The sequence below is a fragment of the Taudactylus pleione genome, unplaced genomic scaffold (assembly GCF_031769625.1).
Source record: "Taudactylus pleione unplaced genomic scaffold, aTauple2 ptg000201l, whole genome shotgun sequence".
NCBI lineage: Eukaryota > Metazoa > Chordata > Amphibia > Anura > Myobatrachidae > Taudactylus > Taudactylus pleione.
This window is the reverse complement of record NW_028284603.1, coordinates 45,714,319-45,786,407: the sequence shown is the minus strand read 5'-3', so window position 1 is coordinate 45,786,407 and position 72,089 is coordinate 45,714,319. Positions and strand designations below refer to the sequence as shown.

Here is a 72,089-nt window from a genome sequence, read left to right as displayed (position 1 = left end):
GGGGGCCAAGAAAGGCGGCACCAGGGCCCAACATTAGTCTTGTTGACCATGCACTTGACTACCATGGAAGGGGACATTTAAACAAAGATGTGTCAGTTTCTAAGTGAGTCTGACTGAACACTGCTGCAGCAAGGACAAGTAGCATTTGCAGAAACACCCAAGGCAAGAAGCCAGATTAGTTGGGCTGGTGAGTGAGAGTCCTCCTGAATTGTGGGGGACCAGTGGCGGAACTAGAGAGTGGTGGGCCCAGGTGCAAGAACATGCTTTGGTTTCCCCTATGCAGTGCCCCACGTAGTGGACCCCTATGCAGTTCTCCTCATATAGTGCCCCCAGTAGTAGTCCCCCGCTATGCAGTGCCCCCACTAGTAGTCCCCCCTATGTGCAGTGCCCCCAGTAGTAGTCCCCCCTATGTGCAGTGCCCCCAGTAGTAGCCCCCACTATGTGCACTGCCCTCAGTAGTAGCCCCCACTATGTGCACTGCCCCCAGTAGTTGTCCCACCTATGTGCAGTGCCCTAAGTAGTAGTCCCCGCTATGTGCACTGCCCCCAGTAGTTGTCCCACCTATGTGCAGTGCCCCCAGTAGTAGTACCCCCTATGTGCAGTGCCCCCAGTAGTAGTCCCCGCTATGTGCACTGCCCCCAGTAGTTGTCCCACCTATGTGTGCAGTGCCCCCAGTAGTAGTCCCCGCTATGTGCATTGCCCCCAGTAGTTGTCCCACCTATGTGCAGTGCCCCCAGTAGTAGTACCCCCTATGTGCAGTGCCCCCAGTAGTAGTCCGCCTATAGAACAAACACACACGAAATCCCCGCTCCTGCACCCGCTGCTCCTTCGTCCTTCCGACCCGCTCTCGCTATGCACTATGGGAGAGACGTCAAGACATCTCTCCCATCAAACACTGCAGGAGCCGGAAGGCGGAGCTCATGAGTGAGCTCCAGCCTGGCTCCCTCCATGGATGCAGCAGCCAAAGAGAGTCTGTCTGACTCTCATTGGCTGCCAAAACAAACACACCGCCGCCAGGTAGTACGGATGTACTACCTGAGGCCGGCGGCGGTGATTGTTATGTAGTGCAGACCGCACTCACTGAGGTCCGCACTACACTGTGGGGCCCGAAGGACACTGTCAGCAGGTGCAGCAGTGCTGTTGGCTGCAGGGGCTCTGGGCTGTACCGCCGCTAGTTCCGTCACTGTGGGGTACCATGGCATGATACTGCTATAGTTACACTTTGCAATGTATAGGCACAAATATACGATTGCAGCATTTAGAAGAAGTGTTCATTGTAGCATTACCAAACATAATTTCCTTAGCTAAAACTGCTAGAATGCAAGAGTAAACACAATTTCAATTATACATTTTTAGCAATATTAATCAAGATAAAAAATAGATCACCTGATGTTTTCCTTGAATTAGTTTAACAGCTTTTTTCTTTTACTCAAAGGACCGAAGTAACAGCTGGTGCAACTACAATTGAAATGCTAAGTTGATCACAGATATCACTTAAATAAGTTCTTTTTAAAAAATTTTTTTTTTTGTATTTTACTGAATAAATTTGAGAATACATTGAAAAAATGCAACAAGCTATGATAAGAAATCATTATATAACATTAACAATTCAGATCAGCAAAAAAGATATAAACAATTCTATGCAGTATAATTAGAACTGGCTTATGGAATTAACCAGAGTAAGTAGGAGTGGAAATAGGGGTGACAAAGATGAAAGGGAAAAAAGTTGAGAGGGAAAAAAAATAGAAAATAAAAGGAGAAAAATAAATAAATAAATAAATAAATAAAAGAGAAGGGGAAGAGAAAGTGGAGTAGAGGAAAAAGTGAGGGGGAGCGAGTCGGGGGGTATTTGGAATTAGGAGTAAATTTTGATAAGATTACCAAGGGCTCCAGATAGATTGGAACCGCTGAACAGTGTTGTTCTGTAGACTAGTAAGGTATTCCATTTTTTTATACAAACCAAATTCTGGGCCTGATTCAGAGCCGGACGCTATTTGCGGATGGTTGTTCCAAAAAAGGGGCCGGCTATTTAAATTGAGCGCTCGCTCTTTACGGTTTGATGACGCCTCTATGTCTGAGCGAGCGTCCAAAAAATGTGCTCGCTATTTTGTAAAGACGCCCGTTCGCATCACACTTCATCTCCGGTATTTATTAGATTAATCGGGTACATCAAAAGGCATCTGAACTGCTCGCAGTGCTTGTGGTAGGTTTTCTTAACGCTATCACTGCGAGCAGTTCAGGCTAAAAGCCAACCAAGTGACGTGGTCGATGACGCTCCTTTACTAATTATGCACGCCCTTTTGACCGTTTGGCACGCCTGCGTTCGGATCTCAACTCCCCCGTTTTCAAGCACCTTCCCCTGTTACCACCCACAAACGGTACATTCTGTCAATCAAATTAGCCAAGAGATGTTGGGGACACTATCAATCGGAGCACAGAGTAGAAGATTAGCAGGAGTGGGAGAAGTCGGGAGGTTAAGGAGTTGAGAGAGCAGGGTGTGAACCATGTTCCAGAATGGGATGACTCGGGGGCAGGTTTAAATTATTTTTTTTATAGTTCTTTAATGGAAGAGAAAAACATTATCAGAAAATATAACATTTGCTACAGACTTTAAATAATAAATGTTTCACTATTTTGTGTTCCAAGTTCCAACACAAGCACAAATAAAATACAAACTTCATCCTCATTACACTCTGAAGGTACCTACACACTATGCGATGTGCTCCCGATATCGTGTCAGATTTCCCTTTAACTCTCCCTGGCAGTCGTGGTGTAAAAAGTGTCCAATTTGACCCACGATCTCACGATCTATCATGCATCATGTCCGATGTCCAAATCGTGAGATCGTGCAGGATAAATTGTTACCAAACACCTCACAATGATTTGCTAGATTTCCCAAAAAATTAAATAAGTATGGGGTATTGAAAATGGAAGCCATTTTAGGTCTGTGTACTTCTGCCTGTAACTAGTGAGGCTTGGTATATCTGCTGAACGCTGTACATTGCTATTGTGCTCTACTTTGTTTTGCCTGGCTCAACAATGTGTGTTTTCTATCCTGCATTCTGTGCTGATGGATTCCTATCGGTATAGAGTTCTGCTCGCTGGGGTCAAGGTGTTTAAGGAGAGGGCCCAGCAAAGGAGGAGAGCATGCTGGACCAAGGAGTGGCTGTTGCAGAGGGATACTCGCTCTCACATGTACCTGCTGATGGAGATTCGGGAGGTCAATCCGGACGACTATCGCAACTTCCTGCGCATGGACGACACCTTCCAGGAGTTGCCGAGTCTGGTGACCCCAGAAGCAGGATACTAAGTTGCGGAGGGCAATCCCTGCTGAGGAGAGGCTGGTGGCTACCTTGAGGTACCTAGCTATAGGAAGGTCACTGTAAGACCTGAAGTTTGGGACCCTCATATCCCCTCAGGCTTTGGGCATCATCATTCCGGAGACCTGCAAGGCTATTGTCAAAGTTCTGCAGTACCAGTTTTGTAAGGTAAGAAAAATAAAAAAAAACACTACACATTTGTTTCTTGTGAAAGAAAAAAGTTTTTTTTGGGGGGGGGGAAATGTAGAAAAGTACTATATAAACATGTTAAAACTGTGTAAAATGTGCTACCAATATGGCTGTGAGTAATAAAACTGTCTTATGACAACAGTATAACATTTGCATTCCAAACATGGAATAAATAACTTTGCAATTTTGTATTTCAAATAAGGCTCATATATGCCTTTATAATGTAAAACAGTACTATCCCCAAATTTTATCTGTCCCAATACCTAGAGGTATATTTACTAATGTGTGAGTTTTTAGAATTGTAGATGTTGCCCATAGCAACCAATCAGATTCTACTTAACATTTAACTAGCACCATCTAGAACAGAGGTTCCCAACCACGGTCCTCAAGGCACACTAACGGTCCTGGTTTTAGTGATATCCATGCTTGAGCACAGGTGTCTTAATTAGTACTACACTTATTTTGATTTATCCATCTGTGCTCAAGCATGGATATCACTAAAACCTGGACTGTTAGTGTGCCTTGAGGACTGAGGTTGGGAAACACTGATCTAGAAGATAATAGCTACAATCTGAATGGTTGCTATGGGCAACACTTCCATTTCTAAAAACTCTCACTTTAGTAATTTACCCCCTAGTCTGCTCTATGGTATACGGTGGGTCAGACGCCGGATTGAATAGGCCAATACACACATGGCGCAAGTACATATTGTGGCCCCGGCTTCCAACAATGTGGCCTTGCGCCATCCATGTGTGTATTGACCGTGTCCAATCAGCATTGTCACTACCGTGTACCATAGAATAGGTATTGGGAGTGAGAACATTTGGTAATACTGCAGGCAAGAACAACAATAAAAATTTAGATTTTGTATAACCCTGGAATATCCTCCTCTGCATCTAAAAGGGCACTATATATAGCCTGGGTTGTGGTGGGAGGATTAGTGGGTGGGGGAGTAGGCTGCAACTGGGATGGAGTCATCACAGAGGCAGTTGGGGCATTTGGGCAGGGCAGAGGGTCACCAATATACTGTACTGTAGGTCGCTGGATACAAATTATTTTACAGCGCCTTGATGAGAAACTCATATTATTTACCAGATGCTGGAATTCTGTTTGTGCTTCAGCACTCATTTGCCACATGGTGCTATTTATATGAGAGGTGAAATTATCTAGGTGGTCTAGGGGCCTTTTTAAAAGCTCTTCTGCCTGCTGTACATAATTGTCTGCGGTCTCCCTGCTTTGCTGTGTTTTCCCAGGGCGCTTTTCCTATTGCTGGGAAGGTGCGGTAGGTGCTGGGGTGATGTGGTTGGTGGTGGGCATGGGGATATCGACGCATCCCCCTCACTGTCACCACTGATGCTTAAATCAGGTGTAGATGCCAATTCCAGTTCTTGTGTTGGAGTCTGTATTGAAATAAAAGGAAAAAAATTCATGTTTTAACGAATATCTATTTTTTTCTAGTTTCCTACTACCGTCGATGAGTGGAAAACCATCACTGATGACTTTGAATGGCGTTGGAATTTCCCTAACTGCGGGGGAGCCATCGATGGGAAATATATCCGCATCACCCCACCTGCCAACAGTGGATCATATTATTATAACTACAAGGGGTACTTCAGCATCGTTCTCATGGCGGTGGTGAATACAAATTACGAGTTTGTCTTTGTGGATGTTGGCAAGAGTGGCCGTGCTTCGGATGGTGGGTCATTCAAACAGATGCCATTCTACCAGAGGTTCACCTAAAAAAATACTCAACTTGCCATCAGTGGAGGAGACAAAGCACGGCCTAAACTTCGTTTTTGTGGCTGACGAGGCTTTCACGTTACATGAAAATGGGATGAAGCCATATGGTCAAAGGGGCTTGACCAGAGAAAAGCAAATCTACAACTATCGCCTTTCTAGGGCACGCCGGATTGTGGAAAATGTGTTTGGAAATCTCAGTAACTGGTTCCACATTTTGAACACCAGCATAAACCTGCGTGTGGACAAGATAGACTGGGTCGTGTAGGCGTGCTGTGTTCTGCATAACTTTTTACGGCGTAAAACAACCCAACAAAGTGCATCAGGCACATCTATGCCAGAAGACCCAGACCATCTGGAGGAGATTGCCCAGTTTACATCAGTGGCAGCACCATCAATGCAAGCCACAGGGACTTCACGGGCCAAACAGGTGAGGGAGGAGTATATGGCCTATTTTAATGGGCCGGGTGTAGTGCCATGGCTGGAGGACTGTCTAAAATAATTGACAGTAAAGTGGACAATTATGTAACAAAAAAAATTAGTTTTTGTTTAAAAAATAAAAAAAACATGGTGTGTATGCACTGTGGGCCTGAGTCAGAGCCGGACGCTCTGACCAGAGCGCTCGCTCTGAATCAGGGCCCTCCTACCTAAAAATGGAGCGGCCTCCTGGCCGCTAGCATAGCTGTGGTTGACCACCCACAGCTTATGCGAGCGGCCAAAAAGATGGTCGCGATGGTCAAGACCATCGCGACCATCGGGCTTGCGACGAGACCCTGCGGTAGGGTCTCGCTGCTGCAAGCCCTGGAGTGCTTTTGGCTCTATCAGAGCCAAAAGCACTCCCACTGACATCACTAGTGATGTCAGCGGGGCCGGCTCCAGACAAAAGGCGTTCCCATGGGAACGCCTCCGTCTGGGCAGCAACGCCCCCGGCACGCCCACCAAAGGGTGCGAGACCCATAGCGACAGCTTGGCTGTCGCTATGCGGGTCTTGCGCATGCGCACGACGGATCTCCCTCCGTCATGCGCATGAGGGCACCATCGACCCACTTGCGAGCGCTCGCGAGCGGGTCTGAATTAGGCCCTGTGTCTCAAACCTGCCTCAGACGGTCCACTGTGAACTTCAGCCACCTCCTCTTCTTCTTCTCGCTCAGCCATAAGGACTAGAGACTGACGCTGTGGTTCTTGTTCCATGATTAAGGACATAAGAGGATAGTACCAAAGGGTGGGCTGATACACGTCATCAGCGGATGCTCCAGAACGTTTGGCCTCCTACACCTTCTTTTGTTCTTTGACAAAGACTGTACAGAGATTTGGGATTTTATTTTGCACCCATTTCACGGATTCATCAGTACAGTATTGTCGGCTATATTCCACCAATTCCTCCAATGCCAGTAGTTTTTTCGCCTTATTGGAATAGTCGCTACAACTAACCCTCCATAGACACTCCTTTACCTCCAAATGCTCCAGGAAGCCAGTGATAAACTCACAGTCCTTATCCAAAGACATAGCTAGGGGGGAAAAAAACGCAATAAAAATATAGACACCTACAATGTTCTCATAATTTTTAAAAGCTTGGTTAGTTTAAAGTATTTTTATTGTTGATATTTTGGTAGTTTAGTAATGTTGTGTATAATTTGACATTTTTAATTGTTTTTGGTTTGGTTGTGGTGTTTTTATCCAGATTGCATTTTACAATAAAATGTTAAAATTCAGTCAATTAGTTTATTCTGTGCAAAATATGATTTAAATATATAATATATAGACACATTACACATAGGTGGTCAGTGGGTGGTGGGTCATGCATTATACACATAGGTGGTCGGTGGGTGGGTCATGCATTATACACATAGGTGGTCAGTGGGTGGTTGGGTGGGTCATGCATTATACACATAGGTGGTCAGTGGGTGGTTGGGTGGGTCATGCATTATACACATAGGTGGTCAGTGGGTGGTTGGGTGGTTCATACTTTATACACATAGGTGGTCAGTGGGTGGTTGGGTGGGTCATGCATTATACACATAGGTGGTCAATGGGTGGGTGGGTGATGCATTATAGACATAGGTGGTCAGTGGGTGGGTGGGTGATGCATTATACACATTAGGTGGTCAGTGGGTGGGTCACATTGGTGGATAGTGGGTCAGGCATATTCATTGCTGGACAGGGTTTGCATGTACATTGCTGCTCAGCAGCACTAGTATCAAATACTCACCAAATAGTCAGGTCGCGCGATCAGGTGTGCTGAACAAGGAATCGTGTCCAACTTCATCCAAGTCACAATGCAAGTCAATGGAGACTGGGCGTGTACAGAGGTATGTCTGTCAAGTGACGGAATGGACGATAGATTGTACGATAGATCGTAAGTGCAAACACACATAACTTCCGCACCACATCGTGTCCGAGATTGGCAGATCCGACCTGTAGCAGGCAAGATCTGAAGATGCGATGTACGACCAGCGGGTACGCGCATCAGAATCGTAATCGTGAGTGTGTGATACCCCGAAGTTTGGGGTCTCCCTTTGATTATTAGGAACTGCTTTGCTCCGTAGCACCAGTTTGTTTGTTTTTAAAAGTAGTGTTAGCCTTATGGATAGGAATGACAGGCTACAGTGAAATTTGATTGACCCTTTCCCTGTCAGTCCCTACTGAGCCTGTGCAGACAGGGGGGAATAATTCATCCCTTGGACAGTAACCCCTGTTTGCGGGAAAAATACCCCCCATTCATTGGTAGCCTGGGTGACTAGGCAGAGAACCCTGAGGGCAGTCTGTTGCTTGGGGGTCCCATGTCCACTCAGAGAATCTGGAGAAGCAGGGAGGAGAAAGAGGGGAAGGTTATAAAATAGCAATCCCCTAGAGGGGAGAGGAGAGAGCCCTGATGGGAAGGAGCTGGGCAGCACGAGCTGCCATGTAGCTTATATAAGGATTCAAATACCTGCAGGGGAGAGGAGCAGGCTGTCCGAGCCAGTAGTAACCCAGATGCAGAGCAGGACCCGCTGGAGGTCAGCGGCTGTGGTGGAAGCCAGAGAACTGCCACAGTGAAAGTATCCCGGCTGCGAACAGCCGGCGCAAAGACCCCAGGAGAACTCCTGGCTGTACGAACCAGTGAAGAACCGGGAGGACCCCCACAGTATGGAAAAGCCCCTGCTAAGTATGAGGGCTACGCTGTTGCCCCCTGCTGTTTAGAGGAGTGCCTGCTGCATGGACCCCTGCTACCCACCTGGATTATAATTATCGGACCCTGCAGAAACACAGAAGACTGCCTCCCAAAGAATTGCCTCCCCGTACCTGCCTCAAAGATCCCCTTATCTGCTGCTGACCGGTCCCAGGCTGGAGTCTCCACCTCTGTGCTGCTGACAGACGCATACAGCCACTGGTGGGTGAAGAGGATGGAAAGCCCCAGCGCCGAAGTGTGACAACCACCTGCCGCTAGAAGTCCTTGGGAGCAAGAGAGGACCCCAGGAGTGGATGGTTGCACCAGGGATTGCCTACAGGACCGGAGGACCCCATTGAGGAGCTGGTGACCATTGCCGGGCTGAAGGTCGCTGCTGCCTGGAACCGGACGCCGCCGCTCGAGGGGACTCCAGCTGCCAGGAAGACTCTGCTTGTGGAGCCAAGAGGACCGCTGGCCAGCGCGGGCATTGCGGAAGACAGCCCCTGCTGGTTACAGACCCGGAGGATCCCGCTGCAAGCCCCAGAGACTGTGGGGAGGGCACTGCAGCCTGGAAGCACGGACGCCTGTTGTCAGAAGACATTGCCTGAGGAGATGAGCTGTGCCCTGCTGTAAAAGACAAGCATCGGAACCTGACTTCCTCTATCCTTGTCTGGAGTCTGGCCATGTTAAGCGTAGCCCGATGCGGTGCCTTGCATCCCGGGCAAAGCAGGATGTCGTGTGAGGCTGAACAGCCACTGCATTGAAGTGAGACACTATACTTCCCTGCAACCTGCCCTAGCTTTTATTCCACTGCCCACTGTTTGCCCTGTCCTGTCACTAGTCAGGTCCCCAATAGCCTGCTGCTATACCCTGCTTATGTCCTGGGGACAGGGTCATTTAGGGTTCTCTTTCCACAAGCTAGCAGCCCCAATATGTCAGTTAGGGGTTCACTTAGGTGTGTACGTAGGAGGGAAGTAAGGTAGAGTTGCCTTTCTCTTGTTGGAAGCTTAGTTGCAGTATTGTCAGGACCTTTCCTTGTACCTTTCAGCTCGTGCTGGGAGGGGAATTGTGATGTAAATGTGGCACCAGCTCATGTCTGGAGCCACCATTTGTATTGATTAATGCATAGTTACCTACATTGCTGGGCAGCTTTCCGGGAGCAGCAGGAGGGGACCTGCTGCTCTCCTCTTCGGGGGGCGGGGCCAGACGATAGATGGCATTAGGCCCCGTCCCCTTTACAGAAAACCCCCGTGATTCGTGGGTCCGTGAGGAGGGGGCGGGGCTAAATGACGCAATTTGCCTAATTTAGCCCCGCCCCTTCCCGACGGACCCGATAATTTCAGGTAAAATCTCCCCATCCTGCCTACTTACTAGGAAGTGGGCGGGATGCGGGAGATATGCCTACTCTTCTGGGATCGCGGGGGGTTACCCGAAAAATCGGGAGCCTCCCGCGATTCCCGGGAGAGTAGGCATGTATGGATTAATATTATGTATGATGGTTTTCCTTTAAAGAAATAACGACTATTTACTTGCTGATATTGACTGTAATGCAATGTACATTATATTCATTTTTGCCGGTAGTCTTTGTATATTCATGCTGTTAAACATTGTCCTTGCTGGTTCTGTAATGCAATGTGTATTCATGTTTGCTGGTGTTTTACTAAAATGCTGATGAATTTATGCTTATTTAACCCTGTGTAACCCCAGTTGGCAATCTTTTTGTTTTTAAATGCTACAATTTGCTGGTGAACTACTGCTTCCTGCATAGCCTATGTGTTTCCTCTATTTTTCTCAGCAAAGGCTCAAGTGTTAGCAAAGATTGTGTTTAAATGCTACAAATTTCCGGTGAACTACTGCTTCCAGCATAGCCTGTGTGTTTCCTCTATCTATCTCAGCAAAGGCTCATGTGTTAGCAAGGACTGTGTTTCAACGCTACAATTTGCTGGTGAACTACTGCTTCCAGCATAGCCTGTGTGTTTCCTCTATTTTTCTCAGCAAAGGCTCAAGTGTTAGCAAAGATTGTGTTTAAATGCTACAAATTTCCGGTGAACTACTGCTTCCAGCATAGCCTGTGTTTCCTCTATCTATCTCAGCAAAGGCTCAAGTGTTAGCAAAGACTGTGTTTAAATGCTACAATCTGCTGGTGCACTACTGCTTCCAGCATAGCCTGTGTGTTTCCTCTATTTTTCTCAGCAAAGGCTCAAGTGTTAGCAAAGATTGTGTTTAAATGCTACAAATTTCCGGTGAACTACTGCTTCCAGCATAGCCTGTGTGTTTCCTCTATCTATCTCAGCAGAGGCTCAAGTGTTAACAAAGATTGTGTTTAAATGCTACAATTTGCCGGTGAACTACTGCTTCCAGCATAGCCTGTGTGCTTCCTCTATTTTTCTCAGCAAAGGCTCAAGTGTTAGCAAAGACTGTGTTTAAATGCTACAATCTGCCGGTGCACTACTGCTTCCAGCATAGCCTATGTGTTTCCTTTTGTTGACCTTTACTTGCCAGCTGGGGTAACCGGTAGAGGACAGGGAGGTTTTAAGTAATTACATTGGTACTGAAAACTGTAAGTTTGTATTCTGTCTATGGTTTACGTTTTATACTGCTGTTGTTTATTAATTTGCATAATAAAATAGCATTGTACCTTCCTCTTTGTGTCTGTCATTGTGTCTGTTTAAAAGGGAAACACATTGCTTGCCCCTCTGATCGAATACCAACCTGGACCCTAGTAAAAATGGGATATTACAAGTGGACATTCACTAATTGGACTTATTTTACACGATTTGTCATCCGGAGGTGTCGAAATCAGGTGAATCATGTAAAATATCATCTAGTGTGTACTTAGGCACCTTGAGTGTTTCTGTGAGCAAATAGCTGACCACCCAGGACATCCTTAGGACATTCTGAGCGGCTTTGCTAGGGGTGGATTGGGCCACCAGGAGCTCGAGAGTAGGGATGGCCATCGACCATTCATGATTCTTAATAATCGATGGTTTATGTCCGATGTTGAATGTTTTTCCCATCGATGGAGGAGAACCAGATAGTTTCCCTCCATCGATAGAAAGGCATAACCGAATCGTTTTTTTTTCACATGATGCCGAGACACAGAGCATAGCTCTGCCCCCGACACCCACCAAACTACACCCCCCCAGTTCTGATTAGCCCACAGAGCAGTCAGTCATAGAATAGGTATGACCATCGGTTGGTGAAACCATCGGTGGTCATCCATTGAATAGTTGGTTACCATCGATGGTCGCTTGCTGTTTTGCCATCGGTGGTTACCATACTAATGGCCATCCCTACTCGAGAGAGCTTGCTGAGCTGGCTCCACTATCTCCTCAGTGGCTAGCTGCCAGGCTGGCTCACACTCCTACGTGGCCAGCCTGGCAGATTTCTCCTACTTAGTGCCAGATAGAGACCCGGTATTACTAGTATGGCTGTACTAGTTCTATCTTCGAAAAAACCACCACCACCACTGGTTAAGTAACTGGGCTGTTCATATTGGATCAACTGATTCTCTCTTATTAATTGATAATGAACACAGATTCATCTTACTTAAAGAGTCTCTCAGGTGTTTAGTATACTATAGTCTGTGACATAATATAACCCGCAAGCATTTGTCCTGTACAGGTATAATGGAATTGGATAAGTAATTCACGATATCCTCCATGTCTACCCTTAAAACGTAGTATATCCTCTTTCCACATAGCAAACATACTTGCTAAATGATCACAGAGCCTCATTGGAAGACTATAATACAACAATGATATAGCATTGTCTATAAATATTTCTCGCTCCACAGACTGTACAGTAGGTAGAGCTTGTCCATTTGGATGACATAAGGAGCAAATTGTGACTGAGTAGCATGTCTTAATTGAAATGACCACAACATGACGTCTTAAGAAGACATTAATTGCATTAACTGTTTATTAAATTAGAGCAGTTTATGGACAGCCGCGTTGTGGATTTTGTCCTGATCACTTTTAGTGCTACCCATGCCCCCAATCTTATAGGCTATGCCTTTTAATTCCTGCTTGAAATTATATCTGTTGCACGATTTAAACAGGACGTTGTGTTGTGTACTGAATGTGTTGGGAAAATGACATTTATCTCTATATAATATTGTTTTATATAAAATATATATATATATATATATATTGTATTTTAAACTCATTGTTTTCTCTTTAGTTATTGAACTGTTATGTATGTTTCTGATGAACAGATTGTCTTATATACAAAGAATGTTAGACATCACCCAACTGTACTCAATAGTTCTTTCTAATTGCTTAGTACAGACTGGCTGTATTATTGGTTTTTCTAACCATTATTATGGAGCTACTGTATGACCTTATAACCTCTACATTTCTTCTATATTATTTTATGGTCTTAAGACATTTGTATTTTACATATGGCTCTACTGCCATCTACTGGCTAAAGCTATAACACTTCATGTATCTGTGACGTAGGACAGAAGGTGGAGTGTTTCTGTTAACAACAATAAGCAATCCATACAGAACTAGAATAAATTACAGGTTGGATGTGTAATTATTTATTCTCAACCAATTTTGAATCAATTTTCAGTTTCCTTATAATCCCACTTTACCTTACACACATCCGTAATGTTTAGCAAGACTGCGAAACCATCTGTACAATCGAGTACCATCGCAGCCTCACGCACACTTGCACAAGATCAGACCCTACTCAGAAATTGCTAACTTCAGCGCATGCCACCCCCCCATCACCTACAAACGGTACTTCCTGTCAATCACTCTGTGATGGGTCTGCATAGTCACTGCGATCACAGTCCCGATCGCAGTGGCCAGTTCGCGCACTGCGATGCATACGCATGCTAAGTATGCAACGATCATCCGATTGCGCGCGTAAAAGCAACTGTGATTCAAGCTGAACCTAAGAACCTTTTTATAAAACCATGTTAATTGTTGGAGTTTATTATATATAATTTTGATAATCAGTATTCTTAGTGCTTAGAGTGTGCTTCTGCTCTTTTTCCCTGTTTTCTGCATTAGAACTACAGGTCTCAGCATGGTAGCTCTTTTATGATTAAACTAGGTTGTGCAGCTCAGCCCCCCTTTTTCCAACACAGGAGATATCACTGATATCTCCTTGTTACAGTCCTGCTGCGTTAATTTCCACACTCCCCATACTTTAATATGGGGATGTAAACACTATGCTATTCATCAAATTCTGAAAATTATGTATTTTCATAATTTGACGGTGTTACTTTATGCCATCCACAGATGGCATACAGCGCCCAAATGGCTTCACAAGCTGCCGTTTACACTGCAGTTTATGAAGCAGTGGGACCGCAGTGGGACTCCCCCCCCCTCCTCCCTCCCCCTTCGGCGTTCAGTCTTGGCCGGCTCCCTCCCCCACTGTGCATGGTATACTGTATATCATCTCACTACTCCAATAACACATTAATTCTTCACCTCTATAGTAATGCATTCCCTCACTGATATTACCCTCCCTCACCTGTATTCTAACACATTCCACTCCCTCACCTCTGTAACACATTCCCTTGCCCGTGTTATAACACATTCGACATTCCCCTCCCTCACCTGTGTAGAAATACAATTCTTCCCTCACACCTGTAGTAACTTATTCCCCTCCCTCACCTCTGGAGTAACACATTACCCTTGCTTGCCCCTGTAGTAACACATTCCCCTCCCACACCTGTGTTGTAACATATTCCCTTTCCTCACCTCATAGTAACACATTCCCTTTCTGATACCTGTGTAGTAACACATTCCCCTCCCTCACCCCTATAATAGCACATTTCCCTCCCTCACTTGTGTAGTAACACATTCCCCTCTCTCACCTCTATAGTAACACATTCCCCTCTCACTGCTATTGTAAGACATTTTCCTCTCTCACCTCTGTAGTAACACATTTCCTTCACTCACTGTTCAAATAGGGGAACCACACTAAATGTCAGTAATGTTTGGCAGCACTTGGGTATACAGTTGGTTTAAATACTGAACTGTGCTACAGCCAAGACAAGACAGTCAGTCAGGACATTGCACAGGGGGAGGAAATACTTTAGCCCCTTTCACCCTCTTAAGAGTCAAATTTAGAAAAATCCCTTCTTAGTAGGCACCTATGTCATGGAAAGAATTTTCTGCCCGATTTTCATGTTTCTAGGTCCAGGGGTTTGGGCTGAGCGTTGATGAGTCAGTGAGTGAGTCAGTTAGTCAGTACATTTGATTTTATATGTATAGATATAAGCACTAACCATTTGTAAAATATAGTTAATTTAATCATAGTTAATTTGTCCTCACACATTATGTGTGAGGACAAACTTCAAAATTAACTTTTCGGACTGATTTTGGTCTTTTATCAAGATCCATAACTTGTTTGCATTGCTGCACAGCAGAGGCCAATACACAGTGAGAAGACTAAAACTTACCTGGGTATAAATGTATCTCATAGCTCACTACAGGTGTGCACTCCTGGGAAAGTAAAAGCCAGACCAGCCCTGAGAATACAGTAGCATTGTTCGGGGTATAGGATTGTGACACCAAGACACCAGGATAGGCTGAAACATCATATGTGACTGTACCTGTCATCAGAAGATGACCATAGCACTTAATTTTGCGTCTCACTGCGGCACACACAGCAAAGATGCAAATAACACTCGTGCCTGTCTGCAAGGTGTGTTCCATTGCAGAAAGATGCATTTCCTTGTCACATGTAGTGAAATTCCAATGTATTAAAAGACATAGGGGGTCATTCAGACCCGCTCGCGAGCGTAGGACGCCCGCAAGCGGATCGATGTTCCCCCACTGCGCATGCGCACGATGGAGGGAGCTCCGTCGTGCGCATACGCGAGACCCGGCAAGCGACGGGCTCTCCATCGCTCCGGGTCTCGCACCAAAGGGGGCGTGCTGTCGATGTTGATTGACAGCACACCCCCTTTGGTGGGCGTGCCGGGGCGTGCCTGCCAGACGGAGGCGTTCCCATGGGAACGCCTACCGTCTGAAGCCGGCCCCACTGACATCACTAGTGATGTCAGTGGGAGTGATTTTGGCTCTGATAGCCAAACCGCAGGGTCTCCGTCACAAGCCCGATGGTCGCGATGGTCTCATGGACGCTCGCATATGCTGTGGGTCACCCACAGCTATGCAAGCGGCCAGGAGGCCGCTCCATTTTCATGGAGGAGGGCACTGATTCAGAGCGAGCGCTCTGGTCAGAGCGTTCGGCTCTGAATCAGGCCCATAAGGCATATATTAGTAATTATCGGATTTCAGACCCGATAATTAGAATTTCTTATTGCCGCTATTCGCTGCAAAAAGAAATGAACTTTGCACCAAGTGTAATAAGTATCACATGCAGGGACAGGGGCTTCGAAAGGAGGATTTGCAAATAAGGTAAAATTCGCAAAAGCAATAATTTCCCTTCTATATTGGGAGCCGAGGCCGTTTTTCGCAAGTGCGGTATGCTGACCATGCATATGTGGTGGCCATTGTCGGGGATGGACCAGTGGAACCCTCTTATGGTAATTTATGCAAAATAGTAGCACTATCAGGGCTTTGCATTCTGGAGCTTGGGTAGTCTGACAGCTTTGCAGCCCCCATAGAAACCTATAGGGACTGCAGCTGCTGTCAGAAATGGAGGGACCACATCAGATATCCTCCTACATACATTCGGGGATCCTTGTTATTTGCGGGTATCCCACGAAAATGGGTGTGTTCAGGGAATATAAATTCCCAAAAAACTAAGTGTAAGGTAAGTGCTGATGTGAAGGGAAATCAAATTATGCCATAACAAAAATGCACAGTACAAAAACATCGGCAACTGCACAAATATCGCCACTGCTTCCACCTCTGAATCAGGCCCATACACTCGTGAGCAGTGACGTGCGGTCAGGTGAGGCAGGTGAGACAGAGCCTCTCCTGTCATACTTAGATATACTCCACTGTTTTGACTATAAAAATTATAAGAAAAATGTAAAGAAAATATTATATATATATTCTTTGTATTATTGTATCATTTTAATAGTCAAAACTCTGGAGTAAAAAGTGTATGTATGGCAGGTGAGGCACTGCCTCCCCTGTCTATCTTTTCCGCACATCCCTGATCAAAACACACCAAATTTCCAGCACTATATACTGATGCACCTTTGTATAATGCCCACATGAACCCTCGGGTTCATATATGTATCTGTATCTGGCTCTGATACTAACCAGTGCCTCCCAAGCCATGTACTTCACCGCACGTCACTGTTCATGAGCAACTGTAATGAGCATCATCTCAAACACCGGACACCAATAATAGCTGGGGGTGGAGAGCAGATTGTAGTAGGACTGACCCAGGCACATTTGGTGCACAAGCTTTACCGGACAGATTTAAAATGCAGGCACCCCATGCGGTGTAAATAGAGGGGGGAGGGTGGGGTAAAGGTGCTTCGGTTACAGTCTGATTCTGAATGCAGCTCACCAGTAGGGGAGGCTAGCCCATAAAATTATCATTTTTGTTGATCCCATACAGTGCCCCAGGTTCCTATGGATCTCCTCTGTACATAACTTACAGCAATTTCTATGGAATTATTGAAAACTTTACAAATGCTGCACTGAAAACATTCATTTAATTTTGACTGCGGTATAGTAACCTTTTTTTTACTTTATTAATAACTAGTCATACATTCATACATACCACACATTCTAAACATATAGCCAAAGAATACATATTTCTAATTATTATAGAGCCTTTAGTTTGAGAGATCCCCTCATTGCAGTTCCAGTTCATATAGAACGTGCCTGTATAATATAATACTGCATATTAGTATGTATCACTTATAAAGACAAGGATTGCTGGTACCTATTAAAATAAGACAGAACTAAACCAAAACTAGTTTTATATTTTGATTAATTTCAGAGACATGACCACAAGTATCATTAAAATGCATACTTATCTCAGACTGTCACCAAAAACTACAATTCACACTCTTAAATAATAGTCCGATACATTTTCCTGTTACAATTCTTTATGAATGTCTAGTTGATTTATTGGACCTCATTTGCTTCAGCAAACATGAAAAGTTTATGTAAGTACTTCCTTGCATCAGCAGTGAGAAAATAAAGGTAAATGGGCAAGTATACATTTCTCTCATGCTTGACATTATTTAGCAATGTTTCTGAAATACAATAGTTTTTTACGAGCCTTTGTTATTATAAAATGATGAACAAGCGTCATTTATTTGACACTTCAAAGGTAATTGGTTGATGGCTGTGGGTGTCAAAATAGGAATGGGATTGAAATACAGGTGGCCGTTCAGCCCGACAGGAGGAGATCCTGATGCCAGGCAGTAAGTAACCTAACCCTCCCCTATCCCCCCCCCAACCCTCTCTTTGTGGTGCCTAACCTTAAAACTCCCAGGGTGGTGCCTAACCCTAAGTCCCCCCGGGGGTGTCTAAATCTAACCCCCCCTTTCAGCACCTTACCTCCCCCAGTGGCGCCTAATCCCCCTCTCCCCCCTAACTCTCCCTGGGGGTGCCTTACCCTAAGTCCCCCAGGGAGTGCCTAAACCTACCCCAACACCCCCCCGCCCCCCTCACCGCGGCCTTCACTTACCTGGTTCTGGTCTCTTACGATCGGGATGTTGGCTGTTGGGATTCTAGATCGTAGGAGAGATACTGGCGTCTGCATTTTGCCTGGCAGCGGGATGCCGGTGTCTGTATATCGATGGCCGGTATCTCGTCCGCCGGGATACTGACTACATCCCGTCAAAATATGATATATTATTAGTAGACTACAGTGATGGGGAACACACAGTGCTAAGGCCACAAACAGCCTGCTGAGTCTTCACCTACAGCCCCCTCCTCAGTCTTGCTTTATGCCCCATCATTCCAATTCTTACTTTTACCCCTGATGGTCCCATCTTATATTCACTGTTTTATACATTACCAAGCTGAGGGAGCGTAATGGGTCATAAAGCAGAAAATGATACTGAACGGAATTGAGATTTCTGCTTAATTGATAAAGTAAGATAAGCAATGTTTAGGCAGCCTGTGCAATGCATCGCTGTGCTGAAAAGTTGTCTATTTTCTATTTCACATACATTTGTAATTATACAGTTTTTATCATGGAAAAACAACATTGAAAAAAAAACAATTCCAACAGGTTGTCAGATGGTAACCCCCCAGTGCCAGATTAAGGTCCACCTGGGCTTGGAGCTGAAATTTATGGCACTAGTCATTGTAGCCTATAGGCTACAGTCTGCAAAATGTACTAGGAGAGGGATCTGTAGGATTCAGTGGCAAACGCAGGATTTCTAGAGGGGGGTGTCCAAATGCTTGATTTTAGAGCGAGTGTGGCCAGTCCATGAAGATGGCAGAATTAGTACTTATCCAGTTTTAATATGCGTCATACAATGTGTATTGTGTGTCATAATTCCAGCATATACAGTAAGTCATTTGATGCGACAGTAAGCCATCCTGCCTGAGCTGAATGTTTTTAGTTTAGATGTGAGCACCATTCCAGAGCACTGGAGCAAGTCCTGGAGCCTGGAGGAGCAGCAGAAGAACCTAGCACTTCCCTGGACATATATGTACATATTGGACTCTATAGCAGTGCATCCCTAACAGTGCATGTTTTCCAGATCTCTTAGATGGTGTACAGGTTATTTATTACTGGCTGATACATGTTAAAAGATCCACAAGTGGTGCTAATTATTCGCCCAGCAAAGACAGCCCAGTGGAATGAGTGACAAGAGAGGCTGTTTGTGGGTGGTAACAGGGGCAGGCCAGTAGTAACAGGGGAGTGGAGTTGCGGACGCAGAGTGTTTTCACGCCGTTTCTGGGGCGTGCATACTTAACAGGCAGCGTCATAGTACACGTCACCTGGCTGATTTTTACACTGATGTGCTCACAGTGCTTGCGGTAGGGTACAGTCAACCGCAAGCGCTGTGGTCATATTCGATGGAACCCGATGTACCGATGGATGAATTATACTTCCTGGAGATGACGACAGGCTTGTGGGCGTCTATAAACACAAAGTGATCGCTTGCCAAGACATTGTGCCTGATTCAGAGCCGGACGCAATTAGCGCTCGCTCGTCCTGAAAATAGGGGTGGCTATTCAAATGAACCGTTCGCTGTTTGCGGTCTGTTCACGCCTCTAGGTCTGAACGAGCGTACAAAACTTGCGGTAGTTTTTTGGGAAACTACGCTCCCTGGCCGCTCGCATCCTACGTCATGTCTGCTATTTATTAGATTAATCGAGTACATCGAACAGGGTATGAACTGCTCGCTATTCTTGTGGTTGGTTTTTGCTACCACAATTTTGCGAGCAGTTCTGGCTTAAAAAAAACCCAGTGACGTGGTCAATGACGCTGCTGTTTTAAATATGCACACCCATAAAACGCCCGTTTTGACCTTTAAGCACGCCTGCGATCGGATCTCCACTCCCCGTTTTCAAGCACCTTTCCCTGTTACCACCCACATACGCCTCATTCTGTCACTCAAATTAGTAGGCATTCGCTATTTTGGGAGCACATGAATTTCGGCCACACTGACTGGTTCGCGCATGCGTATAACGATCCGTACGCATGTGCAGTTGGGCAAACATCGCTCGGAGTGAACGAGCGGCCGCTTACGAGTGGCTCTGAATCAGGCCCATAGTGGGCGTGTTTATGCCTTGCCGTGCGATCGCCTGCCTTGACGTCACTTAACTAAATTTCCATACGCTGGGAGCGAGCGGCCGCATCTAGCAAGCGGGTCTCAATCAGGCCTTTAGTTCCCCTCCGAACACTTCAGTGGGGGTGGTGGAGGTAATATAAAGAAATATGAGGATGAAGGGGGGGAAGTGGATAAAATAATTTAAAAAAATTACATTGGTCACAGGGTAGGAGGAAGAGGTGCAAATAAATGGGCTTTTTAAAGGGTGGATTTTGGTTTATAAAACTGATTTATTTTTACTACTAAGGTTGTGTGGGGGATACTATTATTAGAAATTATGACCATTGGGAGGGGACTATTGCTAATGGGGGGGTGGGAAGATATTTTATAATGCGGGCCTATGTACAAGGGGGGATGACGAGTTGCAAAACACCCCCTAGATATATTTTTTTAAATAAAATATTTAAATATATTATAAAAAATACTTTTTAAACTTTATTAAATAATAAAAAAATGACAAAGTCTGAGTGGTTTTGTGGGGAAAAAATGTCAGTTAATTGGCAAATAAAGAATTTTATCATGCTGTGTGTAGTCATTTTTTTTTAATATTATTACAGGTACACTGCAGGTCCGAGCAGGCCCTGTATTCCAGAACATGCTGTCACTTGCTGTTCTCCAAGTTCATACTCCAAGTGGCAGTCATTACCATAAAGAACAATATTAATTCTATTCTTAAGCCAATATTTATTAACCCCACATGCACTGCTTAAGGAGTATAGTCCTAGTGTTATCTAAGCGGGTGGACTGGTTAGCACTATGGTGGGCGGACTCCACAACACATGTTCTCCATGCTATAGTGGTAAAGCCTTGTGCTAGTATGCGGAAATTTCAGGGGGACCCCACACTCTTTGTTCCACCAAGTTTTCAACTAATAGTCTATACTGAAGTGCCTAAACGGTAGTGTTAGTTAGCATTCTTTTTGCATTTTCTTGACATATAGAAGTCTGCACAGATCCTAAGGATCTGTGCAAAGCTTCTAAACCGCATAATTTTTGTGTAGGGATTGTGTTTTAGAAACCGATGGGGAACGACGGCAGGTTTAGTTTAGATAGTTCAATGGTTCTGAGCCCCATCAGTTTCTAAACCCTATCAAAACCGCCGCTTAGCAAATTTATTTTGAAGTTTAACTGAAAACCAAAACATTCCCTGCTAACATCACAACAGCCCGGGATCGTTATGAAAGACCGCCGGATGCATTCAAATCCCAGAAGACTGGCAACAGAAGATCCCGACAGGTACGTTTTTTAACTGTTACTAACCCGCTCCCCACCTAACCCTCCCTTAGGGGTGCCTAAACCTAACCTCCGCCACAAGTGCCTAACCCTAACCCCGCTGTAAGTGCCTAAACCTAACACCCCCTTCACCGCAGCCTAAACCAGGTGCCTAACCCTAACCTCCCCCGGGGGTGCCTAATCCTAACCCCCCCTTTCCCTAGCCTAACCCTAACCCTGCCGGGGTGGTGCCTAACCCTATGTCCCCCCCGGGAGCCCCTAACCTAACCCTCCCCCCCACGGCTGTCCACGTCCGCTGCCCGGCTTACCTTCGTTCGGTATGTTGGGCGTCGGGCTCCCGGCACAGGGATAATGATAAGCGTTTCGATGCCTATCATTAGTCCCCTGTCGGGATTACACAGTCGGGAAGCCGGCGGTCGGCATTTCCACCATCGGCTTCCTGACTGCATCCCTACAACCCACCACTTCTACACTTAGAGGACACTGCCATTAATCTAACATTGCCATGATTCAGTGAGCCAGGAGGCACTGAACTAAATATTGATCAATTGCTAAATAAAAAAAATGGAAAATGCAATGTCATGGAGATCATTATCCGATTACATTATAACGGCACCCACAGAGGCAACAGTGATAAATATAATGTATATCTGTGTGCGACTGTGTCCCTGAATCTGTATACAAAGTGCTAAACTCTAGCGGCCGCTGCTTTTTTCATGCCAAGTTTTGTTGTGCCTCATAAACAGACTCAGGTGCACACAGATATACAAGTGTCACATATGAAATTAATCAGTACAGTTGGTACACAACTTAGACGCATTTTCACGTCTGGTAAGTCGCACTGCATGGCGTATTGAGGCTAGATGTATGAGGCGTCGGACACATCTGCATATAATGAATGGCAAAGGTCTCAGACATCACACCCTTGCACTTCTGCTAGTTGATTAGAGGGGAGTGTTATTGGTTAAATGTATTTGTGGCTGCAGTTAATTTTCACAGCATTATTTACTGTAGATAACAAAATGACACCAAGTCATAGGTCCTGATTCAGAGTTGTGCGCTAATGCTCCAGCAGATGCGATTTTCGTAGCTGTGGATGTGCGAAAATATGCAACAGCATCCGGGACTTGTACTGAGATGCCCGCCTGTGCCATCGCAGCTGTCCAGAACTTCGTACACATACGCGACATCGGACGCAGATCATGCACACATCGACTCCTTCAGTGAGTCTATGGTCACTCAAAATGGTCGCTGGAACTGAGACGCCGTGGCCATGTTTCCTGCGAATGGGATCACAGACGCAGGATGCGACACGCCCCCAAAACAGTCGAGACATACCTGAAATTTTTAACTGAAACTCCCCGTTGCCTCCCCCAAACACTCCCTGTCTGTCAATCACACTACGAGTAAAGACTTGCAGTGTGTGACTACGTAATGTACTTTGACGTATGCGCGGTGCAAGTTAGACGCATGCGCAGTGGCAAAAAATGGCTCCATTTCTGAAAACACCAGCATAGCGCTCAACTCTGAATCAGGCCCATAGTGACTAACACCAGTGGCGGCTCTAGGCACGGGCTAGCTCCATTTCTGAGCTTGCCATAGGCTGGCTGCAGTGGGAAAGCCCGCAACCCCACCCTCTCACTGGCGTTATTAGGTAAGCGCTCAGGGGGAGGGAAGGGGCGTGGCTATGCAGCACAGTACGGCGCTGGGCACATGGATGCCTAGCACCGGTCCTGACTGACACGTTGTTGATGATAATACTTTATGTGACATTAAACCTTTAAATATTCCAAGTTCTACCAAAGCCAAACAGATGACACAAAATAGTAATATGTTCCTGCTTTCATAGCCAACAGCAAGGCACATGCTAAATAATTAAAAACCTAGAGCTCAATGTTCAATGATTCTTCTTTAATGACATTAATATTATTTAATATTACAAACATGGAATGAAGTTCTGCTCTCAATCTTTCATTTGCCAGAGGATACAATTAAATTTTATAAAAGGATGCTTTTTTTCTTCTTCCAATTAAATAATGTCATTGGCTATGCGGCATTTCGGCCTCCTTTGGCTCCTGATTGCTATTTGATTAAAGTGTTAAAAGGTTGTTTAGGAGTCTATTATGCAAGACTATTCATTTATTATCTCTCACCACCCAAACCTCCTCAGCTATCACAGATATGTCCTTTTGCTATTGTAGGTCAGAATATTATTATTATGCAAATGTTGTGCGCAGTGTCCAACTTCTTCCTGAGCTTTATTGCCCTTTTTATATCACACCAGTGCAACACAATATCAGATAGTAGATATTAATTCCAGCCATTAAATGTACTGTACATTTTATGTTACTGTAATATAACTATCTGATGTGCAGGTAAAACAGATATGTCAACCTTAAAAAGGTTCTTTAATTAAAGAATACAATTTGTAACCACTTATAACAATTGCTATAGTGTCATTTACATATCTCTATATGCTGTGAAGATTAAGTGAGACTTTTGGATCCTATTGTTCTAAACTGATTTTCCTCCAGTCGACTCACTTGCCCTGCATGCAAGATTAATGTTGAGTACAGATTTCATTTATTTGAATTAGAACTTGTTGTTTTCAAGAGCATTAATCCTGTGCATCTAGTGTTTCTGTGGTTTCGTTGCAATGTGCAAAATGTTACAACAATGAGACAGGCATGGTCTCCGAGATAGAAGGAGGCAAAAGAAATATCCGAAAGAATATTCCGCATATGACAATGATACATTATAAAGGAAGATTCCTTATTATAAAAATATTATGGGGTCTATTTACTAAGCATTGTTAGGAGACAGAGTGAAAAGTGATAAGGTGCCAGCCAATCAGCTCCCAACTGTCATTTTTCAAACACAGCCTGTGAGATGACAGTTGAGAGCTGATTGGCTGGCACCTTATCACTTTCTTATCACTTTTCACTCTGTCTCCTAACACTGCTTAGTCAATAGACCCCTATATGTTTTGGAAGATTTTTATTATCAAAGCACATTAGCCTTGGCCAAAAGGGGCTTCATTTTGAGTTATTCAGTCTAACAAGTAGGGATGTGCGCCGGACCATTTTTGCCGGATTTGGAATTGGTTCTAATTCGTCGTCCGGCTTTGGATTTGGATTTGCCAAACTGCGGTGACTGGCTTTGGATTTGGATTTGGATTTGGATTTTTTTACAAAAATTGACAAAAAAAGCTAAAATCACATAAATTGGTCTTTTTTTTCTTCCTAGAGTATTATTAACCTCAATAACATTAATTTCCAGTCAATTTAGACCAGTGTTGGCTAACCTTGACACTCCAGCTGTTGTGGAACTATATATCCCAGCATGCCCTGCCACAGTTTTAGCATGCCCTAATAGCAAAACTGTAGCAGTGCATGCTGGGTTATGTAGTTCCATAACAGCTGGAGTGTCAAGGTTAGCCAACACTGATTTAGACCATATCACACCTTATAATATTGTTTTCAACATTATTGGCCAAAGGTTGCAGTGAGCTGACTGGTTACTAAGCGACAAAGCAGCGGCACAACGACACAGACATCACAGTATAAAGCACATCTATGACACATTGCCACACAGCAGTGGCAGAAATTAAAAGTAGTGCACCCACCCAGTGGGGTACGGCCAGCAGAATCACAGTTCTTGTTTACATAGTGGGCTACGGCCCAAAGAGTCACAGTTCACAATCTTATTCACATTACACCGCACATAGGGCCTGATTCACATTACACCATAAAGTAGTGTCTCTTATTTATGTTACGACACACAGTAGTGCCCCTTTTACACAATGCCCACAGTAGTGACCCTTTTACACAATGCCCACAATAGTGCCCCTTTTACACAATGCCCACAGTAGCGGTGTCCCTTACACAATGCCCCCAGCAGTGGTGGCCTCTATGCAGTCCCCTTAGTAGAAGGGTCCCCTATGCAGTGCCCCCAGTAGAATGCCCCCCAGTAGTATTCCCCGCATTAGCAGGCCCCCCCCAGTAGTATGCCCCCCATTAGCAGGCCACCCAGTAGTATGCCCCCCATTAGCAGGCCCCCCCAGTAGTATGCCCCCCATTAGCAGCCCCCCCAGTAGTATGGCCCCCCCAGTAGTATGGCCCCCCCAGTAGTAAGCTGCCCCAGTAGCAGGCCCCCCCCAGTAGTAGGCTGCCCCAGTAGTAGCCCCCCTGTAGTATGGCCCCCCCTGTAGTATGCCCCCCCAGTAGTAGTAAGCCCCTCCCCAGTAGTATGCCCCCCCCAGTAGTAGTAAGCCCCTCCCAGTAGTATGGCCCCCCCAGTAGCAGGCCCCTCAGTAGTATGGCCCCCCCAGTAGCAGACCCCCCCAGTAGCAGACCCCCCAGTAGTATAGCCCCCACCAGTAGCAGGCCCCTCAGTAGTATGGACGCCCAGTAGCAGACCCCCCCAGTAGCAGACCCCCCCAGTAGTATAGCCCCCCCAGTAGTATAGCCCCCCCCAGTAGCAGGCCCCTCAGTAGTATGGACCCCCAGTAGCAGACCCCCCCCAGTAGTATAGCCCCCCAGTAGCAGACCCCCCCAGTAGTATAGCCCCCCCCAGTAGCAGGCCCCCCCAGTAGTATGGCCCCCCCCGCATCCCCAGTAGCAGACCCCCCCCCAGTAGCGCCCTCGGCCCTTGCACAAGTAAAAAAAAAAAACTTACCTGTATCCCCGCTCCCGCGCCGTCCGCTCTGCTGTCACACGCTGAGGAGGGAGCCGGAAGACGGAGCTCATGTGTGAGCTCCAGCCGGCTCCCTCCGTGCAGCAGCCAATGAGAGTCTGTGTGACTCTCATTGGCTGCTGTAACAAACACACAGCTGCCGCTGGCGGCTGTGTGTTTGTGTCTGTGTAGGGCAGAGCGCTCTGCCCTACACAATAGGAGCCCTGATGTCGGATTCTCTAGTGAGAATCCGACATCAGGCGGCCGCCGTTCGGCCCCGAACGGGGATCCGAGTCAGGCGGTGAACACCCGAACAGGGTTCGGGTGGACTCGGATCCCCAATGTTCGGAGCTGTTCGGATTCCACAGAATCCGAACCGCTCATCTCTACTAACAAGTAGTAGCAACTCCTACCCGTGGTCTTCCAGCGGATGCCACTGGGCTGACCGCCTGAGCAGCACCGTGTAATTAGATGCAGGAGGTGGGAAAAATTAGACTTGCGCATGCGCACAACCCCCGGCTTCTAGGGACTGCATCGGCTGCAGCCCCTTACAGCACATTATGGCTGCCAGGTATCTTTGCGTATGCCTACCCCCCCTTCTCCCCCACGGCTTCTTAGGAACTGTATAGGCTGCAACCCCTAGAAGCATTAGAGCTGGCAGAGAGGCAGGAAGGTGGCTTCCCATTGGAAGCACCATCTGCCAATCAAAGTCCAGACTGCCTATCCAGGATGTGATTAGCAGATAGTGCTACCAATGGGCCACTATGTAAAATTTGTCACTGCTAACAAGTCTTAAAAATAATAAAAAAGGAAAGATATGATATAATTTGCTCACTGGTCGGCATTGCTTTGCTAATGTGTACAGATGAACTCTCTTGTCGCCTCTGCAGATAAAATAGTAGTGTGGCTCTCTCAAAATTCTCACTACAGTGCACATTTGGAGCGAGAAAGATGGTCAGCGCAGCCGAATCGCCCAGGACTGGCATGCTGAGAGGGGCTATTTGGCATGACTTGAGCAACAGTATATGAGGACACATCTGTATTTCTATTTACTCTGTAATTATTGTAAGTAGATATGAACTGGAACAGGTGGGACAGGAATACTTACTGTAGATTACATTTTAAGCAGCCAAAAGGCTATTTTTATTCCCTAATTTATATAAGCAGCAGAACTGACTTGTCTCGCTTGTGTATGCTTGCTAGTTAAAGTGTAACTTGACTTTTTAAGTTTATTGTCAGCAGGCCCGAGTACTGAGGAGGGCATGGCCAAAGCTGGGGGGCCTCGGCAGTTGCACAGGAGGGCATTTGTACCCTTCAGCAACATTTGTCCCCATTGGCAGAGCTGCAAGGATGATCTGACCTTCTGTCACACATGATCCACTAAAAATACATTGTCAAATTTCTCCTCTTAAAGCCCTCCACCATTTTAACTCATCTCACCCAAGCAGGACTGTCAAGAGCTTAACGGGGTTGGGGTACTGGTGGTGTGGCCAAATTTGGGAGATGTGGCCACACCCCCTTCCCCCAAAAAATAAAACAATACTATGCGCACCGCCATGCTGAAAGGGGGACAGTTGTCCACCTCAGCAGAGCTGCAAAAAGGGGGACAAAGGAAAATCAAACTTGGAAGTGGCTGTTTACATATAAACACATCAAAGCCATACTTGCTGACCTTTTGGCTGGCTCCTCCAGAAAATTACGCGATTGCATCTGTGATAACCCATTAAGGATCTCATTTATGTGGACTTTTATGTGCTGCCCTGTGCTGGGGAATGTTCTGGATCTGCAGTGTGGAGGGACTCTAGGACCCAGGAGCAGCCAACTGTGAGCAGCACTACACAGCTCAGGATTGAAAGTAAAACCGTGGAAGTAGGCATGTGCAAAGTGATTCATTGAAATGAGCTGAGACACATGGCTCAGCTCAGTGGAGTGTGTCGACTCAGTGTCTCGGCACACGGCTCTTTTGGAATGCAGAGTGCACTGCATGAGTGTAGAGACTGCTGGCAGTGCTGGGAATCAGGGAGGGACTGATCCAGACCTCTGGGAGTGGATCAGCTGCTCTTTTGCATTGATTGTTGATATACTAACAGTCCTGAGTCAGTGTTATTTTGGTATATTATTAATAATCTAATCAATGCATACTTGTTGATCGCAGATGTGCAAGTGTGCAGAATGGGTCCTGGGTAGTCGCACACAAACCCTTAAATGCCTCTGCCTGATTGACATTCAGAGGCATATAAGGAACGGTGCGGGGTCGGCTGCCATTCCCTCAAATGGGGGTGTGTACGCCCCATTTTCCGGGAGTGGCTAGCCCAGAATCTGCGTTGATAAACGCAGTGTCCTGGGCTTGCAAGCCGGCCAGCCTGTGTAAGCTGGGGCTTACTCAGCTGGCTGGAGGCCCAGCGCCATCCACTATAGGGACCATCGACCACCAATGGTCGCGATGGTGATCCCAGCCTGTGACGTCCATCACAGTGCTGGGATCGCAAATGCAGCAGGGAGTGTCATACACCTCCTGCTGCATTTGTATTATTGCAAGGATCGCAATTACAAAGCTGCCTGCTTGCATACATCATATATCTATAGCCTGCATACAGCTTTGCAACTGTGATCCTTTATTAATCAGGCTTTTCATTTGCATATTTTCTCTGGCTGAGGAAAGAACATGTAACAGCCATGAAATATACATATCATTCAGTCCTGGAACTGAACCAAATAAAATAGCAAAATGCTAAATCCCTCATGATACATCTATCGGTAAACAGGATCTCCTCCTCCTCTGGTGTGATTGCAGATAGCAGCAGGTCTCTATCCCAGGGAAGGGGGAAGAACAGGGTAGCACAGCACACTGAGCAGGAGGCTCATATAGACACAGGGTCATGTGGGAAAGGACACTGGGCCTGATTCAATACCGTACGCAACTGCAATTACGCATGCAATTGGCTGATTGTTGCGTACTGCGCATGTGTATGCAAAGCATTGCGTGTGCGAAAACTAGCCATTGCGATTGGAACTGCGATCGCAGTGACTACACAGACCCATTACGGAGTGATTATCAGGAAGTACGGTTTGTGGGTGGTAACGGAGGGGTGGTCAGGTGAATGCAGGCATGCCAGTGCGTTTCAACGCCGTTGCAGGGGCGTGCATATATTAGCCACTGCGATGGCCTACGCAGCCTGAGGCCTGATAGCGTGCATAGACGTTGGCAATTTCTGAGTAAGGTCAGAGCTTGTGCAAGTGTGCGTGAGGCTGCGATGGTACTCGCTGTTACCGATGGTTTCGCAGTCTTGCTAAACATTACGGATGTGTGTAAGGTAAAGTGGGTGTCCTTATGTTGTACAGTGTATGGCATTATGATCGCAATGGATTAGCATACTATTGCAGTTAAACTGCGTGCGTAATCGCTAGTGCATTCGCAGTTGCATTCCGTAGTGAATCAGGCCCACTGACCAAACACATACCGATTTGTTGCATTACCAGTGCACACAAGAACATGGATATGACAGCTGCAGCCACATGTGCACACCTATAGGAAGCTAAGCACATACTCTGCACATTACACACTTACCTGGCACACACGTTCCCTCTTAGTGCCTAACCCTAATACTCCACCCCACAGCGTAACCCTAACCAGCCCCGACATGCTTACATTCGGGATGCTAACAGTCTGAATTCTGGTGGCATTGTGAGTGGTGTCGGCATTTCAGTGCCGGGATCTCGACTGCCCAGCATCCCGAACGTCAGTATGCTGACTACATCCCCTGCATAATATGGATTATTATAAGTAGTACCAGCAACATCATGTTAACTAGCATACTTAATATAGCATTTCTTTCTCATTTTAGGTCTATATTATAAATAAATCACAATACTACAAATGTATTAAGATTAAGAAAATACAGCACACACGTATCTTTCTGAGAGAAAACTTGTTATTAAACGGAATGTTATTTCACATTGTGATCAAACAATTTACTTTAAATTGAAATTCAAAAACATTATTTTTGAAACTTTTTCACTTGAGAGTCGAGTACGCCTTTCTGTTACAGTTTGTCCCTGCTTTGAAAAGATGCGCTCACATGGTACAGAAGTAGCCATTATGCAGAGGCGTCGTTTCATCAGGTCAAAAAGAGTCGGAAAAATCACTCTGTTTTCTTTCCACCAAAGTAGCGGGTTCTCTACCCTGGGCAAAAAGGGCATCCTCATTAATTTATCGAACTCAATAATGCTTGCTGCTCGAGAATTCTCTGCATGAGTTTGGACTAGGCCTCCTACAGACATGTCAAAATCTTCCCATACAGAGCTGGAAGGTGTGGAAGTTCCAAGATCTTCTGTGGCCGGCAGAATACATTGAGCTATTGGTGGCCTAGGCTCTTGGTCTTCATTTCATCCACATATTGCGCAACATTTATTAATGACGGTTTCCTTGGTCTCTTTAAAGCGACGGTCATCTTTGGAGAATCCATGTTCTCTGAATCTAGGATCCAGTAAAGTCGATTCCCATACGATGGTCAGATCCTGATATTTTTTTAGTAGACAGTCCGACACTTCCTCTGTAAGTTTGGTAACTAGAGCAAGGACAGTTTCGCTATCAAAGACAGTGTTCTTCAGCCAGAGACAGTGGCTTAGCAAGCCTTTGCTAAGTAGGACAACTTTAGACAACATAACATTGTGCTCACTACTGATTTCCCTGGTGACCTCTTCAAAGCACCCAAGGATTTCAGATGACTTTTCAATAATATACCAGTCTTCGTTTGTCAAACGTTGAACTGAATCGGGATTCAATATAGCTAAGGCACTTTGTAGGGGCTCTTTTATTTTTTAAATCCTCTGTAACATTTCAAATGTAGAATTCCAACGTGTTGGACAATCTTGTTTTATTGTTAAAATGGGACATCCCATCTGCCTTTGTATGCTGTGCAACTTATCACTAGCCTGTGGACTTCATTTGAAATATCCCACCGTAGACTTCACTTTTGCCCTTATTCCACCTAGTGTTTCCAGACTTGCTTGCACAACTAAGTTCAAGCTGTGCGCAAAACATGGCACATGCCACCAATTGCAAAGCTGCACGGCTTTGACCATATTGGCCGCGTTGTCTGTTGTGCACGCCACAATTCTGTCATGTATGTTCCACTCCCTTGTAACTCTTTCCAACTCGCTGGCAATATTGTCAGACGTGTGTTTGCCAATAAATTTGAAAGACGATAAGAGGTATGATTTCAGACAGCAGTCCTTATCAATAAAATGTGCTGTCACAGCAAAATAATTTTCGTTCTTCAAAGAAGTCCACCCATCTGTAGTGAGAGCTATGTATATTGCATTGGGTTGAATCTCATTTTTAATTCCCTCCAATGTATTATCATAAAACTTATTTAATAAGCTATTGGATAGAGTTTTTCTGCTTGGTAGTTCATAATTTTTGTTAAGCATGGATAGTAATTTCTTAAATTCAGTACTCTCAACAACATTGAAAGGATGGTACTCTTTAACAACCATCCTTAAGACTTGTTCATCTATTTTAGAACGTTTGGCGGCAGATATTGGTTTGGTTGTAAATGTAGTGATTTTGCTTTGTTTTGAATTTGAAGAAGTAGATGCTACAACAAGCTGCCCAGGAGGAGCTGCTGATGAATTATCGTGTTGGTTGTTACCTTCATTTGAAGGATGTTCTTCATGAATTTCAATTGGTAATTGTAATGGCCTCGAACGACTTTCTGTTAGGTTAATAGTCGGATGTTTAACCCGTAGATGTCTTGTCATATTTGAAGTGGAAGACCCCTTGCCAGACAACACAGATGAGCATATGTTGCATTTAACTTTTTCCTTTGAGGGGCGAACAAAGTAATCCCATACCGGACTTTTTAATGCCATGATAATAATAGTACAGTATACTCACTGCACTCAGCGTGAAACTAAACAACTGTGCAAGTGCATGTGCAAAATTAACAATCAACTGCTGACTCTGAATGAGTGACTGTCTGACAGCACAGATCACTCTATATTCACTGTGACAGGCTGACAGCCAAGTAACTAAGCAAAGTAGCAAGGTTGTTTTCAGTAACAGTGTGACTAAGCAACCTTGCTACTTTGTGTTGCTTAGCTAATTGGCTACTTTGCAATTGTTTTAATTTTGTTTTGGCGGGTTTGGGCTTATAATAGCAACACTAAATTCACTGACTCCCAAGGGGTGTGTCACTGAGTATGCCATGTAGGGGCGCTGCTGGCTCCGAGTGAGTCATGAGTCAGCTCCGCCCCTTGTAGCCCCAGAGTGCTGTGATGATTCGTCTCTCGAGTCTTCACTGAGTCTGCAGCGCAGTGCACTGTCTCAGTCTCGAGTCAGTCACACAGGCAGCAGCAGTGATGATGAGCTGAGCAGTTAAGTATCACGACACACACTGCTGTTCCAAGCAACTTCCCTCCCAGAGGGGTGTCACCTTGGAGCACTGCCGCCCAATCACAGTGTGGCTGTGTGTGCACATACTGCACAGCACATAGCCACACATAGTGCACTATTGTCTGACTGCACTCCCCCTCCCCGGTAGCCGCGGTACCAGCCAGCTTTATCTAGCCACGCGGCATAGGCAGGCAGATTAACGTGCACTGACTCTCTATAGTCAGAGCACACACCCCCTGCAGCCGCGGAAGCGGCGTAAACTAGCAGGTGCGGCGGCATTGGCAGATTAACGTGCACTGACTCGGGTCAGTGCACATACACAAACCCCCTGTAGACGTGATAGCGGCGTGAACCGGTGGCCGCGGCAGGGCATGGGCAGGCAGTACGCACAGAGGATCAACATTGAACAAAACGCTGGCAGCCAGGATCATATCCATGAGGACACACCTGGGTCCTGAAGCCTCAGAGTCACTACAGTGAAGGTAATCATGACTGAGTGACTATGACACACTGTAATGTAAAACATCTGACTCTGTGTGACTGACTGAGAGAAGCTACTGACGGCTGTCTCGAAACACTAAACTTTGAATGACTCGAATCATCCGAACTTCCAAATGATTCGAGTCATTGTGTTGAGACAGCAACTCAGTAGCCATCTCTACAAGGAAGAGAGAGAGGAGCGTGACAGGAGCCGTGGTGTGTGCTGGAGAGTGCTGTGACTGAGGGCACAGAGAGCAGGGACCAGCAGCTGATCGGGGTGACTGTGAGGAGACCCCTTCCATGTAAGGCAGCAGGACAAGAGAAGCTGATAGGACACATATCTATTAAAGCTGCTGCAGCCCAAAGGAGAGGAGAGAGTGTGCATGCTGCAAAGACAAGTGCTGGCATCTGTACAGGTACCCCAAGCATTATAGCACATGTCACTTGAGAAGCACCACAGTAAAGACTGTGGGCCTGATTCAGAGCTGAACGCTCTGACCAGAGCGCTCGCTCTGAATCAGGGCCCTCCTACCTTTTTTTGGAGCGTCCTAATGGACGCTCGCATAGCTGTGGATTACCACCCACAGCTATAGCGAGCGTCCATGATGATGGTCGCGATGGTCTTGACCATCACGACCATCGGGCTTGCGACGGAGACCCTGCGGTAGGGTCTCGCTGCCCCAAGCCCTGGAGTGATTTTGGCTCTATCAGAGCCAAAATCACTCCCACTGACATCACTAGTGATGTCAGTGGCACCGGCTTGAGACGGTAGGCGAACGCCTCCGTCTGGCAGGCACGCCCCTGGCACGCCCACCAAAGGGGGTGTGCTGTCAATCAACATCGACAGCACGCCCCCTTTGGTGCGAGACCCGGAGCGATGGTGAGCCCGTTGCTCGCCGGGTCTTGCGCATGCGCACGACAGAGCTCCCTCCGTCGTGCGCATGCGCAGTGGGGAACATCGACCCGCTTGCGATCGTCCTGCCGCTCGCGAGCGGGTCTGAATGACCCCCTGAGATCAGCCAGCACATAGAAGTCTGTGATCTCAGGGCAGCCAGCATACTGCTGTACAGTGAGAGAAGCCTGCAGCAGGATATACAGCAGTAGTGCATAACACAGAAATGTGCAGTGGCCCCACAGGCAGAGACAGCGACGCCATTTTGGATACCAGTAATACAGTTCAGTGTCATCTATAAAGTTTGTGCACCAACAAAAGGCTGTACAGTGAATTCTGAGTACTCACAGGGACATTGTGCTCTCTATTGAATTTATAGTTGAACCATTAGAGATTCTGCCAACTACAACTGCAACTTGATATATTTAGTTTAACCACCTCTAATGCACAGAGGGAGCAGTTTGGCATTCATATGTTTAGCATGAGGTTTTATTAGAAGTATACAGTATGTATAGAGTGAACCCAAGCTTATTAATGTGATATCCTGTACCTATTGCATTGCAACAATATTGCATGTTCTAATGTTCATTTAGAATTGTCCTAGTAGATAGTGATTCAGAGTAATAAACCCCCATTTCTTTATATTGGTCTGGTTTCTGCGCTGGGTTCAGGGGGGTCTCCTGTCTCTCTGCTGTGATAGGAGGAGCCTGAAAGAGGAACTGCACTGATCCATGCCCAAGCAGGTTCCAAAAGAAAGCAGGTACGATCCACTCACTGACATCCCACCAAATTGGGGGTGTTACATTTTGGCGTCTACGAACAGGATCGACCATGGAACTTCAAATAGGCAACCCAGCTGTAGATGACAACAGGATCAGGGAAATGACTGACAGGGTTGCAGGACTCAACCAGTGGCTCACCGAGATGAGAAAGGAGATAAGAGACCTTAGACAGAAACGGGCTGTAACCAGACACGAGGAGTGGTATCCAGACCGCAGAGTGCAAAACAAACCCCGATGAGATGTTTCCAGAGAGACCGGTAGGCGAGTAATTAATCAATTCGACACTCGAGGGAGACCTATATGTCGACGATGCAGATAAAGCGGTCACATTGAGCGGAACTGCCGACAGCCCTCAAGAAGAGAAAGTGGTAGGTCCAATTGCAGTAAGACAGGACCAAGCTACATTGTTTAATGTACTGTATGCCATTGACGATAAGCGAATCATCCCAAGAAGACTTTTGGGTCATGTCGTGTGGTTCAGCGTGCCACGTGGTTACGGATTCATAAAAAGAACAGACACCAAAAGAAGAGTATATGTACATTATGAAGCCATTAAGAAGACCATCCCTGAAACGTGTTTCCGAAGCCTGAGAAGTGGCGAAATGGTCGAATTTGAATTGGCGAATGGAAAGAAAGGCATAAAAGCCGTTAATGTGACTGGTCCAGGTGGTGTTCCGGTACGAGGCAGCAAATTTGCAACAGATCGCAAGCAACATTGGCACTATCCATGTCACGGAGATACTCTAAGTAATACTCAGCAACATGATCAATACAGCGACGGTGGAGAAAGGACAAGAGCAGTTGAAAGTGCAACTGATAGACGGAACGATGATCTTCCACAGTCTTACCGGAGGTGTCGGCACCTACCATATCACCAGATGATACCAGCGGAAAACAGACAGCAAGATCCCAATGTCCCAGAGCAGAGTGAATCCTTGGGGCGAAGAGATGAACAGGACATGAAGGAACCTAGTGAAATGGTGCAACCGAGCATGCAGGATGTAGTTAGGCAGCAACCCCCTTCAGAGCCGGTACATGAGAGCAGACTGAAAGTGGAATGTACCAATTTCAGTATGGCTGACCCCAGTCAAGCAGATTCAAGTTCCACTGACCGGGAAAGGGACACTGAAAGGGTGATTCACATGGCCACAGCAGAGGGTTCGGAGCCCCTTAAACCCAGTAGCCCAGATTTTCTTATGTCACAGTCTGAATCTGATGTCCCTGTAGAAACCGCTAGTGTAGATAAAGAGGTTGTGACATATCTTTACCCAGAGAAATATGGCCCAGATAGTAAGTACACCACTATAAGTGGTGAGGAGTTCACGTTCATGTTGCAACAGGCTATATATAGGTTCAGGAAGAGTCACAAAGGTGTGTTACCTGCTCATTGTAGAGTCTAAACTGCTGTTTTCAACTTTGTATTGATTTGAATGTTATATTGTTGATTATGCAGTAATGTACAAGATACTGTTCTTTGCAAGTGTGTTTATTGCGTGAAGACACACAAGATTTTAGCGGGGGAGTGTGTGATACCCCATAAGGGTCTCATTTATGTGGACTTTTATGTGCTGCCCTGTGCTGGGGAATGTTCTGGATCTGCAGTGAGGAGGGACTCTAGGACCCAGGAGCAGTCAACTGTGAGCAGCACTACACAGCTCAGGATAGAAAGTAAAACCAAGGAAGAGAGAGAGGAGCGTGACAGGAGCCATGGTGTGTGCTGGAGAGTGCTGTGACTGAGGGCACAGAGGGCCTGATTCAGAGCCGGACGCTCTGACAAGAGCGCTCGCTCTGAATCAGCGCCCTCCTACCTAATATTGGAGCGACCTCCTGGCCGCTCGCATAGCTGTGGGTGACCACCCCAAGCATTATAGCATATGTCACGTGAGAAGCACCACAGTAAAGACTGAGGGCTTGATTCAGAGCCGCTCGTAAGCGGCCACTCATTCGGTCTGAGCGATGTTCGCACAACTGCGCATGCGTATGGGTCGTAATGCGCATGTGCAAACCAGTCATTGTGGTCAGAAATCGTGCACTCGCAAAACAGCTAATTTGATTTACAGAATGTACCGTTTGTAGGTGGTAACAGGGGAAGGTGCTTGAAAACGGGGGAGTAGAGATCCGAACGCAGGCGTGCCAAACGGTCAAAAGGGCGTTTAATGGGAGTGCATAATTAGTAAAGGAGCGTCATCGACCACGTCACTTGGTTGTCTTTTAGCCTGAACTGCTCACAGTGATAGCTGTAAGAAAAACCTACCACAAGCACTGCGAGCAGTTCAGATGCCTTTCGATTAGGGGTGAGCGGGTTCGGATTTCTGAAATCCGAACCCCCCCGAGCCCCTCCGATCCGAGTCCGATCCGAGTCAGGCTCGACTTTTCCCGCCTGACTCGGATCTGACATCGAGGCAAAACGTCATCATCCCGCCTTCCGAGTCTCGCGGGTTTTGGATCCTATATAAGGTACCCGCGTCGGCGCCATTTTCTCACTCGGCTGTGGACAGTGAAGAGGGAGGGTGGGAGTTAGTGCTGTGTAGTGTAGTGTAGTGTAGTGCTGCTGTTGTCCACTACTTCAAAGTCCATAGGGGCTGGCTGTGTTGTGCTGTGCTGCTGTTGTTAATAGGGGCTGTGTCCACTACTTCAAAGTCCATAGGGGCTGGCTGGACTGTGTTGTGCAGTCAGTTCCAAAGTCCTGTGCAGTGTCCCAGTCCTAAAGGGGTGCTGTAGTGTTGTCCAGGGGGTGCTCTGTCCATCAGGGGTGCTCCCCCCAAGTGCTAAAAAAATAATATATTTTCTGTGTTTGTGAATTGTGTGCGCAGTAGCCGCACGTGCATCAACAAAGTAGTGCCAAGCGTGCGCCTGTGTCATAAGTAAAGGGCCGGCTGGCTTGACCGTTAAGGGTGCTGTAACCCCCGAAAGTACACTCCAGTCCAAACCAAAAAAAAAATTATTTTCTGTGTTTGTGAATTGTGTGCGCAGTAGCCGCACGTGCATCAACAAAGTAGTGCCAAGCGTGCGCCTGTGTCATAAGTAAAGGGCCGGCTGGCTTGACCGTTAAGGGTGCTGTAACCCCCGAAAGTACACTCCAGTCCAAACCTAAAAAAAAATTATTTTCTGTGTTTGTGAATTGTGTGCGCAGTAGCCGCACGTGCATCAACAAAGTAGTGCCAAGAGTGCGCCTGTGTCATAAGTAAAGGGCCGGCTGGCTTGACCGTTAAAGGGTGCTGTAACCCCCGAAAGTACACTCCAGTCCAAACCAAAAAAAAATTATTTTCTGTGTTTGTGAATTGTGTGCGCAGTAGCCGCACGTGCATCAACAAAGTAGTGCCAAGCGTGCGCCTGTGTCATAAGTAAAGGGCCGGCTGGCTTGACCGTTAAAGGGTGCTGTAACCCCTGAAAGTACACTCCAGTCCAAACCAAAAAAAAATTATTTTCTGTGTTTGTGAATTGTGTGCGCAGTAGCCGCACGTGCATCAACAAAGTAGTGCCAAGCGTGCGCCTGTGTCATAAGTAAAGGGCCGGCTGGCTTGACCGTTAAGGGTGCTGTAACTCCCGAAAGTACACTCCAGTCCAAACCTAAAAAAAAATTATTTTCTGTGTTTGTGAATTGTGTGCGCAGTAGCCGCACGTGCATCAACAAAGTAGTGCCAAGCGTGCGCCTGTGTCATAAGTAAAGGGCCGGCTGGCTTGACCGTTAAAGGGTGCTGTAACCCCCGAAAGTACACTCCAGTCCAAACCAAAAAAAAATTATTTTCTGTGTTTGTGAATTGTGTGCGCAGTAGCCGCACGTGCATCAACAAAGTAGTGCCAAGCGTGCGCCTGTGTCATAAGTAAAGGGCCGGCTGGCTTGACCGTTAAAGGGTGCTGTAACCCCCAAAGTACACTCCAGTCCAAACCAAAAAAAAATTATTTTCTGTGTTTGTGAATTGTGTGCGCAGTAGCCGCACGTGCATCAACAAAGTAGTGCCAAGAGTGCGCCTGTGTCATAAGTAAAGGGCCGGCTGGCTTGACCGTTAAAGGGTGCTGTAACCCACAAAGTACACTCCAGTCCGAACCAAAAAAAAATTTATTTTCTGTGTTTAGCCGCACGTATATATCAAATCGATATAACATAAATGGAGGACCAAACTTTCTCCGATAAAAATAAAATAGAGAAAGATCAAGAACCACTTCCTCCTAGTGCTGAAGCTGCTGCCACTAGTCATGACATAGACGATAACATGCCATCAACGTCGTCTGCCAAGGCCGATGCCCAATGTCATAGTAGAGGGCACATACAATCCCAAATGGCAAAGTTCAGGAAAATGACCTTGAAAAAGACATTTAAATCAGCTGAAGAGAAACGTAAACTTGCCAATATGCCATTTACGACACGGAGTGGCAAGGAACGGCTAAGGTCGATCCCTAGTATGTTCATGACTAGTGGTTCAGCTTCACATGACGATGGAAGCACTCCTCCCACTAAAAAAATCAAAAGAGTTAAGCTGGCAAAAGCACAGCGAAGAACTGTGCTTTCTAAGAAGATATCACAAATCCCCAAAGAGAGTCCAAGTGTGGTGGTGGTTGCGATGCCTGACCTTCCCAGCACTGGACGGGAAGAGGTGGCTCTTTCCACCATTTGCACGCCCCCTGCAAGTGCTGAAAGGAGCACCCACAGTCCACTTGCTGATATGCAAATTGAAGATGTCACTGTTGAAGTACAACAGGATGAGGATACTGGTGTAGCTGGCGCTGAGGAGGAAGTTGGCGAGGAGGATTCTGATGGTGATGTGGTTTGTTTAAATCAGGCTCCGGGGGAGACAGTTGTTGTCCGTGGGATGAAAAAGCCCATCACGGTCATGCCTGGGCAGAAGACCAAACATTCCACCTCTTTGGTCTGGCAATATTTCTATCCAAATCCGGACAACAACTGTCTTGCCATATGTACCATATGTAAAGGTGAAATAAGTAGGGGTAGGGACGTCAACCACCTAGGAACATCCTCCCTTATACGGCACCTGCAGCGCGTTCATAAAAAGTTACTGTCAAGTTCAGAAACTTTGGCTCAGACCGTAAGCAGTCCAGGGACACCTAAATCCCGTTGTCCTGTTGTATCCAAGCGCCTGCAAACCACACCGTCAACTCCCTCCTCGTCAATTTCCTCCTTAGTCAGGATCGGAAGTAGTCCTGCAGGCCATATCACTGGCATGACTGACTCTCCTATCCGGGATTCCTCCGGAGGATCCAGCATTGCTACGCCTACTGCTGCCGCTGCTGCTGTTGCTGCTGCTGCTGGGAGTCGTTCATCATCCCAGAGAGGAAGTAGGAACACCACTACTTTTACTAAACAATTGACCCTCCAACAGTCCTTAGCGAGGAGGATGAAGTACGACAGCAGTCATCCTGAAGCAAAACGTATAACTGAGGCCTTGACTGCTATGTTGGTGTTAGACGTGCGTCCGGTATCCGCCATTAGTGCAGTGGGATTTAGACAATTGATGGAGGTAGTGTGTCCCCGGTTCCAAATCCCGTCTAGATTCCACTTCACTAGGCAGGCGATACCGAGACTGTACAGAAACGTCAGAAAAAGTGTCCTCAGTGTCCTGAAAAATGCCGTTGTACACAATGTCCACTTAACCACGGACATGTGGACAAGTGGAACAGGGCAGACTAAGGACTATATGACTGTGACAGCCCACTGGGTAGATGTATCACCTTACGCAGCAACAGCAGCAGCGTCACCAGTAGCAGCATCTCAGAAACGCCAGCTCGTTACAAGGCAGGCTACGCTGTGTATCACCGGTTTCAGTAAGAGGCACACCGCCGACAACCTCTTAGAGAAACTGAGGGAAATCATCGCCCAGTGGCTTACCCCACTTAGACTCTCCTGGGGATTTGTGATATCTGACAACGCCACCAATATTGTGCGGGCATTACATCTGGGCAAATTCCAGCACGTCCCATGTTTTGCTCACACAATAAACTTGGTGGTGCAGAATTTTCTGAAAAGCGACAGGGGCGTGCAGGAGACGCTTTGGGTGGCCCGAAAAATTTCTGGCCACTTTCGCCATTCAGCGACTGCGTGCCGAAGACTGGAGCGCCAGCAAACACTCTTGAACCTGCCCCGCCATCACCTGAAGCAAGAGGTTGTGACGCGGTGGAACTCAACCCTCTATATGCTTCAGAGGATGGAGGAGCAGCAAAAGGCCATACAAGCCTATACATCCACCTATGACATAGGCAAAGGAGGGGGTATGCACCTGACTCAAGCGCAGTGGAGAATGATTTCCGTGTTGTGCAAGGTTCTTCAGCCCTTCGAACTTGCCACACGTGAAGTCAGTTCAGACACTGCCAGCTTGAGTCAGGTCATTCCCCTCATCAGGCTTTTGCAGAAGCAGCTGGAGAAAGTGAAGGAGGAGCTAAGACGGAGCGATTCCGCTCGGCATGTGGGACTTGTGGATGAAGCCCTTCATTCGCTTTGCCAGGATTCCAGGGTGGTCAATCTGTTGAAATCAGACCACTACATTTTGGCCACCGTGCTCGATCCTAGGTTTAAAGCCTATGTGGTGTCTCTCTTTCCGGCCGACACAAGCCTGCAGAGGTGCAAAGACCTGCTGGTGAACACACTGTCAGCTGAAGCGGAACGTGACACGTCAACGGCTCCTTCTTCATTTTCTCCCGCAACTGGGGCTGCCAGGAAAAAACTTAGGTATCCTAAGCAACCCGCTGGCGGTGATGCAGGGCAGGCAGGACCAAGTTTGGACATCTGGTCCGGACTGAAGGACCTGGCAACAATTTCTGACATGTCTACTGTCACTGCATATGATACTGTCACCATTGACAGAATGGTGGAGGATTACATCGGTGACAGCATCCAAGTAGGCATGTCAGACAGTCCATACCTGTACTGGCAGGAAAAAGAGGCAATTTGGAGGCCCCTGTACAAACTGGCTCTATTTTACCTGAGTTGCCCCCCCTCCAGTGTGTACTCCGAAAGAGTGTTTAGTGCAGCCGGGAACCTTGTCAGCGAAAGGCGTAGGAGGTTGCTTCCACAGAATGTGGAGAAGATGATGTTCATCAAAATGAATTATCAGCTCTTCCAGGGAGACCAGCCTCCAGAAGGTACAGAGGGACCTGTGGTGGTGGATTCAAGTGGGGACGAGTTAATACTTTGTGAGGATGAGGATGTACACACTGAAGAGGGTGAGGAATCGGTGGATGAGGAGGATGAGGATGACATCTTGCCTCCGTAGAGCCAGTTTGTGCAGGGACACATTAATTGCCAGCTTGTTTTGTGGGGGCCCAAACGAACCAATCATTTCAGCCACAGTTGTGTGGCAGACCCTGGCGCTGAAATGATTGATTTGTTAAAGTGTGCATGTCCTGTTTATACAACATAAGGGTGGGTGGGAGGGCCCAAGGACAATTCCATCTTGCACCTCTTTTTTTCTTTGCATTATGTACAGTTTGGGGCCTAGTTTTTCTAACTGCCATCCTGCCTGCCACTGCAGTGTCACTCCTAGATGGGTCACGTGTTTGTGCCGCCCACTCGTGTCGCTTAGCATAGTCATCCAGCTACCTCGGTGCAACCTTTTGGACATAAAAACACTATTGTGAGGTGTGAGGTGTTCAGAATAGACTGGAAATGAGTGGAAATTAAGGTTATTGAGGTTAATAATAGCATAGGAGCAGAAAAACCTACAAATTCTGTGATTTTAGCTGTTTTTATGCTTTTTTTAAAAAAAATACAGATCCAAAACACAAAACCCAGAACCCAAAACACGGAAGGGTGGTTTTGGCAAAACCAATCCAGATCCAAAACACGAAGAAAGATCCAGATCCAAAACCAAAACACAAAACACGAAAAGTGGCCGATGCACACCCCTACTTTCGATGTACCCGATTAATCTAATAAATACCGGAGATGATGTGTGTTGCGAACGGCAAAGGGGCGTCTTTACAAAATAGCGAGCGCATTTTTCGTTCGCTTGCTCAGACATAGAGGCGTCAACAAACCGCAAAGAGCGAGCGCTCATTTTAAATAGCCGGCCCTTATTTTGGAGCGACCGTCCGCAAATAGCGTCCGGCTCTGAATCAGGCCCTGAGATCAGTCAGCACATAGAAGTATACAGTATGTATAGAGCGAACCTAAGCTTATTAAGGTGATATCCTGTACCTTTTGCATTGCAAAAATATTGAATGTTCTAATGTTCATTTAGAATTGTCCTAGTAGATAGTGATTCAGAGTAATAAACCCCCATTTCTTTATATTGTTCTGGTTTCTGCGCTGGGTTCAGGGGGGTATCCTGCCTCTCTGCTGTGATAGGAGGAGCCTGAAAGAGGAACTGCACTGCACAGCGCCTCCCTCCCCGGTGCGCAAAACTGTTTTTTTTTTTTCAAGGGGGCGTGGCCATGCCTGCAATTAGGCAACACCCCCCCTCTGTACCTGGGCCCGGCAGAGCTCTCTACAGCCCTGGATTGGATCTATGTGCAAATACAAGCAGAAGTAGGGACATTCTGGGACTTATTCTGAGTCGGTCATAGCCGCATCCGATCTGCATCTTTTGACGGTCTTGCATCTGCGAGATTATGCAAACATCACTACAAAGCCCTTTCCTGGTGTACATCCATGCACCTGAATGTGCAGGGACTGAGATTCCCAATGTCAACATCCATAGATGCTGAAATACATTGGTCGCACAAGCAAAATGTATGACCTATGTAAGCTGTTGAGCATCTACTTTCACCAACATACCTATGACACTCCTAGAACACGCCCATAGGTCAGACCATCTCAGTGCATACATTACATCACCTTTCTGTTACTGCCCAGGAATGCACATGTTTAGCACATTGCTGAGATTGTGTCTACCGTACACTACTCTGACTCTATGCGCAAGTATCTGGATGCATACTCAGCATGACATAGGCATATGCAGAAGAAAATTATTGCTCCACTGAATCTGACATCAGCAGTGTGCACCAATCAGAATCAGGCTCTTTAGGGTCTATTTACTAAGCAGTGTTAGGAGACAGAGTGAAAAGTGATAAGAAAGTGATAAGGTGCCAGCCAATCAGCTCCCAACTGTCATCTCACAGGCTGTGTTTGAAAAATGACAGCTGGGAGCTGATTGGCTGGCACCTTATCACTTTCTTATCACTTCTCACTCTGGGCTCTATTTACTACAATCCGCATTGGTAATGCAGATTGTAGTGTGATATTACCGAGTGAATTCGCATTGCGAATTCAGGCAATATCACAGGGATTTACTACATATCCCTTGCAGGGACAGAGCTTGCGATAAAGCTCTATCCCTGCTAATCCCCTTCGGAGCCTTATCACGGTATTTTCGCAAAAAATACCGTGATTAAGTGCCCGCGCATGCGCTGACCGTTCGCCGCAGCTAGCCCCCCTCCGGTGCTAAGCCCCGCCACCCGGCGCTAACCCCCCGCGACCCCCCCTCCCTTTCTTACACTTACCTGCATGCACCAGGCCTCCGGTGATGTTCTCCATTCCTCCGGTCAGGTGATCTCCCATACTACACAGTGTGCAAGCGGCTGGTGTGGAGTGATCACTGACAGGGGTATTCGCTACCAGAGGGCCCACCGGAAACTGGAGACATTGATGCATAGGTTCCTCCTGATCAGCAACAACGTTCCTATCCACATTCCACAACCTTCTGCCCACTTCTTATGGTACATATAAACGGGACGATTGTTATTTTACTTTCCACTCAGTTATAGTGGAGTCTGTGCTTTATGTATGTACCATTTTACATGGTTTTGTCCCAATAAATTCCATACTCTTGAATCATTTTGGACAAAGAACTTTTTTTGATTGCCAAGAACCACCTACCATCCCGAATACAAAGATACCTCGATAGGAACGCATTGTTTATTAAGGATTTGAGTCGTGGAATCAAGACTCCATATCAACAGAAATATTTAACAAGATTAGCATAATTCGCTGTGTATTTTCTTTTTATCTTTTAATGACAGTTCCAATCAAGAAGGACTTTCGTATGGTCTTGGAAGACAGCGCTTATTGAACCACCCGTTTTGTTTTTATTTCAAGGTTTAGAGTTGTGGTGCACTCTGGGTGTGTGACTGAGCTGCAGTCTGGAGGGCGCAGGTTGCCTCTACAACATTGTATTTTGATAAGTGATACTTAGGGGTTGGAGTAGATATACCATGCGGTCGTTTGACACTGCACAATCCTGTGAACAACTGCATTACGGGCCTGATTCAGACCCGCTCGCGAGCGCTGAGCACTCACAAGCGGGTCGATGTTGCCCAAGTGCGCATGCGCACGACGGAGGCGGCTCCGGCATGCGCATGCGCGAGACCCGAATAATGATGGCCAAGCCGTCGTTAAGGGTCTCGCACCAAAGGGGGCGTGCTGTTGATGGTGATTGACAGCACGCCTCCTTGGTGGGCATGCCGGGGGCGTGGCTGCTCAGATGGAGGCATTCCCATGGGAACGCCTACCGTCTGGGGCCGGCCCCACTGACATCACTAGTGATGTCAGTGGGAGTGCTTTTGGCTCTGATAGAGCCAAAAGCACTCCAAGGCTTGCGGCAGCGAGACCCTACCGCAAAGGTCTCGTCGCAAGCCCGATGGTCGCGATGGTCTTGACCAACGCGACCATCATTTTGGCCGCTCGCTATAGCTGTGGGTGGTTACACACAGCTATGCGAGCAGCCAGTAGGCCGCTCCAAAAAGTAGGAGTGATGGCCCTGATTCAGAGCGAGCGCTCTGTTAGAGCGTCCGGCTCTGAATCAGGGCCTATATGTCGTTCACCAGCCGCATCAACAACCATGGGGTTGTTCATCAAATTGACAGATTAAGCAGCATGTATGCTAAATCTGTCAATGCGTTGAATGACCCCATGGGAGCGTGCATGGTCGCTCATAGTGGGTACACACTTGCTGATGTGGATATGTCTAGTGTGTACCCACCATAAGATGTTTAAAGCCAGCGGATGAGCAGAAACAGCACAGGTGGTCAGTAAGTGAAAGCATCCAAACATTTCTTAGTCAAATATGAAAAACAAAAGAATAAATAGTATGACTAAATATGAAAGAAGAAAGTCTTGTGGAAGAGACGAGGATATACAGTAGCTGCTGTAAGTCTTCGTGCCAAATGGCTAAGGAGAGGAAAGACAGCGCTGAGCTCTCTCCAAAACCCCACTTGCTCAAGGATTAAGTTAACATAACCAATATGGTCACATAAATCACTCTGACAAAGGTACTATCCAGGGCCGGATCAAGCACTGTGGGGGCCCCTGGGCAACAAACATGTGGAGGCCTCTATCAATAAAAGTTCTATATATATATATATCCAAAATAAACAGTGGCACTCGCAGGACTTGTCATCAGCAATATGGACGGTGTACTAACACCAAATCACCAGCACTGTATCCTTATGGGTCATTGATCCATAAGGATACAATGCTGGTGTTTTGGTGTTAGTTCACCGTCCGTATTGCTGATGACAAGTCCTGTGAGTGCCACTGTTTATTTTGGATGTGTTACACTTTGTGGCTGAAGGAACCGAGGCAAGCTGTAGTTTGGATACCATTGAGTGCCGGCCTGCTCTGGTTGTTTTATATATATATATATATATATATATATACACGCATATATATATTATATATACACATATAGTAGTTGTGACCCTTCTGCAATGCCCGCAGTAGTTGTACCCCTTCTGCAATGCCCCCTGTAGTTGTGCCCCTTCTACAATGCCCAAAATAGTTGTACCCCTTCTGCAATGCCCCCTGTCACCCTGCCTTTAATCCGGCCCTGGTACTATCTGCCAGCTCTCTAATGAAATGGTGTCTTGTGAGATTATGCTTAGAACTACCATTATGTTTAGTACTAGAAGAAAAGTCTACTGCACCTCTTGTGTCGCATGCTACTGTATGTTAATGATATAATCTAAACTAAGAAAACCTAACTCACATAAAGGCTCTTTCAGCCATAATGCTTATTCAGCTGTTTCTGCAAGAGCCATATACTCTGCCTCGGTAGTGGCATGCCAGGCAGGTGGTTAAGGAACTTTTCCCTTGTAAGTATCTGAGGATGCATTTAATGGCTATCCAGTATTTTATTCCTGGGTTGATTGCAAATTGGCTGACCTGGCTGACAGCAGGAGTGATGTCTGCTTTTGTTCCAGTGCTTGCAGACATTGTAGTTACAACCATTTCCTCAATTTCTGCCTCTGATGTTGGACACACATCTTTTGAGATTTTCACTCTTTTGTGAATTGGATTTCCTGACCGGCTTGACATCGGTCATTGCAAACTTGTTGAGCATCACCTCAATGTACAGTAGCCTTTTTTATCTATAGTAACAGTCCCAGCAGGTTTTCTATGATTTCAGACCAAGCAATTTGTCTATTGGCCCAAGGTCTTTGAGTTTCTACTTGTCACTTAGTAAGAACTTGATATCAGCTATTTGTTTTTTTTTGTCATGCAAGCACTAGATCGTCTACATTAACAAGCATGATGAATAAGCTCTTTACTCACTCCTTTTATTCCGTATCATTGCAGCCTTTTTATCTTGGTGTTGTCTACCTTCACACACTGGTGCCTGGGCCCATTACCTATTGGCAGATCCTCCGATGGTTGTTGGTGGTAGTGGTGTGCGATGGAGGTCAATCCAGGGAATTGGCATTAACCGGTAGAAGCAGTGAGCAGGATAACACAGGGTTAACAGCATACAACAGGTACAGGATGTATGGATATCCAGTTGCAGCCAGGGGCATATAAGGGTATGCTGGGTGTTGTCATGAACCTGTGTATGCACACACTGTAATGCCTATATATGCAGTGGTGGCTGCGAGATAAACGTCTAATACACAGCGGTGCTGATATACTGTAGTGTAGATTCAGGTTGTAATAAGGCCTCCGTTATTGAGGGAATACTCAGAGGCACATTGGATCTGGAGGACGGAGCTAGAGAGAAAGACGCATGGGGAGCCGCGCATACACAGTAGGTAGGTCAGAGGTCGTGCCTCCTGGTCTTAGTGTCCAGCAGTTATGGAGAGAAGAGACAGTGCTGAGCAGTTTCTCCAACACAAGTCTGTACATTAATGCTACCCTTGCCTTGTCCAAGTACCGCCACACTCACTGGCATAATGACTGCCTTCCTTTGTGCTTTAATGACTTCATGGGACATTCATTATATCCCTGGTTTGAAAAGCTATTGTATTCCTGGTTTGAAAAGCTATGTATGCATGGGACATTCATTGTCAGCTGAACAAAAATTTATATTTAAAATATTCCATTAAGTCAAATTATTTATTTTATAATTATCTTCAAACTTTTAATGGTTGAATAATTTATAGAGTTGAAGATATATAATTATCTGAAAAACAAATAATTAGCTTTACATCTCCCTGTAGAAGTTGCACAATTAAAGCAAATGTCAGCTTGCAAGTTATTGTCGAAGCAATAATTACACTTAGGAATAATATCAAGACAAAAACTATTTTAAAATAAATATATTTCCTGACTAGGTAATGTCAGAACGAATGACATTTACCCCTCCTTGAAGTTCTGAAAAATAAAATAAAATAGAAATTCACTAAACATTCCTTTCCCCTATATTTACGTTTTCCATTTTCATTTCCTTACACTGTGTAAATGTCCCCTCCCACATCTGGAACTCGCCACCCAGCTCCAAGTTGTGGAGATGGCAGCTGGAGACATTGCCTCTGTGTGCGCCTGGCTGAAGTTCTGCCCGCATATTTTAGTGCAAGATATATTTTATTAAATTTGTCAAAGAAAAATAGAAACAATACTTATATTTGAGAACAGTATCAGGGCCATCATCAAAAAAACACAGCTCAAAATACAAATACACTGGAAAAAATATAAAACTCTGTAATAGATATCACAAGTGCCTTCATGAAACAGCAAAAAGACCCACGACTATGATTCAAATATTACACAAAAACTAAATATTAAAATAAAAGAAACATCAAGACAGTAGGGTAAGGAGGTGGGGTGGGGGAGGGAGAAAGGAAAAAATTTAAATAGAGCAGAAAAAGAGAAAGCTCCAGATCAAGTGGTGCACTCTCACGTCCACCAGAGCCAATTAGAAAAGAAATAGGGTGAAGGTAGAGCTACAATACAATACAACCTTGCAGCCAGTTACCAGGAGCCACATTCTACTACAATTTAGGTCAAACCCAGGAAATTTAGGGGCGAACAGAAGATATTTTTGAAGGTCACAGAGTCTCTGAAATCCATCCAGCGGAACCAGGTGTCTCAAAAGGCCACCATCAGCGGAAGTCAGTATATCATCCATTTCCATATATAAATTTAATCTGGTGATCCATTACCATTGGAGGAGAGGAGGAGCACCATCTTATTGGGATAACTGCTTTAGCAGTTCCCTTTTGGAAAGAGGACCTCTTTCCAAAAGGGTTGGGGGATAGGGCATTTCCACCAGATGTGGAGTGGATTACGCCGAGAGGCATTAGAGCAACGCCAGCAAATATTTGGCACACCAATCCCCATCTTAAGGAGGATATCAGGACATCCGTACCAACGAGAAAGCAACTTGTATAGAGTCTCTACGACACAAACACTGGAGGAACAGGCATGGGCTAATTTAAATATATTTTCTCACTTATTTTCACCTAGGTCAACTCCAAGCTCATGGTCCCAAATTTTAGTAAAATTAGGGAGGGGAAAGCTAGCATCTGCCAACAAAAAAATTATAAATCAGAGATATAGTATGGGCCAGGAAGGTAGAGCTAGCACATAGTTGTTCAAAAGGAGTATAATAAAAAAAAGGGCCTTAGAAGGACCGAGAGATTGCAGGAAATGATGCACCTGAAGATAGTGCCAATATTCCCTTGATGGTAGGTTCCACTTCTCATGTACCTCATCGAAAGGTACAAAAGCCACCTCCACTCCTGGTGGAAATATGGAGCCACAGGATCTTAAAATACAGGTTAAATCCAGACTACCTTGTATAGGCTCCAGAAAGCTTTTTCCCAAAAAGGGAAGATCATCCAAAAGGTCATATACAGCATGCACAGTCCACCAATGCATTTCAAGCTTCTGTTGAGCTCTTTTTTTTTTTAAAAGAGCTCAACAGAAAAACAGCTCAACAGAAGCTCAAAACGCTTTGGTGGACTGTGCATGCTGTATATGACCTTTTGGATGATCTTGCCTTTTGGGAAAAAGCTTTGTGGAACCTATACAGGGTAGTCCGGATTTATCTGTATTTTAAGATCCTGTGGCTTCATATTATCAATTGGGTATGATCCTCCATTCCTTTATTTTGTGCACAATGTATCACTAGCACTTTAAATGAAATACGGCATCTGGATTTTACTTGTTGTCCCATATGTTTTTTAATCTGTTCTTATCAATTGATTAATAATAATGCCTTTAAAAAGCATTTTTTGAAGTGGATCCATTTTATACATTTTATATGTAAGTATTTATTATATGTGAATATTTATCATTTGTGATCTAATTAATTAGCCTTTTCTCTGAGTGATTCTTCTATTGTTATACATTGTTATTTGAGTACCAAGCAGTCATCACCATTGTATTTTAATTTATTTACTCTGGGTGTTCAGGGACTCTCATTGGTGTTTGACCACTAAGGCAGACTCTAGACATATTATGTGCTTCTAGGGGTTTCTATACAGTTCCACATAAACATCTGGAGTGATGTTACAGTCTAGATAGACATCAATAATCTCCTCCATCTGGGATTTACAATAAGGGATTTATAATAAGGGTCTGTGAAAAGGAACTCATTAAAATGCCAGGATCTACATAGCGGGTCAGTAAACCCGACGGATAGGTCCACACTGACTGGGGCATGGTCAGACCAAGATGTTATTCCTAAAGAAGTTGCCTGTACCAGGTGGAGACGTCTGTGACCAAGTAATATGTAATCTATCCTGGAATATGACTGGTGGGAGCTAAAGTAGTATGAATAATCTCATACGCCAGACATCGGACAGCTGATGAGTATGAAGCAAGCGCCTTACCCTTCTCGACATATGGCAAGGAACTGTTGAAGAACCCGATGAGGAATCCATGAAGGTATTCCAGGGCCCAATTGAAGTCCCCACCTACTATTAAGATCCCCTGCTGAAGCAGAGCAATTTTATTCAGAACCCTGGTTTGGGGCATAAATATTAACAAATGTAAAAAGTTGGTTAAAAATAGAGCATTTGACAAGCAGACATCTCCCCTCCTCCAAATTATGCACTTCAGGATTCAGAACTGGCAGATGTTTAGCAAATAAAATAGCAACTACCTTAGATTTCAATTGGGAATAATTACAATAATATACTGTGGGGTAAAATTGGTTATTTAAGTGTGGGGCAGAAGAGGAGTGGCGAAAATGAGTTTTCTGTACTAGAACGATGTCCGCCCCATCAGCATGAAAGGAGCGGAGGGCCTGAGCCCTTTTCTCAGGGACAAATGAAGCGGTATGGGGCACACAGGGGGGTACATCAATACAAATAGTAATAAACAGTACTATGTGACTGCTGGGTAAAAGTTACACACAACTATAGTATCCGTATGAGCAGACAATAAGAACAATAAAAAAATAACAAACAACAGGAAAATATATGAAAAGGAGACTGCTTTATCCATTATGCCCACCCACAATTAAATTGAACAAAGGGACCATAAACCAAATCTTGGGTGATGTTAATGAAGAAGGTCAAAAAGACCCAACCTTAGTCATCTTTGTGACTAGTTGGGGGTAACTCTAAGTAATAGCCCCATAGCAAACCGTTCATAAATCAAGTGGGGTCAGGTGCTAGCAGAGAGTCAGCTCCCCTAGACTTCTTATGGTGCTGTACTTGTTGCCATTGGTCTCTCTTTGGTCGGTCTGAAAGCCACAGAAAGTGGGAGTGAAAAGGCCTGCCAATGGGGGAGGGTGACATGCTCCAAACCCAGTGAAGAGCAGAAGTCAGGTAAGTCCACGGGAGACTGGAGAGTCAGATGTTTGCCAGCATGGGTTACCTGAAGAGAGAGCGGGAAGCCCCATCTATATTTAAGATCTCGTTTGTGCCTAGAATCTGTCAAGGGATTCAATAACCTTCGCTGCTGGAGAGTAGGAGAGGTCTTGGAAAATCTGTAGACGAGTTCCATTGAATACCACTCTCTGTAAGTTGTGAACTTTACGGAGAATCTCCTCTTTCTGTGAAAAATAATGAACCTGGCAAATAACGTCTCTGGGATGGTCAGTCACCAGTCCCTTCAGACGGAGAGCTCTATGTGCGCTGTCAAACTCAATAGGGTCATTCGAGTCTAATTCCAGGATTTCTCCAAAGATTTTATTGAGGACATCGATCAGGCCAGATGGAGGGACATCTTCTGGAAGCCCCCAAACCCTAATGTTGTTCCTGCGGTCTCTGTTGTCCAGGTCAGCCAATCTATTTTGCATGGCCCTCATGTCTGAGGATTGTTGAGACACCAATTCATGAAGTTTGGATAACTGGTCATCGACAGATTCCCTCTCTTCTTCAAGGGTAACAATGCGGGAACCCAAATGTTTGACATCAGCTTGTACTAAAGAAATCTGGGTCTGGAGAGAGTCCTGGATCCACAATTTCAGGGGCTGCATGTCTTGCTTGGAGGGGAGTGACCGAATATGGGTCAGTACTTCCGTAATTTCACCCCAATTGGGACATTTGGGCAGGAAGATCCCCCGGCGAGGGAGAGAGGGCCATGGTGGAGAAGGTTATTGGGACAGACTCAAAGACAGTCGAAGGGGAGTATGCAGAGTGTGAAACAGATAGGTAGGAACGCAGGTTCGGCTGAGAAGTATTGACCCTTGACGTCCGAAAATCCTTCTTCTGCGTATCTCTCTTGTTCTTGCCCATTAGGACCATGTGTGGAGAGGAGTCATATAGTTAAATATCATGGTAGGTGAACGTATGGCGAAGGTCACATTCCCCTGTTAATGAGACTACATAGCAAGCATAAAATGTCTACCTAGAGCCACGAGAACTGGGAAACTTAGCTTAACATTGTAAACCCGAGTAGAGGGGGACGGGAGGGCAGTTCTCATCTTTAGGAGTAGGTAGATATGCCTGTATATTTTAAAGCAACTTAGGTGATACCATTCTATGGCAGGCTGCATTGTTGCCATTTTGTGTCTGTTCTCTCTTGGTGATGTGTTAAACAGCCTTTATTTCCATCTGTTGTAATTTGCTTTGTAGACGGAATCTATTTCCAATTTGTATATGGCAGTAATGGTGTATACACATGGTCAGATTTCTTATCAGATATGAACAATAACGAATGTAAAAATCGTTCAATCGTTCATATCTTTGACATGTAGGGAATGCATCAACCAACGATGCGCATTCCCGTATGTCAGATAACGATATCTGACATCGACTGTGTTTGCAGACACATTTGGACGATTTCATTCATTTTAATACTGTCAGAAATTGTTCATCGTTGATGAAATCGTTCAAATCATTGTAAAAATCGTTCAATCATTCATCAAATCTGATTGTGTGCATGCACCATAAGAGGTAATTTGGATAATTTCCAGCTGCTGTATGCCTTCTGGTTTAGATTTAGATCCGACAAGTCATTTAGACACTCTTGAACTGTAAGAAGATCAAGTTATGGTTCAAGAACGAAATAGTTTGACCAGGAGCATCGGAACAATTTTATGTTCGGTGGGAAATATATAATTTCATTTTGCCCCCCCTGTTATGGCGCCTATGGGTTTGACCCAGGTCTGGTCCTTCATTTCATAAGAGCAACTCTCATAAACTCACTACATCTTGTGTGACTCCATATTGGGTTTAAAATAAATGTTTCCTCTTCAAAATCAAGTAATCCTATGAAACAGAAAGAGGGGCTGACGGTGAGCTTGAAAGTAGTTTTTGAAAAAAAGTATGATGTTAAATATGATTATTTAAAAACCTGCAATTGGGTAAATGTGCAAAGTTGGACAAAATGCAAGATGCAACATCTCTGCTCCAGTAACAGAGGCATCAGGTTTATGTAAGGCATACATCAGATAGGCTTACATCCAGGGGCAGATTGGGAAATGAAAGTGGCCCTGGAAAAATGTGTCAAAGTGGTCCAATGTGCACCCATAAAAGTGGGTGTGGCCTCATGGAAATGGGTGTGGCCTAATGTGGAAAGCCATGCCCACAAGCCACTCCCACTGTTTCAGTCATGCTGGGGGCATGCCCACCGCTCCAGGAGCTGATGGGCTTGTTCACAGTCCTTCTCTCCAGTGAATAACCACAGCAAGCATGTGATTGAGCATTTTCTTACCTATATGATTCTCTGCAACAGAGAACCTCTGAACAAATTGATCCTCCCTGGACAGGCAGTGTATTGAGTTGGTATTTACTATTCATGCACGAGATCCCATGGTCTGGAAGTCGCCTGTATGTGTCGCAATAAAACCAATGTCATTATCATGCAACAGAGGTACACGCAGATAATAAATGTGGGTTTCCCATATCAAACAAATTTATATTAATAAAATATATTTGCTAATTTGGTACCATTTGCATCAGTAATATGATTTAATTAGAATTGTTGTCTTACTGATGATTACTGTCTCCCAGTTGTTTCTTCTAATAGTACCAGCGGTCCTACCATCCTCTACCATGTATCACACAGGACACACACTATAATGCATCACTATATAGACAGGAGGCCCTCTATAAACATCATGTACAATGTATGAGATGGGAAAGGATAATACAAAGCTGGGAAGAGGTTCTGCAGCAGCTGAAACTCAAGGAATCCCCCCCTTCCCCGGTTATACCTTTCGGAAAAGAAAGACGCTGATGGGCTGGAGAGAAAGAGGCTGAAGGGCAGGAGAGTATGACACTGAGGGGCAGGAGAGTATGACACTGAGGGGCAGGAGAGTGTGACACTGAGGGGCAGGAGAGTGTGACACTGAGGGGCAGGAGAGTGTGACACTGAGGGGCAGGAGAGTATGACACTGAGGGGCAGAAGAGTATGACACTGAGGGGCAGGAGAGAAAAAGGCTGAGGGGCAAGAGAGAAAGAGGTTGAGGGACAGGAAAGAGAGAGACGCCGGGGGGCAGGAGCATAAGACGCCGAGTGGCAGGAGCATAAGAGGCTGAGGTGCAGGAGAGAGAAAGGCTGAGGGGCAGGAGAGAGAGAGAGACTGAGGGCCAGGAGAGAGAGAGAGATTCTGAGGGCCAGGAGAGAGAGAGAGACTGAGGGCCAGGAGAGAGAGAGACTGAGGGCCAGGAGAGAGAGAGAGAGACTGAGGGCCAGGAGAGAGAGAGAGACTGAGGGCCAGGAGAGAGAGAGACTGAGGGCCAGGAGAGAGAGAGACTGAGGGCCAGGAGAGAGAGAGAGACTGAGGGCCAGGAGAGAGAGAGAGACTGAGGGCCAGGAGAGAGAGAGAAACTGAGGGCCAGGAGAGAGAGAGACTGAGGGCCAGGAGAGAGAGAGAGACTGAGGGCCAGGAGAGAGAGAGACTGAGGGCCAGGAGAGAGAGAGAGACTGAGGGCCAGGAGAGAGAGAGACTGAGGGCCAGGAGAGAGAGAGAGACTGAGGGCCAGGAGAGAGAGAGACTGAGGGGTGGGAGGGGAAGACCCAGGGGCAGGAGAGAGAGACTGAGGGCAGGAGAGAGACACTGAGGGGACAGACACAGGGAACTCCAAAAGATTGTGTCCCCCCATCGAGAAGAGGTTCTGCAGCAGCTGAGCCCCGCCACCCCCCCCTTCCCCCAGAAGAGGTTCTGCAGCAGCTGAGCCCTCTCCCCCTGGTTGTACCTTTCGCTGAACACACAGTATCTCAGCGCCGCTTGCTCCTGGATGTGCAGCGGTCGGGGCGCCATGCTGCGGATGTGCGGCAAGATGAGGAGCCCCGCGGAGGTCACTGGCCGTAGGGCGCATCTACGGAGAGCAGCTGCTGCAGCAGCAGTAGCGTCCAGCCCAGCTAATACCACCACACAATCACCACTCCGGCCGCCAGGCAGCATCCAATGGAAGCATACGACAAGACAAGGGGGAGGAGACTCCCAGGCAGCCACCCCAGCCCCGTTCTGCCTCATGAAGAGTCCCTCATGCAGCCAGCCCCGATTGTCAACTCTCCACTCTGCCCCTTCTTAGGCTGTGAAGTTAAAGTTTAACTTCACAGCCTGTGGAGGGGTCAGAGTGGAGAGGAGACAATCGGGCTGGCTGCCTAAGCGGCCCCGTTACTTACCCCACCTGCCACTGCCGGCCGCGGATCCGCTGCTCTCTTTTCCGGGTGCTGGCAGCGTAGGAGACAGCTCCCTTCAATGGTAAATAAAGCTCCTTCTCGCGAGAAGAGGCGGGCTGCGGGCAGCAGAGCTCTAGACTAATTGTGACAGGCAGCCGGGCTGCCTGTCATGCTAAAACAAAATGACAGCCGGATGACGCAATTCGGGGGGGCGGGGCCACAATTGACAAGCGGCCCCACACACCAATCGGCCCACCGGGATTCTTCCCGATATAAGTAATGGTCAATCCGCACCTGCTTACATCCAACAGTTGTTTTGATAGTGAAGTATGCAATCGTTGTTAGATTTTAATAAACCTCTAGCTAAGCAGGTGTAACTTTCATTCTTGTGTACAAATAGCAAAAAAAAAAGAAAATTTATCTAAAATATGCCCGCAAAACAGTATAATCTATGATCTATCCAGGAAGAAGCCACCTAGCAGCTGGAGAGGTGATTCTGTAATCAATCAATTAGATAGTTCTGGTGACAATTATCATCATTAGTCAAGTGTATTTGCACATGCAATGAGGCAAGTGTATTTGCACATGCAATGAGGCAAGTGTATTTGCACATGCAATGAGGCAAGTGTATTTGCACATGCAATGAGGCAAGTGTATTTGCACATGCAATGAGGCAAGTGTATTTGCACATGCAATTAATAAATGACTTTAAAAATGATACCACAATGGATTCTCCAATCCTTGAGGATATTCTAAACTTCCTGTAAGAAGGTTGTTAAATGTGTCTTAAGGTGCATACACACATAACGATTTTTTGAACAATTTAACGATAACGACGTCATTACCGTTCAATAAATCGTTTACTTTCTGAGGTACAATGATGAACAATAGTCGTTCAAGCGTGCCCCCGTTTGTAGTTTGTAGTTCATCGTCCATTTCAGACTGTCAAACTTAATGATTTTTATTAAGGGAAGGGACATTTTTCGTTCATCATTGAATGAATCATTCAAAAAATCATTCACTACACTTCAAAAAATTGTTCACTTTTTCAAGGGAGAAACTGAACGAAAATCGTTAATGAAAATCGTTCATTAACAAAATCGTTACGTTTGTATGCAGCATTACAATTAGGACACTGGAAGTCCATACCATGGTTCTAGCTATGCTAATTGGTATCCAATAGGTATAAAAAAAACAAAGTCAAAATGTCTTATCTTATTTTATCTTATCACTTATGTATTTTCAAAGTGGATATTACTCATGGGACTTGGCTTTGATACACAACACAAAAGAGAGCCTCTAAATCAAGCATCTTTGTATGACTTCAGTCTTTAAACTACTATGGGAGAGATGAGGGTAAATGTAGTAACCATTGGTTTGGTTCTAAGCCAAAATCATCCGTTACCGACGAACATCGACAGCTTTTAGCTGTCTAAAAATGACTACTGTATCATCTGTTAAATTGAATCTCGACAGTAATTTTTTTCAGCTCTAAAATCTGTTTTAATCTTTTATTGAAATAAATAAAAGCAATTACAAACTAACTAAATCTTTAGGTGGCTCCATCATCAGTCCATATACTGTAGAACTGCGGGGAAAAAAAAACCGAAAACAGTACCCCACGTACATATTGTGTACAGTGCTAGCAATAAATGACAGGTCACTCAGGGACACTGTCAATTGAATGGGGCAACGCTGATTGCCTAAAGCTGGCCACACACTAGAACAACTTACATCCAACCAGCCAACTTGATTGGTTGGAATGAAAATCTGGTAACGTATGGGAGTAAATGATGATCAGCAGTTTGCTCCTAAATGCCAGAAAACAGATGAAAATGGTCGTTCAGACAAGTTTGTTAAATGTTTGATCTAAACTATTTGTTCAAACAACAGTTTTGGTCCATTTTCCAGCTTTTGGGAGCAAATTGCTGAATGCATTCCTTACCAGATTTTCATTCCAACCAATTAGTGTGTGGCCAGCTTAAGAGTGGACAGTTGCTATGGCAGCATCCGCTCTCAGCCAATCAGTGCTTCCCCCTTCAATTCTATGACAGTGTCCTTGAGTGACCTGTCCTTTGTCACTAACATTGTACACAATGAGCCTGATTCAGAGGTGGACGCTTATGCTTACGCAGCCACGCATTCCCACGCTCACAGCTGTGAAAATCTGCTAATGTTTGCAAAGGTCACCCGAGCATAAAGACGCCCACTGCTGCCTACATACTTGCATGCACGTTCGCATGCACATTTAAATATCAGTAACATCAAAGGACATCGGCAGCCATTTTACCCTTGTGGCAGGTCTGACCTGCTGCAGCCTAAGGAGCTCTTCTGCCACCCAGGGCTGTATACGCACTTGCAGTGGCTAATTTATGCACGCCCATGAAACGATGTTCAAACGCTCTGGCACATCTGCATTTCCTTAACCACCCCCCATCAACACCCCAAATGGTCACTTCCTGTCAATCAATCTGCAATGGGCCTCCGTGGTCTGCGGGCTCGCACAGCATTTGCTGCAGGATCACACAGCTGCGCAATGGCAAACAATCGCTGTGTGTGTGAATTGCAATAGCGTCCACCTCTCAATCAGGCCCAATGTGTACAGTGCATGTCCGTGGGGTTCGGTGAATGCCTACATAAAATGAAAAGGAGGCCTCCCAAGGCCTGGTTGTTCCTTAGGAAGGGGATCCCATTTTATTTTTGGGGTCCCCACTTTCCGAGGAATTCCAGCTCTGTGTTGACTAGTTTGGGGTTGGTATTGACTTCAGTGAATGGTCAGTTGCAAAACTGATGAAAAAATTACCCAAAACTGACCTTTAGAAAATATACCCGCGCATGCGCGAGACCCGGCTAACGACGGCCGCTCCGTCATTAGGGGTCTCGTAGCAGACGGGGCGAGCTGTCGATGTTGAGTGACAGCTCGCCCCGTTTGCTGGGCGGGCCGGGGGCGTGCCCGGCCAAACGGAGGCGTTCCAGTCGGAACGCTTGCCATTTGGGGGCGGCCCCACTGACTGTCGCTAGCATCTAACGATCGCCTCTGAATGAGGCCCATAGTACCAACCCATCTCCCTCAACTTTTATCTTTCTCCAAGGCTTGATACAGTACATCTCCAACTGTATCTTATAAGTGAGCTCAACGTCTACAAGATGGGCCAGTAATAGCAACTGTATCCTGTTTTGAACCTGTCATGGTTTTATTTGAGGAATAGGTGTTCATGAAATTAGATCCAGATGTTCTGCTAAATATTTTCACAAATTTTCACAAATTTATCATTGCAACCAAGATGTTATTTTGCTATCTTTATTCCTGATCATCAGACTGTGCAAAAAATGAAAAGGCTTGTGATTGGCTTTATTGAGATGCCTGAGGTTTACATTGAAGCCAGAAGATCACTATTTGGACAGTGGAGAGGACACCTCTAAAGGGTCAACGAGAATTAGATAGGCCAAACCATCCAGAAGGTATACATGCTGCTCAATAAGCTAGCTAGTCTTAATGCACATTATTTGACAGTAGACTTGGGAGTGTACACTGAACAACTTTGTAAATCAGTAGTTTGGTTATCAGCTTATATTTTCAATTAGAAGTATAGTTTTTATGTGAGATGTATTAAAATGTGTTTGGCTAATATATTTTCCAATCGGTGTCCTCATAGATAAAGTTTGTATTCAACATTCATTATTGTCTACTCTAGTGTTTCATTGTTTCACCCTGATCTTTCTATATGTTATAATAAGATATCCTTACTTGATACAGTATGGATACAGGAGATATTTGATTGGTTGGTACACTGAGGAGCTCAATATAAACACAGTTACTCCCTATATTGGTGATTGACTACCCTGTAGAACTGATTATAAATAGATTGCCCCTTATGATTAAAATATAGCTTTTATTAAGCTTATTTGTAAAATTTAGTTAAAAACAAACACTTAATGAGTATACAAATAGTGAAAAATACAAAGGGATTAAGAAAAAATATAGTGTGTATATGGAATACGCTGTCACCATACTTAATTTATTCCTTCCTTCAATTTTCTGATGCAGTTTAATGTATCCAATATGTATTGGTGTTCAATAGTCTATATTAGTGATCAATAATTTGTGTAGGAATAGTGGATTGGAGGACAGTGTGTGGGTACGTGTAATCTTTAATATATTTGAAGATAGTATTTCTTCCTCTATCTTAAGGCCCCTATACATCTGCGACAGATCGTCGCGATGTAGCGATCCTGCAACCCAGCATTGCAGGATCTCTGAGATCCAACATGTTGGATTTCACAGATATGCCGATCATGATTAAACAATTATTGTGATTGACAGATCAGTGAAATTTAACAAGTAGAATTTCTCCGATCCTGACGGATTGCGGAACATCGATGGCCGCCGGTCGGCCTTTCCGACCAGCGGAACGGTGTTTCTGATCCCATTGCAGCATCGCAGCGATCCGTCGCAAATGTATGGGGGCCTTAAGTTACAAAGTATCCTGTGAGTAATGGATATACAGCTAAAGTAGATTGCAGGTCGAGACCCACGGTGAAGGACTGCATTTAAAAAGGATAAAAGATATCCCCCCAGCCTGGCATCCACAAAATCACGGTCATCCGTTTTAGAAAGGGGACCTATCATTATCAAATGATAGGTCCCCTTAGTATTTATTGTCTGGTGATCACCTATGATCACCAGACAATGTTATCCTGTACTATGTAAAAGTATGTTTTCTGTATATAGGGAAATGGCACTATGGGCCTCACTCAGAGGTGGACGTAGTGTCGATGCCGCATGCAGTTGGACGATGTTGAAAGTCTGTGCATGCGTCTGAATCACGCAGTGCATGTGTCCCAATTGGTACCGCTCAGAGACGCAGCACAGACTCGGATGCAGGGTCTGTGGAATTTAGTGGAATTACATGGGAGGTAACAGGAGGTTGCTAAGTTCATCACCCATCAGCCATAACATTAAAAGCACTTACAGGTGAAGTGAATAACACTGATTATCTTGTTATAATGCCAACTGTCAAAGAGTGGGATATATTAGGCAGCAATTGAACACTCAGTTCTTGAAGTTGATGTGTTGGAAGCAGGAAAAATAGGTATCAATCTCAGTGACTTTGACAAGGGCCAAATTGTATTCGATATTCGAATAATAGAATTTTTTTTTTAAAGTTTCACATTTTCAGAGTATAAGTAGTCCATCCCTGCCTGTGTAACCCAGATTATCTTTTTAAGTGTTTGAGAATTGCAATAACAAAGAATTACTCTTAAAGATTTGACTAAACTATCTATGAATCTTATCCTGTCCAATGAATCATATCCTGTCCAATGTGTCTTTGATATAAGTGCGAATAAGACGCATTTGAAGGTAAAAAATGTTTCCCCAAAAGACGCTCTGCGCTACCAAGTCACGTCACTGCATGTATGACTTTGCCATCGAGAATGCGTTTAGGTTCAAATGCCCCCTAAAGAGACAAGGCCATAGCAGCTTCCGCGGTACCTGCACAACCTACTGACCATGCTCAGTTTCATGACCCTGGTTTCTTCCAGCCTGGTGGCAGAGCCTCAGGTATCTCACAGCCCCCACAAGATCTCCATGCAGCACAGAAAACTCTGCAATGCTTTCTTTCTTTTATTTTGTAACAGGAGAGAAGTGTATGTATGTGCTTAATCCCCTTTTATTGGCCATAGAATTGAGTTGTCAGTGATGGTTATGTATGTTCAGATGTCAAACCCGAATTGAAACAGGTGTTCTATTTGAGAATTCTATTTTGGTTTTTATTAGCGTCTTTTGTGGCCGATTTGCACTATTTTTCCACCGTGATGACAAATACGAATCCTTAGTAAATTTCGAGATACTATTGGTGTCTATGGCCAAATGCTGCCTAGTTGGATCGATGGTCTATTTATCTGAACACATGTTACCGTCCGAGTTTCAGGTGTTCTTGGCCGAGTTTTCCGATTCGAATGGGACAAACTCGGCCGATTTTAGCATTTAGTAAATTGAGAATATGCATTTCACGGGGTATTTTGTTGCATTCAAATTCATTCGATCTTAGTAAATTTACCCCTACACTCCTGTTAATAATCGGGTAGAGCTGGGAGTTACCATCATCATATTGCTGCACACCTAATACACTTTTGGACACCTAGGACCTGATTCTGAGTAGAGCAAAAAAGAGCAAGTAACTGTGCATCTTGGTAAAATCATGTTGCAGTACAGGTGAGGCAGATATAAAATGTGTAGAGATATTTAGGGGTAATTTAGTAACCATCGGATTTGGGGTTTTGGGCGATTTACTAAAGACAAAACCAATGCAAAACCGACTAAAAACTCGACTTAAGAACACCAAACCAACAATCATTGTTTTAACACAGACAACTATAGAATTTGCAGATTTGCCAATGTTCAGTTTGTAAACCGACCAAATCCCAACAGAAAACCTGCTCAGATAATAGAGCTGCCTGTGGCAGGTGAGTTTGGGAGAAGCAAAGGTATTGGGGGTATCGTTTCCAAATTTCAACTAAAATGGTGGAATTAGCCTTTAATAGATGAACATTTAATAGATGCATTAATACTTACTACTTTTTCTGCTTACCTCATAATACTTGGTGCCCAGTTTTGCATTTTTCCTGTTTCTGTTGACCTTCTCTTTTCTATCTGTTGGCCCTTCATAAAATAATCATTATTCTGTTCAGTTTAATTATTATTTAACTTTGTATAGTTAAAACATTCTTCTTACAGTTGCACCGATGTAGTCATTCTCTATTAAGGCATTGCTGCTTGTAGCACACAATTTTCATCAGAATCATTTATGAGATTTGCTTGTTTTTGACACATGTACTGTACTGTGTACTTATATTTTAAATAATTAGATTTCATTATGTGATCTCAATTATTGTCATAATTCCTTTCAACATTTAATATCAGGTCCCCTGTTTTCTTTTCACAGGGATTCCTTTATCTTTTCTCGTACCAAGCCCCCATATTGACAGTTAATTGTAGGTTTACACAACTCAAGTACCCACTTCTCCAATGTTTTTTTCTTTCCTTTTGTATTTCTATTCGTCAGTAAGATAAAACATATGCGCAATCTTTTCCTCAAAGGGTAGAATTCTATATTAAAGATTCATTCAGCACAAAGATGCATAAAAACAATGAAGACATGTACCTAATAACATCCATTCAACATTGGAAAGTACAATCAAGATAGCTTAGAAAAAAAGACACACAAAAGGTAGAAAACAAGTCAACCATTAGCACAGTGAATATAGAAAAAAAACTTTCATTAGAAACAATTGCTATTCCAAGCTGAAGGCATTATCCTGTGGGAGGGAGTGTATCAAAGCTCAGAGTGATGTAAAATGAGAGATAAAATACCAACCAAAAAGCTTCTAAGTGTCACTTTTCAAACACAGCCGTAAAATGGCAGTTTGCACAGCAATGTACGGTATGTGGTTGTATACAGTAGGCAAGGGGAAAAGAACACAGAGGGGTTTATATCAAACTTGCCAATATTCTGGGCAGCCAGGTTGGCGGGGCCAGGGACATTACCTGGCATTAGGGGCGGAGTGGGGCGTGACCGTACAATCACGCAGTTGTGGCTCCGCCCCGTTACACAATGCCGAGATTACTGGCATTCTGAAGCAGGGGGCAGGGCTATGATGATGCGATTCAGCGCGGATCACGTTATTGCTCCCTACTGCGGAGATGTGTGTGGGAGGATCTGGGGGTAGACGGCCAGCCTGGAGACTTGCCTGATTTTCCTGACGGCTGAGAGCACCACCCGATTATCAGGTGCCATCTCCTGGGGTGAACGGTTAGTTCTTTGCATGCAGAAGCCAATTATTAGCATATCAGTCCAGGGCCTTGGTACAGATATCCATAGCTAGTTGTATATGAGAACAAAATAAACAAAAAGCAAATCCTAGCATGTCCGGTTCTTACTTAATAAAGTTCTCACTCTCTAACAAGTGGAAGGACCCAGTGTCCAACTCACACAAAATAAAACAGCACTTTAGCCCAGCACTTTCATCAAGTAGTAACAGTGTATCTCAGCAGGCCTCTGACCTGCTCCCCAGCCAGTGAGAGACAGACTACAGAGACTGACACACCTCTCACAGGTGGTCTGGTAATCAAGGCTGCTAATCATCTTCTGTCCACCAGACATTAGCTAAAACCAAAGACATATATATCTCCCCTTGACATCCTTTCAAGTGTTTTTGTCCCCTCTGTTTCGACCTGTGGGACGGAACACCTGTATTCCGTAATAAAAAAATATGGGACAAAACATCTGCTTTGGTAAAATGCCAAAAACCATTTAGTTTTTCTCCCATTGATCTCTTTATTCTCAGCCATTCACTTCAACAGAGCATGATCCATGATCAAGCTACATTTTCTCCCCCAAGAGGTAGTACCTTAGTGTTTCTAATGCCCACTTAATTGCCAATGCAACAGTGGCATAATTTCTCTCATGTATATTCAATGTCCTACTTAAATAAATAAGAGGATGCTTTTCACCATCTTTCCTTTGAGACAACACACCTATACCTACATCTGATGCGTCTGTCTATACAACAAATTAATTTTTAAATTCAGGTGTCATGAAAACTGGATGTATGCACAATGCTACCTTCAATGTCTGAAAAGTCTTTTCTTCCACAGGATTCCACTTGACCATAACTGATTGTTTACCCTTGGTCAGGTCAGTCAAAGGGACAGCTCTCACCTGCTTCTTATTTAGGGGTCTTGGACAGTTTTGCATTGCCTCAATTTTATTAAGTTGGGGCTTTATTAAACTTCTGTTTATCCCAAATACTTCACCTCTTCCATCCCTAAGCAACACTTTTTGTGTTGGGTGTCAATCCTGCCTCAGAGATGTAGTCCAACACTGTTTGTACCCTGGGTTAGTGAGACTCCCAATCAGTACTACATCATTGAAATAAGCAGTAGCATACTGCCTATGGGGCCTTAGGATTTTGTCTGTCATCCTCTGAAAGGTGGTGGGTGCCCCATATCCCAAATGGCAAAATCTTATACTGAAACAGACCCTCCTGTGCATTTTCTGTCAAAGTCTAGGGTGGTTAAGTATCGTGTCATTCCCAGCCCTCCAATAAATTAATCCACACGAGGCATTGGGTAGGTATAAAACTTACTGTATACACACTATTCAATTTTTGAAAGTCATTGCAGAAGCGGAAGCTCTCATCGGGTTTTGTAATACCCAATGCTGAGTACAAAGGGACTTGACCGCTCACTATGTGACTTTTTAATTATACCTAAATCAGTGGCAGAACTAGCGGCGGTGAAGCCGGTGGTTTGCACCGGGGCCCGCTGTGGTGCAGGGGCCCATTGTCGCCTCTGCACCCACCGCTAGTGTCCCCCGGGCCCCACAAGTGTAGTGCAGACCACAGTGAGAGCGGTCAGCATTAAACAGTAACAAACACACAGCTGCCAGCGGCGGCTGTGTATTTGTTATGGCAGCCAATGAGAGTCAGACAGACTCTCATTGGCTGCTGCGTCCATGGAGGGAGCCGTCTGGAGCTCACTCATGAGCTCCACCTTCCGGCTCCCCCTGCAGCGGGTGATGGAAGAGATGTCATGATGTGTCTCCCATCATGCAGAAGAGCGGGCCGGGAGGAGCGGACAGCGGCGGTCGTGGCAGGAGCGGGGATTCAGGTAAGTTGGGGGGGGTTTGTGTGTATGTGTAAGGGGGCACGGGAACTGGCACAGCATAGGGGGGAGCTAATGGGGGCTCTGTATAAGGTGGTGGCTGCTACTAGGGGCACTGTATGGGGGGGTGGCCGCTACTGGGGGCACTGTATAGGGGGGACTACTACTGGTGGCAATGCATAGGGGGGACTGATACTGGGGGCACTGCATGGGGGGACTACTAGGGGCAATGCATAGGGTGGATTACTACTGGGGGCAATGCATAGGAGGGACTACTACTGGGGGCAATGCATAGGGGGGATTACTATTGTGGACAATGCATAGGGAAGACTACTACTGGGGGCACTGCATAATGGGGACTATTACTGGGGGGCAATGCATAGGGAGAAGTACTACTGGGGGCACTGCATAGGGGGGACTACTACTGGGCACTGCATAGGGGGGACTTTACTGGCGGCAATGCATAGGGGGGACTACTACTGGGGGCACTGCATAGGGGTAACCACTTTTGGGGGCACTGTATAAGGGGAATTACTGGGGGCACTGCATAGGGGGACCACTACTGGGAGCACTGTATATGGGGCACTACTAGGGGCACTGTATAGAGGGACCACTACTTGGGTCACTGCATAGGGGGGCCCAAAGCATATTCTTGCACCTGGCCCACCACTCTCTAGTTCCACCACTGACCTAAATCAATTTTTTTTTTCAATTTCATTAGACAACGATTCCCGTTTGGTTTCTGGTATTCTATAGGGCATTAGGTCAACCTTAATCCCTGGTTCAGTGATTATGTCAAGTTAAATGATTGTTGTTTTACCAGGTATGTCAGAAAACAAATGTCTATTTCTTATTAGAAATTCTTTAGCCACATGCTGTTGAGTAGTTGAGAGGGCTTTGGCTATTATTACTTCAGGAACCAAAGGTACCGGGGTTACCAGAGAGACCGGAGTGGCTGAGAGAGCTTTTCTACCTTTCCAAGTTTTTACAAGATTTACATGGTAGATCTGTTCTGGCTTTCTTTTCCCAGGCTGGTACACTTTATAATTAACCTCCCCCACTTTACCAAACATGAACTTTCTACCCTGGGAACCAAATATGCACTCTGTCCCCCTGGAACAAAGGTATGTAATTGGGCATTATGTTTGTACCCTCTTTGCTGTTCATGTTGGGCTTTTCCAAGTGCTCTCTTACTATCATCACAACTGCAACTATTCTTTATAGCATCTGCGAAACATGCTCAATATCTGTCTTATAAGGACTGGGTTGTCCCTTCCCCTCCCATGTCTCAACTGTAATATCCAGCAATTCCCTTGAGTGTGGTCCTTTGCCGCAAATCAAAAGGTGGAAGATTGTGGAACCTCTCTGATATATATATATATATATATATATATATATCCAAAAGTGATTAATTTTAATCAACAAATATAAGTTACATGATCAACATTTCGGCCACATCATGGCATACATGCCTACCCTCCCGGAATTCGCGGGAGGCTCCCGATTTTCCAGGTAACCTTCCACACCCCTGGAAGGGTAGGCATTTCCCCTGCATTCTGCCCACTTCCTAGTAGAATTTCTGTGGCGGTCGTGGGGTCCCTGTGTAGGAGGCGGGGCTTAATGACGTGATTCTCCATTAATTGTGTCATTTAGCCCCACCCCTATGTAAATTTGCACCAATCGCTGTAATTTACCATGAAGGGGGAGGAGCTTAATTGCATGAATTGTCAGGCCTCACCCCCGTCACAACCCACCTGCTGCTCCTCCCCAGGCTTCTCCCGGGGAAGAGAAAGAAAAGGTAGGCAATTATGCATCATGATCATCCATCACAAAATCACCAAACCATCAGAGCAAAAGAGACATTCAACCATCTGCCAACATGCCAATTGATGCTAAAATTAATTACCCAAAGAAGCTGCACCTAAGACCAACTTCGGCACCCACTTTAGGTTTCAACATATCTAATAAGATATCCCAAGCACCTATAGCAGCTACTGTACTGTAGTTAGAAACTATTTAGAAACTTGCAGATCAACAACCATTTCTTACATCTCCCATGTGAAAATCACTGCTGTTTAACCAAACCAGTGCACGCCTGCGTTTCTCCGCCCACTCCCCCGTTACTACCCCGAAACGCTGACTACCTGTCAATCACTCTACGATGGCTTACCGTGGTGCTCTGTGTGATCGCAGGGCAATCGCAGTGTAGCTGTCGCACATACGCACTACGATGCGGCATGCGCAGTACGCAACAATCGGCCGTCTGCGTACACTGTTGCAGTTGCAATCCATGCTGAATCAGGCCACTTGTAGTTCCCAATCCGCCCCTGGTTCTCTTCACCTCTTATGCTGGGTACACATTAGACGATCCTGGATCGTGGCTGACGGGATGATGTAACGAAACATTGGTCGCCCGTACACAAAGCACGCAACTGCATGATATTTTGTTCAGTGGCTGCATCCAGAAGCATGTCATCGGCCGCCGGATCGTCACATCTGCTGTGCAGAAGAGCAGATGTGACGTTGCTGACGACCAGCGGGAGCACGCCATCGTGGGTACACATTAGACGATGTGCCCGATGTATTGTTCCAATCCATGTCAAAACAATATATCAGCCGATATATTGTCTAATGTGTACACAGCTTGGGCAGGTCCATCTTCACCTTCTCTTTCATGTGACTTTATGTCATTTATTTGTATTACAATCCCCCTCAATCTGCAGAACTGGGGAGCATGCTGACACTTTACAAAGAAAATATGTAATAATAATAATAATGATAATAATAACTATTCTATAAGACAATGTAAGCTCACATGCTGTCCTGATACTGGGCTTATATTTATGTGGAGATATGAAGCTGTTGTGGCTTCATTCAGGATTTACAAGTAAGGCAATCTCGGCTGACTGTTAGCTCCTACTATATTCCGCCCCCATCTCTGCTCCGTCCAGATTTTCTTCCTCCCACTTGCTTAGTTCTCCATATGTTGTACCTCTACTGCTGCCCTGCCATACTGCTGCTGTGTCGTCAAAGTAATGGCATGCATGTCAGACTAATGGTATGCATGTCAGAGTAATGGTATGCATGTCAGAGTATGATATGCATGTCAGAGTAATGGTATGCATGTCAGAGTAATGGTATGCATGTCAGAGTAATGGTATGCATGTCAGAGTAATGGCATGCATGTCAGAGTAATGGCATGCATGTCAGAGTAATGGCATGCATGTCAGAGTAATGGTATGCATGTCAGACTAATGGTATGCATGTCAGAGTAATGATATGCATGTCAGAGTAATGGTATGCATGTCAGAGTAATGGTATGCATATCAGAGTAATGGTATGCATGTCAGACTAATGGTATGCATGTCAGAGTAATGGTATGCATGTCAGAGTAATGGTATGCATGCAGAATTTCCCAAGTGTGCCTCTACCTCTTTGCTTTTCTCCTCAAGCCTCTCCAATTGTGCCTCTGCCCCCTCCCTCCATAGCAGTGCCTCTGCCCAGCTCCCTTCCCACTGATTCCAAAAGTCTGCCTTTGACACCCCACCAAAGTTATGCCTCTGACCCTCCCCGTCAGTGCTGTGCCTCTGCCCCCCCTTCCCAAAGGTTCCTCTGCCTCCCTCCCCAAGTGTGCCTCTGGTCACTCCCTCCCTACCCATGTGTGCCTCTAACCCCCCTTACCTTCTCCATCTCTGACCCAGCCACTAAACCCCCCCCCCCCCAGACACAGCTGGTGGCTGCCAATCAGTATTAGTATGGACAAACGCAGGAAAGACCATGTACAACACCCCAAAACTGAACATACAGATAGCAGATGAGCGCACTTGTAGAGACGCACTACGGATGTGCCTCTATACAGCATAGACGCCAGTCGCAGTGCCCCGTAAGCCTCAGCATTATTGACATGCTGCTAGCATGTCGACCCCATTTTGTGGGTGTGACAAAGCCAGTGGCTGCTTCACTGGCCCCAGCAGCGTGGTTATGCTGGACATACTAAGTTACCAGAAGGTTACTCAGATATACGTAGGGCCAGTGATGTTCACACTGTGGATAAATGTCTTCAGACGCAAAAGATAGGTCTGAGAAGGCAGGAGTGGGCGCCATCTGCAGCATTAGCATATGCACTCAGATCTCCTGTGTCTGAAGTCGCAGCACTGATCCACACTGTATCCACCTCTGAATTAGCCCCTGTGTGTCTTGGAGGCATCAGCATTTGCTTGATTTGGGAGCCAGGTCTCCATGCTGCATCTCTGCATCCACTGGGTCGGAGCTTAGGGGGGTGGGGGGGGAGAGCGTGGTGAGAGGGGCCCTGCCTTTTATATCGCTACTGGGCCCCACAGTTTCTGATGGCATCCCTGTGCCCTATTACTGTATAATTAATAACCCAAATCTCAAGCATTCATATACAGGATTCTAAAATACAATGTATGCCAGTAGATGGCAGTATTGTATTAGAAATATGCATGTTAAATGGTCACTAGTAAGCAAAACGTCTTTGAAATGGTGTCACCAAAACCTGCTAAATGCTGCCATTGTCACATTTGCCTTTCCTTGAGTTTCACGAAATTTGTATAGTATACTGCAGTATTTTGTACAGCAACCTATATGAATAACTGCACATTCCTACAGATCAACCACTAAAGTAGGGCTGAGGTAGTCTAATGGAGCCAAAGAGTCATCCACTGTGAAAAAAAAGAAAGGGATAACATCTTTACTTAAGAAGCAGGTAAACTAATATTTGGCGTTAATATATTAAGCAGTGAGTTACTGATATGAGTATTAATATATATATATATATATATATATATAAACAGGCAAAGTATGTCCACACTGACGTTTTTGTAGTCCAAAAGTGCTGGGGTAGCTGCCCACAAGGGACCTTCAGGTCCTTTGTATAACCTTTAAAGAAAGGGGTGCACTCACCAGTCTTCTAAAAAAGTCCTTTATTCCAACATTTAAAAGTAAATACATGATCAACGTTTCGGTCCCAACCATGGACCTTTGTCAAAATAACAATACAAGCAACTAACATCCCTTATGTACCCTCCTTACTGATTGCTAAATCAACCCACCTGCGATGGGATATGCATCAGTATCTGACTCTGCAATACACATTATACAAGTATCTATGTTGCAGGCTCCTGTGTGAGTAAAGGAGAAACTCCTTACCTAGTCTGAATTCAGTGGTTTCTATGCGATGGATCCATCCTCCCCGCTGTTCTGGGAGTATAATGGAAACTGTCCGCGTGCGTGTCACTGGCTTCCTACTTCCTATCTATTGGAACGCATGCTTGCGTGTCATCATAACCGCTCTGTTCTCAATCACAGCGAGCTGCGGGATCACGTGACGGTTGCTAAGCAACCCCCGTGCATGTTATACTGTTAAAACTTGTGGAGGATTTCAGTCTCTAGGGTCAATAGCTCAATGGCAGTAAATAGATAATCCTCAAATCTCTATCAGAGGAGGGTGAACACATAGGGGAAAAAAGTTAGCAAGCTATAGCTAGCTGTTAACTATTCGCTGACCAAAAGTACTAGTGCATAATAAAATACATAGAAACCTCTCAACTTTTCAAAATTTCATAAACCTGTCCAAGAGGCTATGCCACAACAAACCTCTATTTATTTGCCATACTGACCAGAAAAAATAATGAAAAAATTAAAATAAAAAAAGTGAAAAAAATAAAAAAATAAAAAAAATGAAAAAAAATGAAAAAATATATATTGTTATAGGTGGTGCACCCCTGGATTTAATATTTGTTGGGTCAATCTAAAAATATACCCAAATGTATTGCCTCATTAAGTCCTCTTGGGTAGATGGTATCCAATTTGTGTATCCACAGTGATTCTTTATGTAGGAGCATCCTGGCACGATCACCTCCGCGCCTCGGGGGGGGGGGGGGGCAGCCAATCTATGATCATACATTTCAGGAGGCATGTTGTGCCTCCTGAAAATGGCGAGCACCGGGTTTATCCGAGGATCCAATAGGTAATGTATTCCTGACGGAGGATGTGTGGTTAGCCATCCTCTCGCGAAATGGGCGGATGGTCTTACCCACATAATATAATGAGCATGGGCATATCAGGATATAAACAACATGGTCAGATGTACATGTAACTCGAAGTCGTATTTTAATTTTTCGTCCTGTGTGGGGATGATGGAATAATTGTCCAGCCATCATGCTTCTGCATGTGGTACAGTTCACACATCTGTAACATCCTAGTTTAGTTACATTAAGCCAAGTGGATGTATTCTGTGGCATGATCATGTCTGGTCGCATAAGTATATCTTTAAGGTTACGACCCCGTTTATAACTCATTAGAGGTTCCTCTATGGAGGAATCTTTCTTGCATTTCCCCAAGCTGGGATTCAGCTATCTCAAGGTCAGAATTGTTTCGAAAGACACGTAGAAACTGAGAGACTGGTAGATTGCGTTTTAAGGACTCAGGGTGATGGCTTTTAAAATCTAAAAAGGTGTTGCGGTCAGTTGGCTTTCTATAGATGGTGTAGCCATAGCCCAAATGAGTGGTGTATATGGATACATCCAAAAAATTTATACATGTACTATCATATGTCATCGTCAATTTAATCAGAGTGTCAAGGTTATTCAAATGATTTAACATACCCAGGAGCGACTCCTCGGAACCCCTCCAAATGAGTAAAATATCATCTATAAACCTACGGTAAAAACCGAT

General features: G+C 45.4%; 1 protein-coding gene and 1 pseudogene across 1 annotated transcript; one reads left to right on the top strand and one right to left on the bottom strand.

Annotated features, from left to right (window-relative positions):
- Nucleotides 1–30,933: 30,933 nt before the first annotated feature.
- LOC148518354 (E3 SUMO-protein ligase ZBED1-like) lies at nucleotides 30,934–31,863 on the bottom strand. Its single transcript, XM_088477445.1, has one exon. The coding sequence runs from the start codon at nucleotides 31,861–31,863 to the stop codon at nucleotides 30,934–30,936; it is 930 nt and encodes a 309-aa protein (XP_088333571.1).
- Nucleotides 31,864–34,589: 2,726 nt separating this feature from the next.
- Nucleotides 34,590–44,562, top strand: LOC148518353 (uncharacterized; annotated as a pseudogene).
- Nucleotides 44,563–72,089: the final 27,527 nt, after the last annotated feature.

Bases quoted from the DNA above. Each gene is read 5' to 3' on its own strand.
- LOC148518354 (XM_088477445.1), bottom strand. From the start codon at position 31,863: ATGGCATTAAAAAGTCCGGTATGGGATTACTTTGTTCGCCCCTCAAAG.